General features: G+C 42.1%; 4 protein-coding genes across 4 annotated transcripts; all 4 read right to left on the reverse strand.

Moving 5' to 3' along the window:
- Positions 1-15189: 15189 nt before the first annotated feature.
- LOC147325364 (cytochrome c oxidase subunit 5B, mitochondrial-like) lies at positions 15190-17916 on the reverse strand. The gene is made up of 4 exons (XM_086299881.1): positions 17759-17916; positions 16380-16450; positions 15722-15821; positions 15190-15547 (listed from the first exon to the last, which is right to left on the reverse strand). Exons 1-4 carry the CDS (start codon positions 17853-17855, stop codon positions 15435-15437), a joined length of 381 nt encoding a protein of 126 aa, XP_086156007.1. The 5' UTR covers positions 17856-17916; the 3' UTR covers positions 15190-15434.
- A 9915-nt stretch (positions 17917-27831) lies between these two features.
- cox5ba (cytochrome c oxidase subunit 5Ba) lies at positions 27832-30243 on the reverse strand. Its single transcript, XM_086299885.1, has 4 exons — positions 29954-30243; positions 29080-29150; positions 28363-28462; positions 27832-28186 (listed from the first exon to the last, which is right to left on the reverse strand). The coding sequence occupies exons 1-4, from the start codon at positions 30048-30050 to the stop codon at positions 28074-28076; spliced, it is 381 nt and encodes a 126-aa protein (XP_086156011.1). The 5' UTR covers positions 30051-30243; the 3' UTR covers positions 27832-28073.
- A 668-nt stretch (positions 30244-30911) lies between these two features.
- Positions 30912-44107, reverse strand: LOC147325366 (drebrin-like protein B). Its single transcript, XM_086299883.1, has 15 exons — positions 43590-44107; positions 43460-43515; positions 42229-42341; positions 41607-41681; positions 41394-41537; positions 41079-41156; positions 40835-40986; positions 40708-40762; positions 40020-40085; positions 39467-39572; positions 39192-39392; positions 38699-38761; positions 37509-37603; positions 32096-32165; positions 30912-31196 (listed from the first exon to the last, which is right to left on the reverse strand). The coding sequence occupies exons 1-15, from the start codon at positions 43670-43672 to the stop codon at positions 31060-31062; spliced, it is 1494 nt and encodes a 497-aa protein (XP_086156009.1). The 5' UTR covers positions 43673-44107; the 3' UTR covers positions 30912-31059.
- Positions 44108-44421: 314 nt separating this feature from the next.
- On the reverse strand, positions 44422-55397 carry dusp11 (dual specificity phosphatase 11 (RNA/RNP complex 1-interacting)). The gene is made up of 10 exons (XM_086299884.1): positions 55243-55397; positions 53566-53896; positions 52899-52974; positions 52677-52808; positions 52248-52371; positions 51702-51762; positions 51577-51623; positions 47668-47743; positions 46257-46388; positions 44422-45085 (listed from the first exon to the last, which is right to left on the reverse strand). The coding sequence occupies exons 2-10, from the start codon at positions 53601-53603 to the stop codon at positions 44734-44736; spliced, it is 1038 nt and encodes a 345-aa protein (XP_086156010.1). The 5' UTR covers positions 53604-53896; positions 55243-55397; the 3' UTR covers positions 44422-44733.
- Positions 55398-57685: the final 2288 nt, after the last annotated feature.

Raw genomic sequence — 57685 nt, forward strand, 5'->3', positions numbered from 1 at the left:
GATCGAGGGAGATTATCAGTGGTCTTGTATGTCTTCCATTTTCTGATGATTGCTCCCACAGTTGATTTTTTCACACCAAGCTGCTTGCCTATTGTAGATTCACTCTTCCCAGTCTGGTGCAGGTCTACAATACTTTTCCTGGTGTCCTTCGAAAGCTCTTTGGTCTTGGCCACGGCGGAGTTTGGAGTCTGACTGTTTGAGGCTGTGGACAGGTGTCTTTTATACAGATGATGAGTTCAAACAGGTGCCATTCATACAGGTAACGAGTGGGGGACAGAAAAGCTTCTTACAGAAGACGTTACAGGTCTGTGAGAGCCAGAGATTTTCCTTGTTTGAGGTGACCAAATACTTATCTTCCACCCTCATTTACGAATAAATTCTTTACAAATCCTACCATGTGAATTCATGGATTTTTTTTTCACATTCTGTCTCTCACAGTTGAAGTGTACCTCTGGTGCAAATTACTGACCTCTGTCATCATTTTAAGTGGGGGAACTTGCACAATCGGTGGCTGACTAAATACTTTTTTGCCCCACTGTATATAAAATTTAAAAAATTACCTGTTTCTGTAACTGTGTTATTGTACTTAAAATATGTTTACAGAACTATTTTTTTGCATTTGTTGCAATTTCAGCTGTCCTCGTGGCCAGATTACTCTTAAAAGAGACATTTTCAAAGTCAACAAGAATAAAGGATACATAAAAGTCAGTGCCAAAAACTGATTGCGGCTTCTACCTTGTTACAGGAATGTTGTTTGTTGCTCAAGATGACTTGGTATCATTCATGAGGGATACATTTGACATATGTTTCACATATTATAGACCAACAAGTTATTTATAGCAGTTTAAATACAAGCAGTCAGTTTTTGGCAAATACCGGAAACCACTTTTTGGCAGACAACCACTTTTTGGCACAACACCTGGAATGAGCTCGCAAAGTACATGCGCATTTTCTACAGGCTAGGTGGTGGAGGAGAAGCAGGCAAATTAATTGGAAGGTGCAGACTGAAACAAAAACAGTAAGTAGGGTGTACAGCGCACACTATAGTCTATAAAAACTAATGAACTGAAATAAATGAACGTGCTGTTTGTGCAACAGCGTGACAAACATACATGTCCTTTTATGAACTGCACAAGTAGTGGTGGTCATTAACTGCTAGCTAACTGGGTAGGGGTGTTACAAGGGGGTCTGTAGCTCTGTCCACCGTTTTAGGAAACATGTTTTGTTTTAAAGTAAGTTACAGGACTTTTCCCTTCTTTTCTGGAGGACTTTTATTTCACTAAAAACGATCTAATATGGATATCCACATAATTATGGATTATTATAATTATGATTTTCAAAAAAACCCCACTGTTTTTAAAGAAAATATATTAGGTAACAGATGATATTAGGTTTATATTTCAAATTAGATAAAATGCTGATTTTACAGCAGTAAAATTATTGTATCTCTACAGTTTAAACATTTAATAAGCACTGCATGTGCATGTGTGTGTGTTTTATGTGTATAGATTTTTAAAAATTATTACTAACAATATAAAAAATATTCCAGACATGCCTCGTAAGGAGAGGAGAAAGAAACAGCTACAAGATTCTGTCTGGGTTCATTTGGAACAAAAAAACCCTAGAATACGCAAGACATATCTTCAAAGACCGAAAAAGATGGGGGGGATGGCTTTACCAAACCTTATGTTCTATTATTGGGCATGTAATATTCGTATTCTCAGGTACTGGCTACAGGGGGAAGGCATGAATAATGCCCCGGCCTGGCTGAGTTTGGAGACTTCTTCTTGTGCCTCATCCTCTTTACCAGCCCTGATTTATGCCCAAAAGCAGCCTCCGAGTGCAGGTTCTTATAATAACTCTATTGTCAAAGTTACCTTGAAAATATGGTATCAATTTCGTCGTTATTTTAAGTTGACCTTTTTTTCCCTTCAGTCACCCATTTTGAAAAATCCCTCTTTTCAGCCTTCATTAGTTGATGGTGCTTTTTATTTGTGGGCCTCCTTGGGTATCAGGTCTTTTTCTGATCTGTACATTCAGAATACATTTGCCTCCTTTGAACAGCTCTCATTGAAATTTGGCCTTCCAAAAAGTCACTTTTTTCGCTACTTACAAATCCGGAGTTTTGTTAAGGAGAAATCCTCTCAGTTCCCATCTAGACCTCCTTATCATGACTTTGATAACCTTCTATCGCCTCCCCCTTCATCACAGGGCCTGATCTCTTGTTTGTATGGGAGAATATGTTCCTTTGGCAACTCCTCAACCTCGGCTATTAAAATGGCATGGGAGCAGGATCTGGGGTGTGTGATTCAGGATGACTCTTGGGATAAAATTCTTTACCGGGTCCATGGCTCCTCATTATGTGCCAAACACGGGCTGATTCAATGTAAGATTTTGCACCGTGTACACTGGACTAAAGTCAGACTAGCTCAAATATACCCCAACCTTAGCCCTGATTGCGACCGTTGTCATCAAACACCTGCCTCTCTAATACATATGTTTTGGTCATGTCCATCCCTCAAACAATACTGGATTAATATTTTTCTGACTTTATCAAAGATCATCCAGCTAACCCTCCAACCTGTGCCCTTAACTGCTTTGTTTGGGGTTCTTCCTGATACAGTTGCCTTGCCGACGCTCCAAGCGGATCTGGTAGCATTTCTCACCTTATTGGCAAGACGCAGAATATGGGAAGTCCCATATTTATATGGGATATTGGAAGTCCCCTTCTCCCCCATCCTGGGAAATCTGGATCAGAGACGCTTTGCATTTTAGCAAACTCGAAAAGATTAAATTCACCCTGCGTGGGTCTATGGCCAAATTTTTTAAGACCTGGCAACCCTTTTTTGACCATGTTCAGACTTTGCGGTCTCGCAACGCTCCCAATTAGCCAGCTCAGACTTTATTATATTTTATTTTATCTTATGTTTAAGTAAGATGTTTAAGTTTAAGTATATGGACTCTATTGTGCCTGCACCTTATGATGGCATTTACTTACCTACTTTATACATATTTCTTTTCTCTTACAGAATTGACTTATCTCTACAACTAAGCTGACCACTCATTATGTTTGTGTTTTGTTTTTGTCTTTTTGTTTTGTTTTGTTTTTTCTTGGTTTGTGTGTTTTGTTTTCTCTGTGTCTGTGTGGGGGTGTGGGCTTTGAAACTCTCCACATCTCTCTTGTACACTCAGGAACTGTTATCTTGTACTCCAGGGTTTGCTACTTGTATTATTAGATTGGACCCTTTCTTTTTTCTTTTTGTACACCCACTGGTACTCCTATAATTATGAGGTGGGAGTGTATGTTTCATATTGTTTTATGTTCTTCAAAAAGAAAACGGTATATTGTTCAATTTGTCTTTTGTAAAAATGGATGCAGAAACTTTAATAAAAATATCTGAAAAAAAGAAAAAAAAGAAACAGCTACAAAAGTATGGAACGCCAGGACTGCCATAATGAATTAATTAAATACACCATTAAATAATTAATTAAATGTGGCAATAATTAATTAAAATTGGAATTAATTAATTAAATAAATAGTTATGATATATGTAATTAATTAATTATTGACACATTTAATTAATTATTTATGTATTTCACGTTTTAATTAATTATTGACACATTTAATTAATTAATTATTGACATATTTAATTAATTATTTATGTATTTCACATTTTAATTAATTATTGACACATTTAATTAATTATTGACACATTTAATTAATTATTTAATGATATATTTATTTATTTCATTTTGGCAGTCCTGACGCCTGGCTCTCATCATGAAATAATTTTATCTGTCAGCCTCACCCATCAAACTCAGGGGGCGGGGTTAACGCTGATCGAGTCAAAACCATTGCTTTGGCCTGGTGGCCATTGTTTCTAGCACACAACAACCGGCATGTGGAAGCTAACAGAACTGAGCTTTGAAAAACCCTGTTTGTGTGTTACCAAATACCGTTTTAATATTTTTTTAGCCGAGAATGTAGTGGTTTAATCTTCATGTGTCTGGTCGGTTTGTCAAGATACAGCGTCTTTGCAAAAGTGTTTCGATGATTTCGGAGATGTCTGCCCAGTCTCACGGCAAAGCGTGGGATAGACCCGCTCGCCTCGCAAGCAATCCCACCGACAAAGTGCAGGCCCCTGTACACAGCTGTAGTAACCCCCGCTGACTTCTTTTACTGAGGTTATATTTATCGATGTTTTATTTCCTGATGTTCTTATGTGTCCTACGTGTTTCAGTCGCCAATTCTGAATTATAACTAACATTAAAAACATGTTTAAGGAGGAGAGAGAGCAAATAAATCTGTTTAACATCTGATCTTTGGGTTTTTGTTCAGTAATCAGCGTGACCTGTGTATAAACACATAAAAGAGATAACGTTGGTGTTTCCGTCATGTAGTAACTGCTGGCTTTAACTGTACAAAGGTTGTTCGACACTATGAAACACATACAGACTTCATGATGTTCGGCTAATATTCTTATTGTGAATATTAATCATGCTGACCTCGCTCTGTACACCACGCAGCGAGGTCAGCATATCCACGATATCCTCAGCTCCATGAGTTAACACAAAGTTTCCCAGCTGACTATCTAACTGCCAACTATTCCAGAGACGTGAAAATATACAGCATAAAGAAAAGTGTAAGAGACTCAGCAGCAGATTAGAATAACAGTTATACATTTAATAAATCACCAAATGAATCCAAGAAACGAGCAAACCTGTTCCGACAATTTGAATTTGTATTCCCTCAGCTGCAGACTCGCTGCTGTTTAAATGTTTGAAAAGGAAGATTAGATATAAAAAACGTCAAACATAGACTCAGTCTGCCTTCACATTTGATATGAGGCCAGCACGTATAGTGGCCTCAGCAGGCTATTACTGAAATACACGTGCTATATCATAAACTATGATATAAACAGGGAGGTCCTATTAACATGTTTAGTTTTAAAGGACACCTTCCTGCCTTTAGTCTCATTCATGAGCAGTATTCGTTTTCTTCTAACATCCAGAAGTCTGCACAATGTGTTTCATAGTTTGTAACAAGCCTTTGACAGGTAAACATAACATGACCGAAAAAGCAAAAAAAAAGAAAAAAAGAGAGAGAGAGAGAGAGAGAGAGAGAGTGTTGACATAAGAAGAGAAAATGCTCTCAATTATGGAGACAGGCAAATGGTTCATTTATGTTTGATGTGTGTTTATTCCTCCCTAAATATCGTCGGTGAAGTTTGCCATGCACGTCAGATTTTCCTGCGCATTTTTATACCTCTGCCAACAGAGAGAGAGAAAAAATCACATTCTAACAGACAGCTGGTGCTTAGAATACAGCTGAATAACTATTAAAAAACAGATGATATTTAGATGATAGTTCAGTCTAACACATGTGCCAGTGAACCATTAAACGTCTGTGAAACTATGCAGTTATGAAACGTAACTTTAACCTCAGCCAAACCGATTTGCTCAGTTGTAAATAAAACAGCGAAGTAAACGTGACCCGACAGACAGAACCTGAGTGAATGAAGTCCAGCGTTTAACCACTGAGAGCTAAAACTCAGCTGAGGTTTGAAAGCTGTGTGCCGGTGATTGGACATCAGCCGCTGATAAAGCTGGCTCGCCTATAAAGTGCTCTGTAAGGAAACAAGCTCCAGCAGCTCTGCGCTCGGGGAAAACACTATATTTACTTATCTTGTGCAGAAAAATGCGCTGACATTGCGTTATATCGAGCACCGGCTGCCCAGTTAAACTGTGACTATCACCAGGTAACGTAGGCGTGTTTCTTGAATTAGCAGCAGGTGTTAAACAGCTGACAGATGAGGAGGAGGATGCATGCAGGTAAACTGAGGGTCTGCTGAGCTGATCGCTGGTTTCGTGAGAAAAATGTCAGCTCGTTCTTTATGTTACAGAAGCACAGAGACACAAGACCAGGCGGAAAGAGACGATCGTTCGGTGAAAATGAGAATCTGCGAATGCAACATGTGGAACACGGAGAGTGGAATATGTAAACAAACCGGTTAATGTACCCCCTCGGTGCGCTCTGCATGCTAACTGTTAGCAGAGCTAGTGAAATCTCTGAAAACATCTGAGCACTTTTGCAAACATGTTCTATGTTGACAACCTGACCAGACATACGTCGCGACATTCGCGGCTAAAACACTGTTAAAAGTGTAGCTGGTGACAGAAAAACGGGGTATTTTAAAACTACACCACCACCATTGCTGCCTGTGATTTGATCTGCATTCTGGGATAACTGGCTGCCCCAAGTCTACACAAGCAATCGATTATCTAGGATCGACCTGTTTTGACTTACTTTGCACGGCAACCAATCAAATGTTAGAGAAGCTGCATGGGCAGCGTTAACCCCGCCCCCTGAGTTTGATGGGTGAGGCTGACAGATAAAATTATTTCATGACGAGAGCCAGGCGCCAGGACTGCCAAAATGAAATAAATAAATATATCATTAAATAATTAATTAAATGTGTCAATAATTAATTAAATGTGTCAATAATTAATTAAAATGTGAAATACATAAATAATTAATTAAATGTGTCAATAATTAATTAATTAAATGTGTCAATAATTAATTAAAATGTGAAATACATAAATAATTAATTAAATGTGTCAATAATTAATTAATTACATGTGTCATAACTATTTATTTAATTAATTAATTCCAATTTTAATTAATTATTGACACATTTAATTAATTATTTAATGGTGTATTTAATTAATTCATTATGGCAGTCCTGGCGTTCCATACAAAAGAAGCTGTGTGAGGCTGCTAAAGGCAGTGGATCCCTCACCAGATGGATTAAAAAGAGCACAGGTAAAAATAACACATGTACCAGTTGTTGTAGACGTATTCAAGGATAAAAACTATCACTTCTACCTCTTCTTAAAGTCATTAAAGAGTTCTTTTACTGATGGCATGAAGTTGGCTTTAATGTTAGTTGTAAGGTCTTGGGGTTGTTACAGCTTCACCTTGATCACAAACTACGCCACCGTCGAACTAAAACATAACATAAAATTCAATGAAATAGTAAGACGAGTGAAATAAAAACATAAAATGATCTATATAACATACAAACATACCTCGCTGGCTGACCCATGCTTTGAGGCAGAAATGAGCACTTTACAGATACTTTTAAGAAACAACTTTCTCTGAATTAAATTGACTTCTCTTGCTTCAACTTGCCATGCTCACGCATCAACATGGGCGTGCATCTCCCTCAGGTGCACCAGTGGAACCAACATGCAGTACAATAGTTCCTACATGAGAATTTTCACAATAAATGACCTAATGGCATATAAAATATGCATAGTGAAAAACAAAATACATTGACTGAAAGTAAGGCAGTAAAAAAAACAATAATAACAGTTGCAGTGTTTTGGTTCTACAACATTTTCTATCATTACTTTACCATGGACTAGGTGCAAAAGTTGTTAAGTGTAGATAATTAAATAATAGATTAATGCGATATTAAATTGTGTGTTGTTCTTAGATAAACAGCAAGTGGAGGGTGATAGTTCAGATGAGGAGATGGAAGGAGGAAGCGAGGCAAAGCCTGAGTCACAGACAGAGCCTAGAGAGAATGTAGAGGAAAGGGCAAGCCAGGAGAAAGAGACTGGAGTGAGAAAGTCAGAGAGTGAGACAGAGCTCAGAGAGTAGAAGAGTGAAGCCATAGAGAGGACATTCTCAAACCTACTTGGACACACCCAACTGATCCTGCCCATGTCATAAAATTCCACATACAGTATGATGAGGCCTTTATTCAAATGTGTGACAATATTGGACCCTGCCAACCAGTACTGTCATCATATCCAAAGAATGAAGAGGGACGATCGTTTCAAAAGAAGTGGTATGAGAATAATCCATGGCTAGAGTATTCTCCAAGTGCTGATGCCATGGTTTGTTTCAGCTGCCGTCTTTTCTTAAATGATGAAAAGTACACAAGTCACAAAACCTGGAAAACGGAAGGGTTCAGTCGGTGGAGAAGGGCTTTAGAAAGGATTAAAGAGCACATACAGTGGGGCAAAAAAGTATTTAGTCAGCCACCGATTGTGCAAGTTCCTCCACCTAAAATGATGACAGAGGTCAGTAATTTGCACCAGAGGTACACTTCAACTGTGAGAGACAGAATGTGAAAGAAAAATCCATGAATGCACATGGTAGGATTTGTAAAGAATTTATTCGTAAATCAGGGTGGAAAATAAGTATTTGGTCAATAACAAAAATACAACTCAATACTTTGTAACATAAGCTTTGTTGGCAATAACAGAGGTCAAACGTTTACTATAGGTCTTTACCAGGTTTGCACACACAGTAGCTGCTATTTTGGCCCATTCCTCCATGCAGATCTTCTCGAGAGCAGTGATGTTTTGGGGCTGTCGCCGAGCAACACGGACTTTCAACTCCCGCCACAGATTTTCTATGGGGTTGAGGTCTGGAGATTGGCTAGGCCACTCCAGGACTTTCAAATGCTTCTTACGGAGCCACTCCTTTGTTGCCCGGGCGGTGTGTTTTGGATCATTGTCATGTTGGAAGACCCAGCCTCGTTTCATCTTCAAAGTTCTCACTGATGGAAGGAGGTTTTGGCTCAAAATCTCACGATACATGGCCCCATTCATTCTGTCCTTAACACGGATCAGTCGTTCTGTCCCCTTGGCAGAAAAACAGCCCCATAGCATGATGTTTCCACCCCCATGCTTCACAGTAGGTATGGTGTTCTTGGGATGCAACTCAGTATTCTTCGTCCTCCAAACACGACGAGTTGAGTTTATACCAAAAAGTTCTACTTTGGTTTCATCTGACCACATGACATTCTCCCAATCCTCTGCTGTATCATCCATGTGCTCTCTGGCAAACTTCAGACGGGCCTGGACATGCACTGGCTTCAGCAGCGGAACACGTCTGGCACTGCGGGATTTGATTCCCTGCCGTTGTAGTGTGTTACTGATGGTGACCTTTGTTACTTTGGTCCCAGCTCTCTGCAGGTCATTCACCAGGTCCCCCCGTGTGGTTCTGGGATCTTTGCTCACCGTTCTCATGATCATTTTGACCCCACGGGATGAGATCTTGCGTGGAGCCCCAGATCGAGGGAGATTATCAGTGGTCTTGTATGTCTTCCATTTTCTGATGATTGCTCCCACAGTTGATTTCTTCACACCAAGCTGCTTGCCTATTGTAGATTCACTCTTCCCAGTCTGGTGCAGGTCTACAATACTTTTCCTGGTGTCCTTCGAAAGCTCTTTGGTCTTGGCCATGGCGGAGTTTGGAGTCTGACTGTTTGAGGCTGTGGACAGGTGTCTTTTATACAGATGATGAGTTCAAACAGGTGCCATTCATACAGGTAACGAGTGGGGGACAGAAAAGCTTCTTACAGCAGACGTTACAGGTCTGTGAGAGCCAGAGATTTTCCTTGTTTGAGGTGACCAAATACTTATTTTCCACCCTGATTTACGAATAAATTCTTTACAAATCCAACCATGTGGATTCATGGATTTTTTTTTCACATTCTGTCTCTCACAGTTGAAGTGTACCTCTGGTGCAAATTACTGACCTCTGTCATCATTTTAGGTGGGGGAACTTGCACAATCGGTGGCTGACTAAATAAATCGTAGTCTAAGGAGCTTGGAGAGAAAAGCGTCTGGACTTGGACGTGGAGAGCCACCTCCACAGGACAAGACTCAGCAGTCCATTACAGTAACGCGTTAACGCGTTACTGTAATCCAATTACTTTTGCAAGTAACGAGTAAAGTAAGGGATTACTATTGCAAAAACGGTAATTAGATTACTGTTACTTCCCGTAGGAACGCTGCGTTACTGCGTTACTAAAACCGTGATTTTTTTGCGAGAATGTCTCATGACAGTGACGTAAGCGAGTGCGACGTTCGTGACAACAGCTGTGTGCAGATCAACAGTGGATCATATATCGAGTGCCGGAGAGAGTATGAGCGTGCAGTGTTTAAAGCGTGGAAGTACTGACCTTACTTTAAGTTTGATTCCATAAAAAGTGACAAAAACATTAGTGTCCGTTGTGCGCGGGAAGAAAAATTCTTTTTACAGCAAAAAAACCCCCTAAACTTCCAAGCAAGCACCGAGTACGCTACGACGTAATGGGAAATTCACAGAGAAACTCGCGGATTCTTCAAATGACCGCTGCGGCACACCTGCACCAGGGTAAACCTCCGCCTACCCCACTCCTGCTTTACAGGTGAAAATAGAGCAAAAGGACCGCTGAGTGTTTGACTTTATTTATTTTCTGCTGTGATTTACTTGCATCTATTTGAAAGAGTGACTGTAAACACACACACACACAAAAATGTATTTTATGTGCTGGAATGTGCAGAAAATAGGTTTAAATATTAAACAAATTTCTTCCAGTCAGGGAATGGTGCATATAATTAAATTTTTGCTTGATGCATAAAGTTAAAAGATTAAAACTAATAAAACAAGTTTTAAAAGGAGACTTTTCCATTTGATTACATTTTGTATGATGGATTATGCAGAAAAAGTAGAATTGGGCTGAAAGATCTATCACTTTATCACCTCTTCAGGTTGTAAATCGTGTTTTTAAAAAGTAACTAAGTAATTAATTACTTTACTCAGTAAAGTAACAGGATTACTTTTTTGGGAAGTAATCAGTAATTAGTTACTGATTAGTTTTTTCAAGTAACTTGACCAACACTGGAGAGTACAGATGGTTTGAAAGAGGAGTGAAAGAAGCCATCTATGTCCACTGTGAGCGACCATCTTTGAACAGAGGCGCTGGTTTACGACACCAACTGTCTGCCATCTATAATCCAGTTTTGAGATCCCTTCCCAGACCCCTTAACGCCCACTCACCTCCTGGGCCATCTGACCTCAGGAAATCACATGATAGGGTGGGGCCAGGTTTCACAATGAGCTCACCAGAAACCCTGGCTGACTGTGACCCACACCAGTTTTCACGCCTTGGCTCATGTGACTAGGTAGAGGATCAATCAGGGGGTCCTTTTGTCCCTCTTTGGGGGGTTACTCCCACAGGGACTCTCCACCATTTGACCCTCGAACTTAAGAAGCTTCTCGGATGAGAGGTGAAACGTCTTCAAGCAACTTAAAGAAGTCCAGACGCTTTTCTCTCCAAGCTCCTTAGATTAAAGCGCACAGTGCCTCAGAGTCTCACATGTGTGGTATGGTGAGGTAGAACTCATTAAAAAAAATCTTGGAGGCAGCCTTTGAAGTAGCTGACCAAGTGTCACAAGCTGTAAAAGACAAAGAGAGAGAAACAGAAATTTTGTCTTGTTTTATAGACATCACTCTTTACCTGGCAAGACAGGGTATGCCTTTCAGGGGAGATGATGAGACCTTGTCAAGTCAAAATCAAGGAAATTTCTCAGAGTTAGTTGAGTTGTTCAGCAAGTATGACAGTGTAATTAAATTACACCTTAATGCCATAAAAGAGCGACAGGGAGCTGGAAAAAGACCTCTCGTTTCGCTTCTCTCTAACAGAAGTCAGAACAAAGTCAGAATCAAAGTTTTGGCCACATCAGTAAGACGTGTCATCCAAGCAGAAATGCAATAATCTGAAGATTGACAACATCTGGGGTCAAGGTTATGATGGGGCTGTCAGACACTAGGTGAGCCTGCAGAGAAGCTGCCCTCAAGACAATGAGGAAGATCCTCCCAGCTGAAATACTACAGCAAGATCCTCCAGACTCTTCAGCAGGTGATGCAATGATCCTTCTCAAAAGCATCAGTTTTGAATTCATCCTGTGTCTGGAGATCACCTGTCCCATCTTCCAAGTGACTGCTACTGCATCTGATGCATTGCAGAAGAAAGACTTTGACCTGGCTGCAGCATACAAGATTGTTGATGATGTTTTGCAGAGCCTGGAACACAGTAAAACAGAGGAAGAGTTTGAGAAAATTTATGAACAGGCTAGAGAGAAGACGGCATCAGTGGGTCTGGACACCCCATCTGAGGTCCCTGGACAAGCTCGGAGGAGGAAAGTGCCAGCAAAGTTTAAGTTTGCTGCCACAACAGCTACTGCTGATGACCATGCTTTCACAACTCCCCAAGCATACTACTGTGTTAAAGAGTTCTGTGTTTTTGTTGACACAATGACACAGGAGCTTCTGAGACATGTTAGGAGGAGGAGATAATTCCACATGGGAAATCTTGAATGCCTTGCATACCCTGACAGTCCCAGAGAACTGGAAAAAAAAACACCAGTCAGTGTGGCATCCATTCTTTCAGTGGTCAAAGAAAACAATGACATCTGATCTTCCCCAACATGACTGAGCTGCTGAAGACATATGGAACACTCCTGGTGTCCACAGCAACTGGGGAGCATTCTTTCTCAAAACTAAAACTAGTTAAAAACAAACTGCACCCTTTGCTCAGAGGAGAGGTTGTCAGACCTTCTTTCATTGGCAGTTGAGAAGGATGTTCCAGTCAACCACAGTGATGTCATTGACATTTTTTGGGACATGGCAAACAGAAAGTTACTGTTATCATTTGGGACAGGACATGAAAAGCATCTTATTTCTTCCTGCTCTTTCCAAAACATACCCTGTGTTTGTTTTTGTTTTCTGATTAATAAAATGTTTGATTTATCCTCCTGTTGGTTTATTTTCTTTACTGTTGTATTGTTAATTTTAATATTTGAAAGAAAGAAAGAAAGAAAGAAAGAAAGAAAGAAAGAAAGAAAGAAAGAAAGAAAGAAAGAAAGAAAGAAAGAAGATTTTACGGTTCTACAATCTAATCCTTCCCATGGTAAAGTTGATGGTGTGATGTTCTGTGCTCTGTGATGTTTAGAAGGTGTTAACAGGACTCACACACTGTATGTATATATTTTTTTAAATACATGTTCATCCTACCATGACCACCCCTGTCTTTTGTACTACTAATATTCTGGTTTCAGTTTATTTCCCAGTTTTTTAAAAAAAAAATCTGTTGCCTTATGGTTCCAAGCATTGTCATCAGAATCAGAATCAGAAAGGGTTTTATTGCCAAATGTCATCAATCTTTTTACATTTTATTTTTTATCTCAAAGCACTTGTTTACTTAACTACCTATGGACCTTTTAATGTCTAGTTTCCTGTGAACTTTAAAGCTTCACCTGAAATCTGCCTGAGCTCTCAGGAGCCAACATGGAGGACGAGATCTCCTGAACTGAGCTCCTCACTGTGGAACTGCTGTATTACCAACATTTATGCCTGCTCTACCACATCAGGCATTTAATGTGTTCCTCCACATTCATCCCACAGCTCCAGGTGTTACCTGTATGCTCTTCTTGACCTCATCTCACTTGTATCATCCTCTCAGACTCGAGTCAGGAGGCTGACACACCTCTGATCCATTAATCAATTAGGAAATGAAATGAAAACTCATTGAAAAGTAAAATACCCAGAATCACTGAGCGAGGGAGCACAGCATCGAGGGCAGAGGGACACTCACAGCAGATATACGTGCACCGAAAAAGAGGACCAGGACGACAGTTGACATGAATCCAGGAAAGAAACACAGGAAGTAAAAGAAAAACTTGTCACCAAAATAAAAGGGGAAGAGCTGACACACACCAACACAGCAGCTTTGCTCTTACAGAAATGGAGATCATCGTTAACAAAGTTCTGAGTGAGCTCCTTGGGCTCTTTCAGTCCCTTTCAGCTCCTTTTCTTATTCATGTGCAGCTCTGAGCGGAAACTAAAGGAAGCAAAGCAGGGGTCACATGATGCGTGCTTTAAAAAGCTGTGATGACAGTTTTAAGAAACTGTGTGAACCATTTCACGGCATCTATCTATGAAGCTACACTACTGTCACAGGAAGCTGCAGACAGCTGTTTCCTCCTGTGGTGGCGGGGTGACTTCACCTGTGACAAGACTCGCCAGTGACTGCGCTGACGTCTCAGACCAAACAGACCTTTCACCTCCTCGCCTCACGCCAGCAGGCTCCTTAATCCACTTCATCACTACTGTGAACTGGTCTCAGTGTCTTCATCGCATCATATACGAAACACTTTAGATTCTATTAGCAAGAAGCGCCCCCTGCTGCCAGAGGCTCAGCAGTGACTACAGACTTTTGAGATTACATTTCAATTACATTTAATCAATCTATAAACTATATTTAATCTATAATCCATCTATAATCTGTACTTTATCCATCTACAATGCATATCACCTGTAAGAAAATGATCAGCAACACAGTAAATCAGATGATCAACACAAACTGTAAATAATCTATAATTTCAAAGTTCATCCTAAACTTCATTAATCCCACTGAGCAGTTTTGAATGATTCTGATAAAATTGTTTGTGATCTGGCTTCCATCATCTGAGGTCTCCAGTTCATGTGACATAAATAAGTCATATTACCTCTGACCTCTCTGTCAGGTTCAACAGATTGATCTGAAGGTCAGAGTGATGCTGATGCTGTTTAAAACGGTTTCTTGATGGATGCCTTGTCAACATTTAGGAAATTATATACTGGTATAAGGGGATTATGAATGTCTGATTATGGTGATGTCGTATCTGACCTCTCTTTTACATTTCACATCTGCCTCTCTGGCAAGTTGTCCCCAGCATGCACGACATCTTTCAGAAGTCTTTTTCAGAAATACACTGCAGATTGATCTAATCATCATCCATGTTGTCATTACACATCACCGTGTGATCAAACATTTCTGATTCCTACTTCACTACAAACCTTCTACACTACATTTCGATAAGATAATAATAGAGCGAGCTGAACACTGAAGGTTTATGCTCTCACTGCTTCATGTTCACTCAGTTTTTCATTTTCAAGTTAACCCTTTATTTAAAAGACTCATTTACTAATCCCAGCTGAGCTGGAATAAACTAAATTCAAATTTTGATGTAAACAGTCTGATGTATTCTAGTTTTATGTACATCATATTTAGCACCAATAACTTTCATTTTCTTCATTTCTTGATATATTCAGGAGCTGTGGTCCAAAAATAAAACGCTAACACTGTAATTAACCTGTGTGTAATATGACACATTCATTAATGTGATAACACAGAAACAACCAGAGACGTCTGTTAATATTTCAATTGTATAAATAAACTAGGAGCTGACAGTGAATACAGATACACTTCATTCTTTCATCCTCAGTTTGCTATTCTGATGCTGGGTGAGAACTTCACAGCTACACTTCCACGTTCAGGTGGAACAGATGACACAGACAGCGGGTTGACAGGAAGTTAAAGTTTATTGCTGCTCCTGGGAGGTGGGAGGAGTGTAACGTGTGCAGTACAATTGTGTGTGTAAACTGACTGAATGGAAATGTCTGAAGAAACTCTTTGTTCCCCGAACGTGTCTGATCCCGAGTACATGTAACGTGTAAGCAACGACTGATGAGGTCAGCAGGTATGTCAAGTAGAAGAAGGTGGGAAGCAGACAGCGCCGCTTCCTCTGCAGGAGGAAGAGGAGGCAGGTCAGTGGGGGAGCTCATGGGGAACCAGCTTGTAGTGGGCGCCGCAGGACGGGCAGCGCTGGGCCTCACCCTCATGGAGCCAGAACCAGACCACGGCTGTGTTGTCCTCCTCACCTGCACACAGGAAACTGGGTGAGAACCCTAACCTGCAGCTCACATGCATGCTCAGGTTTCCCAGTGAAGAATAAGCCCCACCCCCTTTAATCCCGGAGGCGAGTTTAACCCTCGTCTGAGAAAGCTGCCGCTGCTCACATACGCGCTTTCACACAGGAAACAACAACAACTCACACACGCATCCCACAATCCTCTTGTTCGTGATGGAGGGAACCAGGTGGGGGTCGGCCTTGGAGCCTGCATAGTGCTTTGGCTTCATCATGTTGAAGGGGTCCTACAGGAGGGGGAGGAGTCAGATGAGTCAGGGCGTGACAGTATTCAACATCAGTTTCACCTCAAAGTTTATCTTTCATCATCTTCATGTGCAGGAGGAGGACAGCTTAGGCTACGTTCACACTGCAGGTCTTAATGCTCAATTCTGGTTTTTTGATCAAATCCGATTTTTTGTCTGCTCGTTCACACTACAAATAAAATGTGACAGCAAACGCGCTCTAGTGTGAACCCTCAAAGCGGCCCGCATGCGCAGAAGAAGAGGTCACACACAACGCGCTCTGTATAGACCCAGACCCAACAGTACTGTTTGACTGATGGCCGTTAATATAAAGACCTGTTTCGGACTTTACGTTTCCCAAATTTTCTTTAAGTCATACAGTTGTTTTGTTATTTACATATGGCCTAATAATTATCCTTATTGCTGTTTAAGAGAGGAGCTGTACTTCAAAGGATAGCTGCAGATTTCTGTCAGAATCTGATGCCTGCAGTGTGAACGTAGCCTGAGATACCCCAGAGACCCGTCAGGTCAAACGGGGCTGAATGAACTCAACGATCTTACCTCGCCATGCTTCATGGCCTTCATGATGACTTTCTCCAGCCCTGTGGCCTGCTCTTCATCAGTGGGAATCCCTGTGAACACAAAATCAGCTTTCATCTTCACCTCATCTTCATTCATACACATAAACCAATACTTTGTTTAAAAGAAAAACAGGATTTTTTTTTTTTTTTTTAAATGTTTACATTTACGTCGTTTCACAAGATACTGACAAAAATGAGAAAGAAAGCATCAAACGTTCCTCACAGCGTGCCAAGAAAACCATTAATGGCTGGTGGAGAAAATTCAGATTATACTTTACTTATGAGGAAAAATTCAAAGTTTAAATGTTTCTGCTTTATTTTATTTAGAAAATAATAACATACTTTATTGTTCATTTTGATCTGAGTTTACAGTAAGCTCATGCTGCTGCACACACACAGGTGGGAAAACACATGGCTGTCTGCAGACTTCATGCTCTGAAACACAATGACTTCTTTAAACATCTTGATGCATGCTCAATCATCCAGGTAAGTAAATTCCCAAAGTTTGATTCTGTTCATCTGGACGTAGCGTTTTCAGTGGGAGAAACGTTTAGTCACTCATCCAAGTGCATTTGCATAATGACCGTTTCAGTCATTATGCAAATGCACTGTTTATAAGACTGGGGAAACCTGCACTCAGCTGAGACTGAAGAAGTCACTTGGACGAGTGACGAAGCGTTTCTCCCACTGACAACGCTACGTCCAGATGAACAGAATCAAACTTTGGGGACTTCTTTAAACATTTAATTTAAGCCAGTCTGAGCTCTTCTCGTCCTGTTCATGTCTTCTTTACATTTCATATTTAGACAGAATCTCACAATGTGAGATTCTGTCTTCGGTGAAAGTTTACTTTGTTTTTTGGTCATTTATTAAAATCATCACAGAGCAGATTTTTTCCGAATAAAAGATCAATCAATAATCAACCAGATTAGATAATTATAACCAGAGAAAATATTCATTACTATCCGAAAGCAGTAATGTAATCGATTAACCGAGCGTTTTGTGTAGCGTTTTGTGTAATTGAATAACTGACTAATAATTAACTGTTAAATTGAACCTCCCGAAGCTAACAAACTGCTAACGCTGCTAAGCTATTAACAGCCAATTGTCTTATTTCCGGTGTTCCGTCCTTTAAAGTGTGCCGATCTGCTCATTTTAAAACGATTAAACGGTCCGTTTAATCGTTTTAAAATGAGCCGATCCATTATTTATATTTGTTCTGAATGAAATCTTGTCTAAGCGGCGCTGTCACCGGGACAGGAAGCGATTGGCGTTCTCAGTCTTCCCCGCGGATTAAACCCTCTCTAAGCCGCCTGTTCCCGCCGAGTTCCAGGTGTTCTGTGCCGGCTTGGAGCTCACCTCCTGCTGCCATGCTGCGGCTCAGAGCGGGGGTCCGTACGGAGCGGCAAGCCGCCGCGGCTCTGACGGCGGAGCGGAGCAGTAACCTTGCAGCCATTTCTCCTTCTTCAGCGATTACTTAGGTCGATCGGTGATGACGTCATATTTGTGGACAGGTTCTTCTTCTTCTTTGTTTATTGGCAGCTTTGAGGTGCACTAGCGCCACCTGTGGATCTCCAGATTCAGGAGGTTACAATATGTGACATCAGCATCAGTTCATAATGTGACGTGTGAATGAAAACAAACGCTGTTGTGACAGTGATGTACACAGTCTTGTTGGTATATATGTATGATTTCTATACATTTTACATCAGATGAAAACTTTAGTTGTAAGATCCAGATTATTTATTAAAAGCTAGACATTTTAAATGAGAATAAGAAAGAAAAGTATTTCTTGTGCCCCCCTTTCCCTGTTAATATCCTACCTGGCCCCCCTGGGAAAACTTTGCTAGACCCGCCCCTGCACAGTTACCAGCTGTCAGCTACTTAGAAAAGGATCCTGGTGTTATTTGTTTCTCAGAAACAGTTCATAACTTCCCTTCAACTCATTCATGTCACCTCAAAGGTAAACCTGTTTGTCCATCACCTGTTCAACTCTGATGATCCAGTAAGGACATCTCCGGGTTTCATCTTCATGTTTCCCTCTCACCACATATCCAAACCGATATCATGACCAGCAGTTTTACAGCTGTGGCTCCAGCAAACATCAGTTGATACTAGAAATTAATATTAAATAACTTCTAACAACAGCTGATCAAGCTTAAACGTATCGGATTGCAATACCCTACAATGGATAGTAAGAACTGCTGAGAAGATGAACGGAACCACTGTTCCCTCCATCACAGACACTTATTGCACCCGCTGCATCCGCAAACGGTTGATCTGATATCCTCGTGTTGGTGTTGTTCCCAGATCATCATACTAAATGTTGTTCCAGGATCAACATTGCAAGTGACCAATCAGATGTTGTGACGTCATACTTTTGCGACTTCGGGAAAAACCGGCGTAAAACAAAAAACTGTACTTAAGCTGCGTGAAACCGCCTCTGTCCGCCGATCAATGGACTGACTGAGATCAATAGGCTCTGTTTTGAGTTTTGTTCAAAGAAGAATGACTTCATATAGGAAAGAAATATATCACATATGCAGGACACCTTAAACTAGGTTTTTAATTAAGCAGCAAGGCAGAACAAAGTTGGGCTGTATCAAGACACGAGGACTAAACCCCAATTCAACCAGACCCAGAACTGATCCGGAATTAAAACAGGACTACAACAGTTCAAATTCAGGACTACTGAGGATTTAACCAAGACAGAACCAGAATCAGAACTAGATGATAGTAGCACTAAAAATCATCATAGACCTGCACTACACTTATTGTTTAATTCTACCAAAGTCCACTATTTAGATTCAGAAAAGTTTATATAATTATTTAGCCTTGTTGTGCAAACAAGCCTGCATAACTTAATAAATATAGAATTTGAAAAATAACAAACCTAAAAAGAAACACTAGGTACGAGATACATGAGGACCTATGATACGGTGATACTTTTGGTAAACAACCATTTGACTAACATGTGTGTCTCACCTGCTCTTGTTCCATCTCTACTAACCTATCAGAAGCTTCTTCAGCTCAGAATGGAATCATCCGGAGTTTTCTTATTAATTAACAATAAACTTAGTGTATATGTGATCCTAAATTTGATGAAAGTGATAAAAAATAGACAGCTCTGTCTCTCTTTATTCTGACATTTAACTAATTCAAAAGATATTTCAATATTTATTTAACCAAAACAAAACAAGTTTACTCTAAATTGATGTTGTACAGTAAAAAAATGTTCTTGTGTTTTCCATAAAGTGTGTGTAAATATCTGGTTTAAACTGTGAATATACTGCTGTGTAAATGCTGTTAAAATGTTCTGTGTAGATTTCATGATGTAGATGACTGATTTATAATAAGTTAGTTACATAATTTCATGAATATATATAGTTTGTGTTGAAATGTCTTTATTTGAAATGTACATGTGTAAAGTGTAAGAGCTAGTGTCTCGTGAGAATACCCTTAACGAGAGTACACGAGACTCTTCATGGACTGCGAGGGAGCAGATGTCTCTCATGAAGCGATTTTAAGCTAAAAGTTTGCTAAAAGAAAAGGCAATACAAGGACTTAAGGACGTCTTTTCAGGACAAGCAGCCAACGAGGTATTTGTCATTTGAGAAATGTTTTTTATTTGTGTTTGGACTTAATATGTGTACTGTAAAGTTGCTAATTGGTTTGTACTGTTCGCTCGTGACCAGTTCTCACGGCGTATCGGCGTACTGGTGATGGTGAAGCTGAGGAGAGAAGGTCCAAGTAATAAACGCCCATTTCAAAGAACCGACCTGTGTCTGTGTTGTCATGAAGAGAGCTACATGCTGTGTATTGAACTTCCTCTTGTTTTGCATAGAAATATACTGAACAACATACAAAGCACAATATATAAAATACTACCAGAGTTTTTTCTTTGAAAGAAGCCCCTTATGTCCATTCTTGTATATCAGTGCATTACTGAAACCGATTTATTTAGCCGTGGAGGGAAACAACTGAAAATATGAAATAAACACACATGTAAGCTAAGACTCTCTAAAGAAACAGCATTGTTGTTGTTCAGTTTTTCATTTCGCCATTTGTTGATTCACTCGAAGAGCAAGTAACGTAATATGGGTCAAGTGATCAGTTTGACATCAATCTTTCGTGATACACCGTCATATTTACATTATTTCTACAGTACGAATGACTTGCTTTGGTAACTGGTCGAACTTCAGTTCTCCTCTGTCTGCCTGGCTGCGCTTCTCTAACAGCGCACTCGCAGGCAGCAGCTGCCCCGCCCCGTCTGAGCTCAGATCATACCAATATTAGGGGGGATTTACGCACAGTGTAAATTCCCACAGTGTGCTCTATGTGCTTTTTTCAGGTCGGGTTGTTGAACTGCATAAGCAGGGTCTCTCGCAGCACGCCATCGCTGCTGAGGTGATACACAGTAAGACAGTCATTTGGAATTTCTTAAATGATCCTGAGTGTTACTGAACAAAAAAGTCAAGTGGAAGACCAAAATAATTTCACCAGCACTGAGCTCCAGTTGGCTGTCAGTCAAGAAACTGGGTGATCCTCGACTCAAATTAAGGCCGTTACTGGTGCCAACTGCAGCCCCATAACCACCAGACAGCAAGCTAAGACCGAAGAGCTTGAAAAACAAAAATCGTCTTCAAGACCTCTTCTCCAAGAGAGGACCAAACATTGGACAATATAAGTGTGGAAGAAAGTTTTATTCTTTGATGAAAAATATTTAACAAGTAGATCCCACCTGAGACGTTTTCTATGTGCCACAGAGGAAGGGGAGCCATGATGATCTGGGGTGCTTTTACCTTCAGTGGAACAATGGAGCAGGGAGGTGCAGGGCCGTCAAATGGCCGCTGGCTATGTCCAAGTGTTGCAGAGAGCATCCCTCATGACTGAGGGTCTGAGGGATCCAGTCGTCATCTGTGTGGTGACGACTGGATTTTTCAACAGGACAACACTACAGTCTACAATGCCTGCAGGACAAGGGACTTCTGCCAGGTGAATAATATCACTCTTTTGGACCATCCTGCATGTTCTAAATCCAATTGAGAACCTTTGTGGATGGATAGCAAGGGAAGTTTACAAAAATGGACAACAGTTCCAGATAGTAGGTACCCCTCGTGCGACCGTCTTCACCACCTCATAAAAACTTTTGTATCAAGCATGCCGCAACAAATTTTTGAAGTGATCAACAATAATGGTGGAGCTACTCATTACTGAGTTGATGTTTGGAACGTTGAATTGTATTTTGGGGGGTTTACAGGTTTCTTTGGAGGTGTGGTCTTAAAAATTTGATCAGCTGTAAAACAGCCTGTTTCAATTTATTTCAATAAACTGTATGCTGAAAAAAATGTTTTGTCTCACTCCCATTTCTTCTTGTTGCATGTTGAAGTTCTACTTGAAACCTTGTTAAGATCCAACAGGTGTCCCTGCAGGTTTTAGATCTCACCCTGGGTCAACGCACCTGAATCACATGATTAGTTCTTTACCAGGCCTCTGGAGAACTTCAAGACATGTTAGCTGTGTCCCAATTCAGGGTCTGCACGCTTGAAGTACTGATTTCAAGTGCGGTTACGTCACCGCCACGCGACGACGGCTGTCCCAATTCGAAGTGTACTTCAAATGCATACTCCAAATGCGCCGTCGATTTCCCTCAAATTGAGTTTTGAAATTTACATTTATGTATGTGGAATTTCCCTAATAAGATGGTGCGGCCGAAGAGTGAACTGTGAAACGTACTGAATATGACGTCACTTATTTATGTGCGAAGGTTTAATAATTAAAGTCAGTCATATATCCACAAACACAACAAGCTGAAAGTCAGTGATATATGTATATGTGTGTGTATATATGGTTGATCTGATATCCTTGTGTTGGTGTTGTTCCCAGATCATCATACTAAATGTTGTTCCAGGATCAACATTGCAAGTGACCAATCAGAATGTTGTGACGTCATACTTTTGCAACTTTGGGAAAAACCGGCATAAACTGTTCTAAAGCTGCGTGAAACCGCCTCTGTCCACCGATCAACGGACCCTGACCCTAACCCTAACCGTAACCCTTTAATAAACAGTAAGCAGAATTGATATTGTCCTTGCAACATTGGAATTTCATAAATGCACGAATGGCTTGGCGCGCAAAAGAATAACGTCACAACAATGTGATTGGTCACTTGCAATGTTGATCCTGGAACAACATTTTCATGATGGTCTGGGAACAACACCAACACGAGGATATCAGATCATCCGTGTATATATATATATATATATATATATATATATATATATATATATATATATATACACTCTAAACCAAGGCACAATGTACATTTCAATTCCTTTAATTTTAAATATGTTTATATTGTCTATCCTGTAAAATAGTCAGATGTCTATTCATATTAATGTACAGAATTCACCTGCTTGCTGCTACTACTGCACATTCACCCAGTGTATATACTGTATGTATGTATATATATATATAATGTTCTTCCTCTACACCCCCCCCCCCCAATTTTTGCACATGTCGAGGAGCGTGTTAGGCTACATTTCACTGTGTGTCATACTTGTATGACTATGCATGTGACAAATAAAGAACCTTGAACCTTGAACCTTGAACCTTGAGCAGGGTACCTGATCACGGGCAGGGCGTACGTGTTGATGGCCCGGATCTTGTTCTTACCATTCAGCTGACTCCTCAGGACTTGCCTGACCCTCTGCAGGTACTTGGTGGTTGCAGCTTTTCTAGTGGCCTCTTCATTGTTCCCATTCGCCTGCGGGATCCCCAGGTACTTGTAACTGTCCTCTATGTCTGCAATGTTGCCTTCTGGTAGTTCAATCCCCTCAGTTCTGACTACCTTCCCTCTCTTTGTTACCATCCGACTACACTTCTCCAGTCCAAACGACATTCCAGGGTTCAGGCCTATGCAGAACAGCAGTGGGGACAGAGCATCTCCTTGGTAGATCCCGCACTTGATGGTGACTTGATGGTGACTTGTGCAGCTGGATATATATATATATATATATATATATATATATATATATATATATATATATATATATATATATATATATATATATATCATAATAATCTGACAATACTATGATATTGGCCATATTATATTTACATTATCAAAGTGAGATGATTTTAGTCTCATGAACAACGTTAACTAATTGTTATTTACTAACTAATCTTAAATGACTGTTCAGCACAGAAATGAAGCCCAACAATCATGTTTACAGTCCCGTGGTCTCAGCCTCAGATACTCAACTAATCAAAGTGATGTCATGAATGACCAATAAAACATTTTTCTCCTTCATTTCTGTCAAACAAAGCTGTATGTAACGTGTCTCGCGGTTAGTATCATGGTTGCTAGGCAACCTGAACAGCGCGACGAAGCGTATACTGTCCCATTTCACAAGCCTCTCACTTCCGCACTTCTCGTACTTATAGTACGTAGTACGCGTAGTGCGCGTACTTCAAGCGTGCAGACCCTGAATTGGGACACAGCCGTTGAGAAGGTAATTTATCCATTTAAATCAGCTGTGATGGATCAAGGACACATCTAAAACCAAATATCAGAGAATAAATGTCAAAAAGCTTTTCTGTTCACTGAAAACTGATAAGACAGGATAATATTCAAAGAACTTTGTAAATATTCATACATCCATGTTCTTCACCTCTTCTCCAGCTGAGCTCTTCAGAGTTTCCACTATGGAAATAAGATGACTGTTATGAATTCTCTATGATGCTCACTGCATGTCCAGCATCATGCTCTTCATTTTTACATGTTTAACCTGTGATATGTGATGGGATGAAATAAATCATACACACACCTGTTGTTTTCTCCTCTCTCCCTCCTGCCTCTGTTCCTTTTATTTGCTGAAAAAATGTAAAAGAATTCAGGCTAAACAGAAATATTTAATTCACTTTTATTTATATATCACAAAACCACAACAACAGTCACCTCAAGGTGCTTTATACTGTAAGGTAAAGACTGTACAATAATACACAGAAAACCCAACAATCATATGACCCCCTATGAGCAAGCACTTGAACAGCGACAGTGGGAAGTCCCTATTAACAGGAATAAACCTCCAGCAGAACCAAGTGCAGCTGCGACTGGTTGGTAGTGAGGGGAGGAAGACAGGACAAAGACATGCTCTGGAAGGGAGCCAGAGATTAATAATAACTAATGATTAAATGCAGAGAGGTGTCTAAACAACAGTGAGTGAAGAACAAACACTCCCAGTGCATTATGGGAATCACCCAGCAGCCTACACCTATTGCAGCATAACTAAGGGAGGATTCAGGGTCACCTGGTCCAGCCCTAACTATATGCTTTATGAAAAAGTAAAGTTTGAAGTCTAATCTTAAAAGTAGAGATAGTGTCTGTCTCCTGAATCCAAACTGGAAGCTGGTTCCACAGAAGAGGGGCCTGAAAACTGAAGGCTCTGCCTCCCATTCTACTTTTAAATACTCTAGGAACAACAAGTAAGGCTGCAGTCTGAGAGTGAAGTGCTCTAATGGGGCAATGTGGTACTATAAGGTCTGTGTTTAAACGTTAAACCCCTCACACTAAAAGGTCAAAGGTCATCAGTGTGTTCAGGCAGGCCTGATGAAGAGCTCATGAACATCCCTGATCAGTTTTCTGACCTGTCAGTCAGCTGCATTTTAGAGAACCAGTGTGAACCTCAGTCACCACTCGCAACAAGTGTGCTTGTTAACCGCTTTAACTGTTGATCAGTACAGCTTTCCAACTGTCTCCATATCACACAGCACAGGAAAGGCGTGAAGAAGCTGCAGCTGGCATGCCAGCCTCCCTGGAATTGCCCCTCAAGACTGCTGATCCAGACTACACCTCCACCACCGCCAGACATGTTTGCATCAGTAGCTCTGAACATCCACCATCAGTGACATCATCCACACAGGTGGAGCTTCAGTTTTTAATATTTCCGTGTTTTAATCTTTTAATTATTGTTGTATGAAGCACATGGGTGGGGGGGACACACAGAATTTCAGTGTGTTTTGAAATTACAGTGTGATGATGTCACATCATTAAAGATAGACTCGCAGGAATAACATGGCCACATTTTTACAGGAAGAAAAGAAATAATTATGTAAGTGCAGGGCGTATGTGAGGTTATAATGATGGAGGCAAGTCTGACTGAATCTTCCACAATCACCATCACTGTTACCTTTCAAAAGGCATGTACAGCAAAGTAAAGCACCTGGAAGTTGGGCCAGGTTAATCCACTGATATGGCCCACACCCTGAAAAACACAGCTTACTTATGAAGTAATATCTAAAAGCTGTGTTTCTGTAAACATGCTGAAAGTATGCACTGCTTAAATATACTTAGTGTAATGATGAATTTCCTGTGTAACCTGACTGCTCACCTCCTTATTCTAGTATTAAGTATTTGTAGGTAAATATGATTACACAGTTACTTAATATAAAATAAGTTTCTTATTTAATCAGAGGAATTAGGCCTTCAGTCATGTGCTGCATTATATAGTGTGACCTTGTTTTTCAGGCTCAGTGGGACGTACCGGACGTACACTGCAGTCCCGTCATCTCAGCGTCATCACTGCCACACGCTGCCGTTCTGGTCATTATTATGACAGCATGTCGATTACAAACAGCTGCTGCTACTGTATCCGTGACATCATAAATATGGTAACACGTAGACATTGAGGGCTAGCAGGAGGGACCATGCGCTTACCTGCTGCTCTCTGGCAGGTAGCTCCATGCCCTCCTGGGTTTTAAATGCACCTTAGAACACACATGCATCAACACTACAATGAGCGGGTGGAGGGAGGTTCGGAGTCTTCTCTCACCCCCGTTCTCTGCGACCTGCTGGAGCAGGGGGGCTAGGACTAGGAGGAGGAGTTGGCCGTCTGACTGCGGTCTGGGGTGTGGGGCCTCCCTGCTGCTGCGGAGTCGGGGCGGTCTGCCTCTCCCCAGCGCAGGGAAAAGGGTAACACCACCTGGGTCTGGGTGCAGTTCCCCCCTCCAGGGGCAAGGGTACCTAGACCCGGTTTGTAGAGTACGCTTGGGGAGTGTGATCGTGTGTACAGCGTCTCTTTATGTCTGTCTCCACGTTGGTTGAGTGTGGAGTAAGTGCATATGAGAGCATGAGGGTGGGAATGGATGTTTGTATCTGTGTGTGCCTGTATGTCTGTGTCTATATGTCAGGTTGGGTGTCAGGCGCCACCTCTCTGGGGACATCTCAGGCCCTCCAAGGTTTGGAGGCCTATCTCCCCCTACCACCACTTCCCCTGCCAGTGGCGGACTCCCTCAGACATCGGTGCGTTGGTGGTTCTTTGTGTCCTGGGATGGGCGTCCAGGTACACACCGGCTCACTCCTTGATGGCCGCTTATCAGGGCCTGGAGCCTGGGGCTCGCTCGGGCCACTTCGGAGGTGGGGTGCCCCCGGCCTCTCGGCCTGGGGCTCGGCCACTCAGGCACGGCTGGCTGCCGGCGGAGCTCACGGGCGCGTCACTGCAACTCCCCCTGGCTTCTGCTCCGCGGCTGCTGAGTGAGCCCTCATCTGGGACTCTCCTCAGCTCTTTCCGGGACAGTGGCGCAGCTGCCCCTCTGTTGGTCTTCCTTGGTCTCTTGTGTTCTGGGGGCCTCTGGATGTCTGGAGTTTTGATCTCCTCCATACCTGCTTCATGCCCTGGAGGATGGGGCTGTGGCCCCCCCACACCCTCTAGCAGATCATTACATGAAGGAACCTTTTAAAAACAAGCGCGTCCATGCTCACAGGTGTACACACGGGTGATCACACCCACAAACTACACCCTTTTTGGCTCCTACCTCAAAGCACACTGTGTTCTGTTGATCTTATGTGCTGCAAAATAATGTTTAATATTTAGTATTTACTGTCATATTCCCATATATCATTGTGATGTTGTTTATTCTATTACTCTTGTTCTCTTCTGCTTGCTTTCTTTTTTCTTTCTCAGCAGGTGATCCAGGTGATTGATAGATGCATTTTTTTTCTCTGCCCGTTCTGTTGGTTTTTGTTTTTTGCCCTTCTCCCCCGTCCCTCTTCTCAGCTGTTTCTCTTTCCCTCTTTCTTTCTCCCCTTCTTTCTTCCATTCAAGTCTGTCCCGTATTCAGCAAGTGAAAATAAAAAATAAACAATAAAAGGTGAATCAAATGGACCATTATGGCAAGGCTGGGATGGTCAATTTGGTAAAGTAAATCCGTTGGGCATCTTTCTTTGCCTTTAGACAACAATTCTGATGGCTAAAGAGCCAAACGGGACAGGCGCTAAATAAATAAATATGGTAATAAAAAGACTGAGTCAGCTGATTCAGGATAAAGGAACAGTTCACTCAAACTACAAGAACAAGTCTAGAAGTTCGATGTAAAACCCATTAATCATGGTTAACTATGAAAAACAGGAAGAAGACTCAGAGACGCACACAAACAGGAAGTTACGTTTATTGCTGCTCCTGGGAGGTGGGAGGAGTGTAACGTGTGCAGTACAATTGTGTGTGTAAACTGACTGAATGGAAATGTCTGAAGAAACTCTTTGTTCCCCGAACGTGTCTGATCCCGAGTACATGTAACGTGTAAGCAACGACTGATGAGGTCAGCAGGTATGTCAAGTAGGAGACAGCGAGAAGCGGACAGTGCCGCTTGCTCCGCAGGAGGAGGTGGTGGTGAGTCAATGGGGGAGTTCGTGGGGAACCAGTTTGTAGTGGGAGCCGCAAGATGGACAGCGCTGGGCCTCACCCTCGTGGAGCCAGAACCAGACCACGGCCGTGTTGTCCTCCTCACCTGCACACAGGAAACTGGGTGAGAGCGGTGCCACCTGTACGTCACACGCACGCTCAGGTTTCCCCAGTGAGGATTATGCCCCGCCCATCTTTGAGCCTGGGGCAAAGTTTAACCCTCGCCTGAGAAAGCCGTGGCCGACACTCACACACGCTTACAAACAGGAAACAACAACTCACACACGCATCCCACAATCCTTTTGTTCGTGATGGAGGGAACCAGGTGGGGGTCAGCCTTGGAGCCTGCATAGTGCTTTGGCTTCATCATGTTGAAGGGGTCCTACAGGAGGGGGAGGAGTCAGGTGAGTCGGGGCGTGACAGTATTCAACATCAGTTTCATTTCAAAATTCATTGTTCATCAAGAACGATTCACACGACTCAGAGGCTGACCTCAGATCAGCTGAGGCTGAGCTGCAGACAGAATAATTTATATTAATATTTGAAAATGAGCCGAGCAGCGAATATACCACAAAATAATTATTAATCATTAATAAAAAGGCAAAACATAGAAAACTAATGTTAATCAAATAACTGCTATATGAAAATAAACAAATAATCGAGAATACATTAACAAATATTAATACAAACTTAAACAAGCCCAAAAATACTAAAAATAAATATTATGAGTAACAAAATCAGTAACTACTCAAAATAAAAATGTTTTATAGTTTTGCTGAAATATGTCGACACACCGACAGCTTGAGTCTTCTCGTTTCTCCTCAGATTTGATGTTTAATGATTTTAATCTTGATTTAATTTCTGGTCTGTGTGAAATAGTGTTAAGATGAATCCACATCACGCTCTTCTTTTTCTACTGCTGTTTTTTTTTTTTAAAAACACTATGTTTTTCATGTTTCTGGAGCACATGATGTCAGAATTCCTGTGCGTCGGTCTTACCTCGCCCTGTTTCATGGCCTTCATGATGACCTTTTCCAGCCCGGTGGCCTGCTCCTCATCAGTGGGAATCCCTGTGAACAGCACAGTGTGATTAAGAGCTTCAAAGCAAACACTGTTCATCAGAACTGGCTAATGTGTGGACTCCCTGTGGGTCACATGACTACAGTACACGTTATTACAGGTTCTTATGACCTCAGTGAGTTGCTGAGTTTGTGAAACGTAAAGCAGCACGGGTTTCTCTCACAGACATGAAAACATCTCAGTGTAAAACTGAAATGTTTGATCTGATGTTTTCATTCATGTCACTCTGATTCACTTCATTGATCATCGTCAGTCATGGTCACACACAGCAACTTAAAATGCATTGATCACTGCCTTTAGCTGTTCCAGACTACATACAAATTATTCAGGTTTCTGGGAAACTCTGCAAGTTAAAATGCTATGTTTATCGATACCATTACAATCTTACTGATCACTTCGATCGGCAAACCAGACCAATGACAACTTCCGTTACTCTCTCATGTGTTTAATCTTCATACCGACGAGACGTTCAAGGACCTTCATGGAGAAGGTTAAAATATGACACGTTAATTGTTTCAGATATAAAATATATTTTAGGTTTTAAATCTCACCGTATTGACCGTCATGATTACTAAATTCTGATATATTAAGACTTTTTAAATCTACAAGTCAAACAATCAGCCAACACACGGTTTTTAATAAATCGCAGGATATTAACATGAAGTCTGATCCGAGAGGAGCCGTCACCAGGACAGGAAGCGCTCGGCGTCCTCCGACCTCCCCGCGGATTAGACCCTCTCTAAGCCGCCTGTTCCGGTGGGTTCCGGGTGTTCTGTGCCGGCTCGTGGCTCACCTCCTGCCGCCATGCCGCGGCTCAGAGCGGGGGTCCGGGCGGAGCGGCAGGCTGCCGCGGCTCTAACGGCGGAGCGGAGCAGTAACCTTGCAGCCATTTCTCCTTCTTCACTGTCAGGGAGGCCGGGCGCACGGAAATGACGTCAGAGCAGCAGCGTGCTGCTTTAAAAAACAAACAAACAAACTTTATTCAGCACAAATAAAGTAACAAGGAAACAGCTGGTCGTGGACAGATGGCAAACATGGCAGTTTGTCTTGAAACAACAATGATCATCTCCACATTTCAACTTTATTCTCAAAACACTTGACTTTTCTTTTCTTAATGTGGCCCTGATACTCCTTCCTACAGTACAGTCTGCTCAAATCAGGTAATAAAACACAAGACAGATATTATGAAACATGACAACATTAAAACTAAGGACAGACATTAAAAAAACAATACATGAATATTGTAATAAATATAAAATAATATAATAAACTTAATTAACATTGACATAGATATTTAAAAGAGGTACGGAAATAAAATAATTAAAAAACCAGGGAACTGAAGAACTTTTCTGACAAAGACAGTTTTTATATTTGAAACTCTGCTGACTGGAGAGCAGTTTTTCCCCACATTTTCAGAGACTCCAAACTATCTGGACAAATTAACTTTTTTTTTTTTTTTTTTTTTAAATATAAGAACTGTTTTTTAAGAAAGTCAGTGACTGCCTGAAGAACACAGGAGCATCACCACATGCTGTGTGTCCTCCTTGAGATGCTCTGCAGGCCCCCTCTGAGGTCCATAGTCCCAGTCTCGGCTGAAATGCCACCTGTTCACTGAGGCATTTGAGTTTTGTGCGTAAAGCAACCTTGAGTTTATTAAAAGGCTCTATATGAACCTAATTTATACTTCTTATTAATTACGGTAGTAAGACTGGCCAAATAGGACAAAAGAAAAATAAGAGCAATATCCAAACTGCACTTGAAAATGACTGTATTTATTGTTTACTGGTTTTTACAAAGGTTTATTAATTCAGTGATACTGAACAAGTTAATGTGAGTAAAATATCCATCTGAAACACCCACAGCTTTATTAAAATTAACAGGACAATGAGCCAATGACAACTAGATAAGCTCCACATAGTTAGCCGGGAACATGCCGTATTCCCCATCAGGTCCAACACCTCTCCACCAACCCTCATCCAGCATTTCTATCTGAGTAATAATGTCATCGGGGTCAAAGGTGATCTCAGTGTCATCCGCTGTGAGGAAGAGAGAAAACTCAGTTAAACTAAAGGTTTATCTAGAAACACCTTTCAAGAGTTTCAAGTTTAAAATTACAAGCATTTAAAAAAAAGAAATGAAAGAAACTGTTCTGTATACTCGACTTTAGATCTGTATGTAAAACAACAACATTTCAGTGTTTCATCAGGTAAATGTGATAAATAATAACCAAACTGGATGGCTTACTGCACTGTTGAGGTACAACAGCTCTTTCCAAATGTAAGACCACTGCAAGCTTATTTTACAGCCAATAAAAAGCATTATCCTGTTTTTACAGATTTGATTTACAGATTTGATCTTCTTGATTCATTTATTGAGATTCATCCTTCTTTAACAGCTTTTCCCCTGTGACAGTCAATGGTTCATTTAAACACTTTTCCTCAATTGAAGAATACAGAATACATTTTGGTCAAATATTTGCAGGTAAATTTATAAAAAAATGTGGAAACTCAACTAGTTAAGCATTTAATCATTAATATTCAATAACTGATAATTATTTGATAATCAAACCAAATAAATGGATAAATAAAAACATGTCATTTACTGTGAATGATCTGCTGTACCTTCACAGGCCACTAGAGGCCCCAGTGCAAACTCAATTACAATAATGTTGTTGTGATATCACAGAAGTCTTATTTTCATGATATCAGTATGGTGAACAACACTCTGGACTCTTTCCAATTTCATTCAGACATGTTAGACCACAAGACACGATGGTCCTCAGTAGTCACAGAGAAGACGGCAGACCCCACAACTACCAAAAACATGAGTGTGTGTGTGTGTGTGCGTGCGTGTGTGTGTGTGTGTGTGTGTGTGTGTGTGTGTGTGTGTGTGTGTGTGTGTGTGTGTGTGTGTGTGTGTGCGCGCGCGTACGTACCGGCCTGGTAGTCGTACAGAGCTCTGGCACAGATACCTTGTCCACTGCCATCCCAATTAATACCATCAGCCTGAAATTCAAAAACAGCTAATTAACATTTAAACAGTATTTTAAATCATTTCATTCAATAACTTTTTACTCAAACACTGGAGGACCAAATCTGCCAGAAGAGATTAAATAAATACATGAATCACCTCAATAAATACACTCAACAAAAATATAAACGCAACACCTTTGTTACTGCTCCCATTCCCCATGGGATGGACGTAGAGACCTAAAATTCATTCCAGATACACAATATAACCATCCCTCCCAAACAGTGGTCACAAATCAGTCCAAATGTGTGGTAGTGGGCACATCTGCTATATTGAGATAATCCATCCCACCTCACAGGTGTGCCACATCAGGATGCTGATCTGACATCATGAGTAGTGCACAGGTGTACCTCAGACTGCCCACAACAAAAGGCCACCCTGGAATGTGCAGTTTTGTCTCACAGCAAAATGCCACAGATGCCACAAGCAATGAGGGAGCGTGCAATTGGCATGCTGACAGCAGGAATGTCAACCAGATCTGTCGCCCGTGCATTGAATGTTCATTTCTCAACCATAAGCCGTCTCCACAGGCGTTTCAGAGAATATGGCAGCACATCCAACCGGCCTCACAACCGCAGACCTCGTGTAACCACACCAGCCCAGGACCTCCACATCCAGCAGGTTCACCTCCAAGATCGTCTGAGACCAGCCACCCAGACAGCTGCTGGAACAATTGGTTTGCACAACAAAACAATTTCTGCACAAACTGTCAGAAACCGTCTCAGGGACGCTCAACTGCATGCCCGTCGTCCTCATCGGGGTCTTGACCTGACTCCAGCTCGTCGCCGTAACAGACTTGTGTGGGCAAATGCTCACATTCGATGGCGTCTGGCACGTTGGAGAGGTGTGCGCTTCACGGATGAATCATGGTTCACATTGTTCAGGGCAGATGGCAGCTGAGAATGTCCCAGTTCTTGCATGGCCAGCATACTCACCGGACATGTCACCCATTGAGCATGTTCGGGATGTGCTTGACCGGCGTATACGACAGCGTGTACCAGTTCCCACGAATATCCAACAACCTCGCACAGCCATTGAAGTGGAGTGGACCAACATTCCACAGGCCACAATTGACAATCTGATAGACTCCATGCGACGATGTGTTGCACTGCATGAGGCAAATGGTGGTCACACCAGATACTGACCGGTTCTGGGTCCCCAGACCCCCAATAGCGCAAAAAACTGCACATTCCAGGGTGGCCTTTTGTTGTGGGCAGTCTGAGGTACACCTGTGCACTACTCATGATGTCAGATCAGCATCCTGATGTGGCACACCTGTGAGGTGGGATGGATTATCTCAATATAGCAGATGTGCCCACTACCACACATTTGGACTGATTTGTGACCACTGTTTGGGAGGGATGGTTATATTGTGTATCTGGAATGAATTTTAGGTCTCTACGTCCATCCCATGGGGAATGGGAGCAGTAACAAAGGTGTTGCGTTTATATTTTTGTTGAGTGTAGGTCTACAAATATAGGTATTCATTAACTTAGAAGCCAAGAACTTACAGTGGTTTGCAAAAGTATTCGACCCCCTTGAACTTTTCCACATTTTGTCACATTACAGCCACAAACATGAATCAATTTTATTGGAATTCCACGTGAAAGACCAACACAAAGTGGTGTACACGTGAGAAGTGGAACAAAAATCATACATGATTCCAAACATCTTTTACAAATAAATAACTGCAAAGTGGGGTGTGCGTAATTATTCAACCCCCTGAGTCAATACTTTGTAGAACCACCTTTTGCTACAATTACAGCTGCCAGTCTCTACCAGCTGGTAGAGCTGGTATGTCTCTACCAGCTTTGCACATCTACAGACTGAAATCCTTGCCCATTCTTCTTTGCAAAACAGCTCCAGCTCAGTCAGATTAGATGGACAGCGTTTGTGAACAGCAGTTTTCAGATCTTGCCACAGGTTCTCGATTGGATTTAGATCTGGACTTTGACTGGGCCATTCTAACACATGGATATGTTTTGTTTTAAACCATTCCATTGTTGCCCTGGCTTTATGTTTAGGGTCGTTGTCTTGCTGGAAGGTGAACCTCTGCCCCAGTCTCAAGTCTTTTGCAGACTCCAAGAGGTTTTCTTCCAAGATTGCCCTGTATTTGGCTCCATCCATCTTCCCATCAACTCTGACCAGCTTCCCTGTCCCTGCTGAAGAGAAGCACCCCCAGAGCATGATGCTGCCACCACCACCATATTTGACAGTGGGGATGGTGTGTTCAGAGTGATGTGCAGTGTTAGTTTTCTGGCACACATAGCGTTTTGTATTTTGGGCAAAAAGTTCCATTTTGGTCTCATCTGACCAGAGCACCTTCTTCCACATGTTTGCTGTGTCCCCCACATGGCTTGTGGCAAACTGCAAACGGGACTTCTTATGGTTTTCTGTTAACAATGGCTTTGTTCTTGCCACTCTTCCATAAAGGCCAACTTTGTGCAGTGCACGACTAATAGTTGTCCTATGGACAGATTCCCCCACCTGAGCTGTAGATCTCTGCAGCTCGTCCAGAGTCACCATGGGCCTCTTGGCTGCATTTCTGATCAGCGCTCTCCTTGTTCGGCCTGTGAGTTTAGGTGGACGGCCTTGTCTTGGTAGGTTTACAGTTGTGCCATACTCCTTCCATTTCTGAACGATTGCTTGAACAGTGCTCCGTGGGATGTTCAAGGCTTGGGAAATCTTTCTGTAGCCTAAGCCTGCTTTACATTTCTCAATAACTTTATCCCTGACCTGTCTGGTGTGTTCTTTGGACTTCATGGTGTTGTTGCTCCCAATATTCTCTTAGACAACCTCTGAGGCCGTCACAGAGCAGCTGTATTTGTACTGACATTAGATTACACACAGGTGCACTCTATTTAGTCATTAGCACTCATCAGGCAATGTCTATGGGCAACTGACTGCACTCAGACCAAAGGGGGCTGAATAATTACGCACACCCCACTTTTCAGTTATTTATTTGTAAGAAATGTTTAGAATCATGTAGAGATGGCACGATACCACTTTTTTATGTCCGATACCGATACCGATATCATAAATTTGGATATCTGCCGATACCGATATGAATCCGATATAGTGTTTTTTAATCAACAAAACTGTTTTTTAAAATATCTTGCTGCATTTTGCAAGTCTGCAAGTTCATACTCAAGTTTAAAACAACAACTACACTAAAGCTATTCTGTTATACCTGTATACAAAAAAATATTTCATAGTTCAGCAATACTGATCAATCTAATAAACTTAGACCTACACCATCCTCCCTATTCTGGTATTTTAAAGAGTACTTAGCGTAAATATTAAGCAACCTAACTAATAGGGTTCCAACTCCCAGCAACAACAAAAATAAATAAATAAAAAATAGGGAACCACCCCTCACGCGCCACCTCATGATGCTTAATCGATGTAATCAACCTTAATTTGATGCAGTGTGAAAAAAAATGCACAGAAATCAATTATTTTTCAAGAAATATTAAATAGATTCAACATCTTTCTTCAACAAAATTGCAGACTGCACAGATGGTACCTTCCCAAAGGAAAAAGTACTATAGCTTACTAGGGTATATATATATATATTAGACTTAATAGTCACTATATACAGTAATTGACTTCTATTCATTTTACATCAAATTAAAACTTTGTGTGTCAGATAATTATTTATTAAAAGCTAGACATTTTAAATGAGAATAAGAAAGAAAAGTATGTCTTTGTGCCCCCTTTTCCCAGTTAATGCCCTATCGGCCCCCCTGGCTAAACTTTGCTAGATCCGCCCCTGCACAGTTACCAGCGTCAGCTACGTAGAAAAAGATCCTGGTGTAGAAAGTAATAATAAATAAATTCTAACAACAGCTTATCAAGCTTAAACGTGCTGCTGTTGTTCAGCCGCTGGTTTCCTCTTTCTGGTGCAAAGTGGGCCAAAAACAAAGACGGACTCGCGACAGAAAAGCCGATCAGCTGATCATTTAAGCAGTTTCACGATTGAAGTAGCAGCCGGAGAGCGAGAGGCAGTCGCTCGTTAAGCTTAACGCAGGAATGCTTTACAAACATTCAGAGATGGACTTACACACTTGCTTTACTTCTCTCGGGATAACTTTGTCGGAGATGAAATGCCAGGTTGCTAGCGAAGCTCCAAATGCTATCCAGACCACCGACAGGTCCCGCATGCCACAGCCGCTCTATCACGTGATGCATACTGCTCCGACATGCTAACGTTCTGAGGTGAGTTACGGCGTGTTGCAAGTTTTGTGAGGTGCTTTCGTGATATTTAATGGATCGGATTACATTTTTTATTTTTCTCCGATCCAGTCATTTAGGTCAGTATCGGACCGATACCGATACGTAATATCGGATCGGTCCATCTCTAGAATCATGTATAATTTTCATTCCACTTCTCACGTGTACACCACTTTGTATTGGTCTTTCACGTGGAATTCCAATAAAATTGATTCAGGTTTGTGGCTGTAATGTGACAAAATGTGGAAAAGTTCAAGGGGGCCAAATACTTTTGCAAGCCACTGTATGTGTATTTTATTTCATGACAAATATGAGCTCATTCTGAATCTAATGGTACCAATATATCTGAAAAAAGTTGGAATGAGAAAACAAACGTCTGGAAAAGTAAACAGAAACAGCTGGAAGAGTATTTATTTAAACAGTGCTTCACTGGAAATTCAGAATTATTTCTTATGCTAAATGAAACATTTTCTGATTGAGGCATGGTCACAGTATGTTTCCCATTTCAAGGTTCTTTTTTTGCCATTTGTGCATAAAACTAGCAGTCAAGGCACACTGGAATTCTTGTGCAGAGCACTTTCAGTCATAGTAAGCAAATTTTAGGGATTTTGCATTATTTTACAAAACACAATCCTGTTTATGATTTCTTTGGTTGAGGTGGGACACATTAAAAGGAATGACTGAAGGTTCAATCTTGGTGTCAGGGTTAAACATAGAATTAGATGCTGTGGTTTAGGTTAGTGTTTTGCTATGATTAAACTTGGGTATAACATCTTCAGAAAATGATCAGAACAAACACGCCTCTCCCTGTATCAGTTTATTCTAACAGAGAACAAATTTTAGCCAAAGTCTGAGATCTAGTCATCCAAACAACCTCAAACTCAGCACTGCACTTACTCGAGACCACAGAGATACACCCACTAAGTCTCAGGTCTATTGGTCAGTTTTTGAGTCAGACACATTTCTCAAACTGTTAGTAAGACGTTAAGGGAGGAATCAGAATCAAAATACGTTGTTAATTTCTAAGGAAAATATTTACTGGGAGTGTTGTACATGTAAATGTACTTATGATGAAGAGGACTTACTGCTGGTGCATGCTGGGAAACGTTTTGATACAGGTCCTCGTTACTCCAGGCTGAATGCGGTGCCATGTATGGATCATCTTGAGCTGGACTTCCCTCTGCACATTATAAAAATTCACAAGTTTTAAATACCAGAGATGAAAAAGTGTTCTTTGTTTTCCAGGACAGCGAGAAAAGACACAAAAGTACCAACAGGATACAGTATTAATACTCCAATTCCAGGAAAAGTACTAAGTATCACCACACTACAACCCTCAAAAAACAGAAGTTACAGAAATGTTACTATGAATTATGTTACATAGTCTGAGATTCTGATATAGCCAGTGAACAAATCTATCTATCTAACCAGCGCTGTGCTACAATCGTGGTGTAACAGCTTTACAAACATGAAGGCCAACGAAACAAAAACCAAGCTGTGAGCTGTAAACATGATGGAGCAAACACAGAATAACCACAAATTATTTCAGCTAACGTCCATCATTTGCTGCTGCAAACTCAAAAATTCACTGACTCGCCAACTCTGACAGTGACTCTTACTCAATATGTAAAATAGTTCAAATTAATTAATTTTATTAACCAAAAAAATTGAAAATATAGCAAAGTTTAAACTTTAAACTGCTAAGTTTCCAGTATTTAACATATTTAATTACTTTTGTTTTTTTGTCTTTAATGTTTCAAACGTAAAAGCACCACTGAGGAAAAATTCATTAGTATTCACTTCACAGTGTTATAGATTTAATTTAAAATGGATAAAAGTGACATTTTCAACTCTAATGTTTTCTAATGTGGTTTCAGATTGTTTTAGGTTTATTTTGTTTGCTTTATTATTATTGAGATGTCTGTTATTTTTAAATTTACTGAACATTAGATTCATTGACTAATTAATTGAATTAAATTGATATGGTGTTGTTCTGCAGCTATTTGTAATTCATGTGTTTAAATCTCAGCTGCAGTTATAAGACTAAGAAAACTCTGAAATGTAGCATACTAGAAGTATAAAGTATTGTGTAAATGTACTCGGAGTGATTTTTGTGGGTGTTGATGTTAGTGACAAACTGATCATCATATAAAATATGGTCTTATAGGAAGAAAAAGATTTAAAAAAAAACCTAATTCAAACGACTCTGATTATTGATAAATGATCAAAATTGCACAAAACAAAAGTTTAAATGAAATGACGTTAAAGTTCACACCTTGTGCAGCTTCATCTTCATCAAAATCATCTGACCACTCGTCTTCGTCACCATAACCAGCGTCTGTGTTTGCAGGAGGGACGTCTTACTTCATGTCATACACACAACACGCGGGTATTTCACAGTTCAGGTCACTAATCAGTTAAATTAATACATAAAAAAAGGTTTCCAGACTCAACTTTTTCAGCTGATTCAGCATATCCAAAGAAAATATCAGTGTTATGTGAACACAAGTTTTCTACTCATCACACAAATCCACTCCTAAATTTGAAAGTATTTTTAACAAAGCTTAATATTTAAAAATAAAAAGCCACCTTGGTTCTGACTGGCTAACTTCTGGACGCCTGCTGAAGGCCAGCAGTTTTGTGAGAACTGTGAGAACAACAGTTACTCCACAAAACTTACTTTATTTTTTATTTCTGTTCTACACCAAAGAACTGTGGTTCCTTCTGGGAACCTCCTGCAGTTGAAAAGCTGCCTCAATATGTCTCACCTGCAGGCTGCACAGGTGAGTGTGACCTCTCTGGTGCTGTAGTGGAGGCAGGTGCAGCATGTGAGACAGGCAGCACAGGTGAAGCAGATGTAATCAGAGACAGGGGGGTCACTGCTGGAGGAGAGGATGGTGGAAACCGAGGCTGAACCGGGACGTCTCGCTCAAACGATTTCTGCGATAGAAACGGACTCTGCAGCCTCCCTGCAGGGGGAAACATTAAGGTGAACCACCATCATCATCATCATCCTCATCATTATCATCATCGTGTTTCTTACCGGGTCTGGAGGCAGCAGGTGTGTCGCCAGCATCAAAGCTCTGCTCCTTCTGCTTGAAGATGTCTCTGGGATTAAACGCTCTCTGAGAAATCAGAGATTTCGCCTCCTGTGAATAAAACTGGGTGACATTAAAGTAAAGAGGCAGGATCCTACACTTCTCTCAATGCAACTCTTCAGCCTTTGTAATTCAGCTCTTCCTGTTCATTTCAATTTGGCTTACAGTAAAAAAATGTAAAGGCTTCCAGGCTGTAGAACTAAACATGTGAAGCAGACTACAGTTCCCATGATACGTCTTGGTGGGCAACATCCAATCACAGAGCCAAACAAATGTGAACAAATCACCAAGAAAATCCTCATTTCTCTAGTTTTAACATCTGCTCAGAGCCATCCACCCAGCTGATCAAAAATGAAACTGGAATAACAAAAAAGTTAAACCTGTGTGATCATTTTTTTTATGTTTCTGATGCTGTGTGAAAATAAATAATGAACATTTAGAGGGAGAAACAGGAGCAGATATTACGTTACAAGAATTTATGGTCAAAATTGCGCTCACGTTAGCTTTCTGCACCGAGGCAGCAGCGGAAATTCCCGTCATCTTCATGTTCTCCAGCTGCTCATTCTGAAACACAGAAATTATTCATACATGACGTTAAATATAATTTTAACATCACACAACACAGACTTCCCTGCCTCAGTGATTTGCCAAAAGGATTTAAAATCAAGTTTCAATAAAGAAATGACTCATAATCCAGTATTTTTTACTTTCTTAATATGTTTTTTTATTTATTTATGAATTAAATACACAAGTTAGCTCATCCTTTAAAAGTTAAAAACATCTTTCTCTTACCCTCAAAATCAATTAATTAACTAATATCTATGTCATTATTATTGGGTAATTTAAAACATGTTACCCTTTCCATTATTTCCTGTTTATTTACTTTTCATTATCTGAAATAGTTTTCAGTTTAATAACTTCTTTTATGTTTGCTTTTATGTTTGAATTTATTCATGTGTACTTCAGGATTTTTGCCCCTTTATATTTCTGTTTATTTATGTTTATAACTTTTTTTAAAAGGGGTTAAATAGTAATGTTGAATATTGTTTTTTATATTGTTTGTGATCAAATAAACTGTTGTTTTCCAAATTTGATTTATTTTTAATCTATCAGGAGCAGTAATGTGATGCTGGCTGGGCTCATAAACTCAACCGAATCAGGATCAGTGAGCTGAAGCTGAGCTCACCCGACGCTGCTGTTCCTGCTCTCGCTCCTCGTCCTCCCGCTGCTTCTGCCGGAGCCTGAAACACAAAATACTTGAAGTGTCTTCTTCATGAGTTTCTGTGATTTTGTGTTTTGTGTGTCTGACTCACTTCTCCTGTTCGATCTGCTGAGCTCTCTCTCTCGCTATCCTCTCCCTCTCCTTTGACTGTCTCTCCTCCATGTCCCTCCTCTCCCTCTCCGCCTCCTGCCTCTCCTGTTCCACTCGAATGCTTTCCTCCTTTTGACGCATTTCTTCATCCCGCTGAAGGAGAAGAAGAAGAAATAGAGAGTCGTGTGACTTTGCTGACTGAAACCTGTGGTACAATCTTGGAGGACTCGGAGTTGAAACCGAACCTGAGCTTTGACCCAGAAGTCGTCCTTGTTGATTTGTTGGATTTCCTCGACAGCATTGACTTTGCGGTACACAGAACCCTGACGAGAGAAAAGGCTCAGGGATTATAACAGAAATGTCCTGTTTTTCTTCTTTGTGCGCAACCCTGATTATTTATTCTTTATTTCAGCATTCTCTCTCTGTAGACAGAAGTGTTTGAGCTGAAGAAGATCTACATTAATGTTCATGCAGGGGTAGGAGTGCACTGTGAGATGAAATATTGGCTTATTGGATGGTAAAACGAGGCTGTGCTGCCGATTCAGGCGGCGTGATCTCACCACGGGTCCTCTGGGAACGTCTCTGTACTCCTGCGTTTGCTTGTGGAAGTTAAAGTTAGCGCCGGACGCTTTGGCCACTTTGGCCAAGATGGTCTCTGGGTCCACGTCGTCCTCCGCACGGGCGTTTACAGTCACATGGGCTCCCTGTGATGTCACACATGTTAATGATGCAGCTCTTCACACACATTAACAGGAAAAAGAGGCCAGACTCACCTTCAGGAAACCTGCTATGGTGCTCACGTGATTGGCACACTGTCCTTTCCGAGAGTCCTTCACACCTTCACCTGTCTTAGAAAACAAAAATCATCCATTCAATCCTGTGAATATGGCATCCTTCTATCACTCGACACTCATAGAAAGTAAAGTCTGCAGAGCTCTCTACAGGATCTCAGAACTGGATATGGACTGTTTAGCCTCGCAGACTCTGCCAGACTTTAGGAGGAAGTCGGAGGGCTAGTTTCCATCTAACGATGACATGCCATGTTCTGACTGTAGGATCGAAGATGGAGTGAAGTGGGCATATAACGATGACCTACTCGGTGGCTAGGCTAATATGAACACATCAGCAGGCTGAAGATGGAGGATGGGGGTTAAAAAAAAGTACATGTTGAGGGGCTTCCTGTCATGTGACTGGAAGATGCTGAAACCAGCCAAACTTCACTCCAGAGGTCTGAGATGATCCGTCCACAGCATGAGATCACTTATTAATGGTCTGGATTACTCACTGTGAAAAAGTCCTGAGCTTCACATCCACACTGAAATCTTCAGATATTTGTGGTTTTCAGAAAAAAGAAAAACTTCAGGAAAAAAAGCTTTGAGTTAAAGTTGGTCTTACCCAGTTTATGAGGATGTATTTGGGCAGTCCAGAGTTCGGGTCCCTGACTCGACAGAAAGCGTACATCACCTTCCCGCTGTTCAGCTCCTCCACCATCTCCTCCAACCCTCCATCTACACAAAACACAAAGGAGAACATGATCTCATTTAGATCAGACCGCAGACACCTGAAGGCCAGACTGGAGATCAGAAGGTTATGAGGGTGGCTTACGCTGGTGTTCCTGCGCGCACGTCCTGTGTAACACATAAAGAGGTCAAGTGCTGCACGAAAAACCCTCCACAGCTTGTTTGAGACGTTCCTCTGACACTCTTAATGCCGGTGATGTCATTGCATCATTTCTCAGCTGCACAAACCAGTTTGGAGCGCTGAGCAACTTTTTCTTTCTTTCCCACCTGAGAGCAGCACATTCTTATCTGTGTGCTTCAACACACCAGCTGTACCAGCGTTCACAGACCTCAGCCCAGTGGTTTTCTTTGCTTTCACTTGCAGCCTCTGCTCCATTCTGCTGAAACTTATTGGTACATCACAAGATGTAGCCGTGGCTCAGCTGTGGAAGCTGAATGCTTGTAATAACCACGCTGTTAATGTTTGCTTCATATTTAATAATAGGTTTTAAGTGTATTAGGGCAAACACCACTCTGCATGTGGTCGATATGCTCCTGGATTTTAACATGAAACCCTCAGAAACAGAAAACACTCTGGGAGCAGACCAGAGGAGTCAAACATAAGGCCTGGGGGCCAGAATCAGCCCAGTAAAGCCTTCATTCCGGCCCCCAGGAGGAGATAAATGTTTTTTGCTGCTGACGCTAGAAATGTCTGTTTTTACAGTTGGTCCAAACAAAAGGACATTTTCTGTGATGAACACAACTTTGTTTTATACTTTCGGACAGTCTGGATGAGTGTATTTCTTACAGTCATGATGATCATCACGTGGAAAAAGCTGAACTTGGTTGTCTTACATTAGGAAGGCTTAGGGTTTACATGTGCACAGAGGGACAGACTGCAGCACTGCTGAAAAAAGTCAAACTGAGGTCAAGAAACAGGGTGGAGTGCAAGAACACCTCAAACATCTCCTCAGGTCCAAAAACAGCAGGAAACCAGCAGAGAGAAGAGTCAGAGAGGAAGGACAGCAAAGAACACAGGACCTGACCTTCAAAATAAAACAGGAAGTGAGGGGAAATCCACAGGAAATAAATTCGGAGGGATCAAAAGTTTGGATCCAAGTACTTACCTCCTTTCTGTGCCACTCGGAGGTTGTTGGTGTTTCCTTCGTAGGTGAACAGTGCCCTGAAACAGACAGACAGGTGTGGGTGTGCAGCAGATGTAGGTGTGGACAGACACACAGGTGAACTTTATCTCACCAGTCTGTGTTAGACTTGCCGCTCACCACCTCCTCGTAGGCGGCCATCAGCGCGGCTCCATTCTTGCTCAGATTAACAGACATGTTCCTCCACAGCACGGCAGCAACGACCCAGCAGTACTGTGGCAAACCTCCCACAGGCACCAACTCAGCTCAGGTCTGAGGAGACTAACCGGGCGGGTCGAAGGACCCAAACCTGACTGACCGCATTCTCCCCAGGTGACTCCTCCCACCTACACACCTGTGCTCAGCAGCAACAGGACACAGGTGAGTGTATCATGTGACCCTCTGCAGCAGGGAGTGTGTGTGTGTGTGTTACAGTGAACAGGGTGTGATCTGTGTTATTGTTGGCTTATTAGGGGCGGAGCTTGCCATACCTGCTCACCTGAGTTTGTTTTGTTTTTTTACAGAAAGGAAAAAAACTTGAAAACCTTCAAAAAGCACAAAAACAAGTGAAACCAGAAGGAACGTGATAAATGTTCTTCAAAAAAACCCAAACAAACCCACTGCTCCGTCTTTCTGTTTCTATAGCCTCACCCGTACGACCCCTCCCACCTCAGAGGCAGACAGCAGGTTAACGAGACTATGAAAGCCACGATCAATGGAGCTCTGACACCAGTATTCACCATGGCAACAGGTAAACACCGAGCAGCTCCTCGTTTGAATCAGGTGGCATTTATCTCACAAACAGGAGACTGAAGACAGAAACGTGGACGACTGTCCACAGTTCAGTGAGCTCACAGACGCCCGACAGAGCGCTCAAGTCACACCACTTCATACCAGTTTATAATTTACGGACACACAACATTTTCAGCTTTCATTTAATAAAACAAGCACACAAACAACATGTTTCATTTTCTTCTTATTCACTCATGAAAACATGAAACTTTAAATCACTCTCCACTCTTCACCTTGAACTCTGACCTTCAGACATGTGGCACACACACACGCACATCAAATGTCAGTCTTGGAAGCTAGAGCGAGGTTATCAAAGTAATAATGACGACATTTGAACTGCGCTGTGATTGGCTGAAGTGGACTTCAGCAGCGTTAATTTTAATTCCTGTTTAAATATTCTCATTCAAACACTAACATCCTTAAAAGGCCACATCACCTCAGTCCATTCTTCTTCTATCAAATAAAATCTAGTGGTCGTATCCGCTTGCTCTGCCTCCCCGTATGTGTCTGCTGTCGCTGTGTCTCATTTGTGGCCCCGCCCACTCTTCCTCAGGCACTCCATAGCCTTCAGCAGTCCAGCGTGGTGAGTAGCGAGGGAGGATCGGAGGAGGAGGAGTTCTCCACGTGTCCAGCGTTGTGGCGCCTGGCCTCCACTGAGGGTTCCCCACACGGCTATCCTCCAAGTGTGGCGGTCTCCTCCAATGATTATCCGCCTGAGGACGTGTCCATCGATACGGGTTGAGCGATGGTGGAGGAGGGGGGAGAAAGTCACCCTGAGGAGGGCGGTGATGAAGGTGGACGTTCCCTTGTCGTGGAGGTCTTTTTTCATTTGAAAAAAAAAGAAAATATTTTTATTCATATTTTTAAATATATGGAAAATTGATAATTTTTTTGTTTTATTTAAGAATATACACACACACACACACACACACACACACAAGATTATATTTCAATCATTTAACCCTTTAAGACCTACCATAGAACCAAGTCCGCCAGAGCTAATACTATATTTTTACATGCTGTAGTGCCATTTTTGGGAACATTTCAAGTTGATATACATCAATACAACCATTATAGCCCAAATTTCAATAATATGTATGCATTAAGTGCATAGTAATTACATAAATTGCAGAAAAGTGCAATAAACTACAAAGAAATTAAAACCGTTTTTGTTTTTTTAACATATATTTCTAGTTAGAGAAATTTAAGAGGCTTATCCCTCAAAACTGTAAATACAAAAAAGTTGCACAAAATAGTTTCCCACCACAGGAAATTTATTTTGAGTGTCTTCATAGTTTTATTTTTGAAATACACCAATTTTTATATACTGCAGGAAAAACGAAAATAAATATTATAGTGTAAATTTGAAAAAAAAACAAAACACCATATGCATCAAAATAAACTATTTCCAGCAGTGCAACATGAGTCCTAAGCATCCCAGAAACAACACAGAAAGTCATAAAGTCAAACACAACTTTTAAAAACACCAGTATAGGCTCATGAGGCCCTGATGGTAAAAAAACTACATTTCCGCAAAATGACGTCACGTCCGGTTTCGGGCAGGTCATGGCGGACATGCGATAGTTCGCGCTGATGGACGTAGGTAGTGTTATGAACAGCTGATCGGATCGGCAAAACGTGTTTCTGGAATATTATGTTTTTGTTGCTGCAAGTGCTTTTTATGCAGTCTTTGCAAAGCTATACGTGGAAGGAAACTGTGACCTAGATGTAAGTACAACTCCTCCGGTTTCATATGCAAAAAACATTTACTGCGCTAGCTCACGTGGTTGCAGTGCTGCAAGGATTTAAAAATAGTTACGCAAAACGGAGGATGCCCGCTTCGACCGGCTTTAAAGGGTTAAAAAACTTTATTCACTTCTGTAATGAGTGAATTTGAAAGCAGCAGGATGTAATGATGATTCTCTGACGTTTATTAAACTTGGTTCCTTCCTTCTATGACTGATGAACATATTCAGGTGTGTCGTCCTACCTGTGGTGCCGGGACTTTTGAGCGTGTTCGCGCCTCTTCTGATCGCAGTCATCGCTTGGCAAGCTGGAAAGCGGGCGATGAACAGCTTGACCTCTCATTGGCTCCTGCTCCACCTCCTCCATCCCTTCGTTACTGTGACAATGGACCAGAAAGAGTCAGGAACCAATCAGAGCGCAGCAGTTAGTTGGCATGACGACTCAGAGCAAGACGAAAATGACAACTGTAAATACAATTTCTAAAGGCGAGCTTAGACTGTGGTTAAAAATATATCAGATATGTATTTCTAATATTTTATTTGTACTGTAATAAATAACCAAATAAAATTGAAGAACATTCGTTTTTCCTCAAAAGAAACTTTCACAAACATTTTGAGTATGGAAATGTGTTGATTGTTCTTTGATGAATAATTTGAGATATTTACATTTTTAAATGTTTTTGTCGTGTTTTAGTATTTTTTCTCTTCATTTTTAATATTTTTATTATTTCATAGCATCCATCCATCCATTCACTTCCGCTTATCCTTTTCAGGGTCGCGGGACAGCTGTCATAGGGACAGAGGCGGGGTACACCCTGGACAGGTCGCCACTCTGTCACAGGGCCAACACACAGGGACAGACAACCATTCACGCTCACACTCACTCCCACATTCACTCCTATGGGCAATTTAGATTTTTCAATTAACCTATCCCCACTAACTGCATGTCTTTGGACTGTGGGAAGAAGCCGGAGTACCCGGAGGGAACCCATGCAAACGCATAGCAGTTAAACACAAATATTTTAAAATATTCTATGAAAACTTCTGCACCATTTAAATATTTTGAATTCATTCTGATTATGAAAACACATGAAGGGAATTTCTGTTGATATTTTACAACATTTTAAACTTCCTTTAACCCTTATATTCATAATTTATACTGTAAAACAGTCCAAGTCCAACTTTTTTTGCGCCCTGTACCAGTTTATGTCCGACAATATTTTCACGGATTGGCCTTTAAGGTGTCGCAGACAAATACAACAAAATGAAACTAGTACTGGTATTAAAAAAAAAAAAAGATTTATTCGTAACAGACGGGAAAAGACCCAGAGAAACCGAGTTAACGATAAAAACAACTTAAAAAATAACGATAAAGACCCCCAAAAATCCCAAAAAAAACCATACATTTCACACCCGAGCCTCAACTCTCGCGGCCTGGTACCAAACGCCTCATGGACCAGCCCCGGGGCTGGGGACTGCTGCTGTAAAATATTTGAGACTGTTTAATATTCTTTTTTTTTTGGCTGTTATTTGATTTTTTTGTTTGCTACAAAAAAATTAAAGTTGAAATATTTTTGTCTTTAGGATATTTCTAAAGAGTCTATCTGTTGATTTTGAATAATTCGTGTGGGTGCAGTGAGTGGGGGGGAGCCTCACCTCCTCCTGCGCCCGTGCTGCAGGTCATGCAGGTAGTTCTGCCTCTCGATGGCGTGACCGCGGGACAAGTTAAACACTGCAGAGAGAGACGATGCTTACACATGCTTCACACGTGAAATATGAACAGTGTTGGGAAGGTTACTCTTCAAATGTATTTCACTACAGATTACAGGATACATGGCCCAAAATGTATTTTGTAACGTATTCAGTTACGTTACTCAATGAGAGTAACGTATTCTGAATACTTTAGATTACTTAATATATTATTATGCTTTTTACAACTACATGAATGTACTATTGCTGTGTGATTTATTACTATTACTGAAGGTTAGTCGCCATACCAATACCGACTAGATTTTTAAATCTTAATACAAAATGAGTAACAGTAGGTGGACATTAGTAAGGCTGCACTTTTTGCAGCGATCTCGTAAAACTATTCCACGCGTATATAAAACAGGTCCGTGGCTCCGAACCGTAGTAAAGGGACCTCTGGCTAATACGTCGGGTTCGTGTCGGGCTCGTAGCCGAAAAATAGCTTTACCGTATTTCCCGGACTACAAAGCACACCTGAATATTAGCCGCACAAGCTAAAATCAGGGGAAAATCCTGTTTTGTACATACATTAGCCGCACCTGACTAAAAGCCGCAGGTGTTTCAATGTTGACTTATCATATGTAAGAGAATATGCACAAAGGGAATTGTCAGGAAAGAGATGGCTGTTTGGAGACACACCCCTTTTATTAATATTTTGAAAAACAAGTTATGGGTACATATTTGCACAACTTTTTAGGTATATGTACAAGTAGCGGTAATTACAAGTACGAAACATGTACTGTGCTTCATAAATGAGTAACAAATGTAGTACATAACAATAACCTACAGCACACCAGAAAAATAAACTCAGGTGCAGTGACACGGCTTTAACAAGAAGAAAAGTCAGTCATTCACCATCTTCCTGCGCACTAAAACCACCAAAGTCCTCTTCTCCAGTGTCGGATACAAACAGGCTCAGGATGGCTACGTCATCCACTCTCAGCTTCTTTCCTTCGTTGTCACTTTCAAAACCAAAGAAATCCTCGTTGTCAGTGTCGGAGTCGAACACCCTCTGAAGGGCCGTGGCGGTGTCCTCCTCTCCATCATGCAGCAGTCCAGCCCTTCGAAATCCGTTGGTGATCGTGGATGTTTTCACACTTTTCCACGCTGTCAGAATCCACCGGTGGAGTTGAGCATAACTTGCTTTTCGCAAGTTTATCGCCGCTCGTCATCCACGACTCCCGCTGAACGCGTAGCGTTAATTTGAAGTTTGTTTTTCGCGTTACTTGTATGGCACTATGTTGCCTGGCGGATGGACACGTGACCAACATACCACTCTTGAACCCCGATCCTTCCGCCAGGCAACGTAGTGGCGTACAACAGCGGAACAAACAAAACAAATCGTCTTACGATATGACAAAAATCATGGACAATCCATAGAAAAGCTGCACCTGACTAAAAGCCGCAGGGTTCAAAGCTTGTGCAAAAAGTAGCGGCTTATAGCCCGACAATAACGGTACTTTGTTGTCTGGGTCAACTTTGCTAGCGAGAGACAGAGAGAGGCGTTGAAAGGCTGCTCCAACGGAACTTATTGTTTCGGAGGAAAACACGAGCACAGCGTACAGTCGAGTCGAGTCCACGGCCTCTCTGTGTGAGGATCTAAACGTATTCTACGCTAGATTCGACACAGCGAACACCATGAGACCGGACAGTGTGCGCACCGCGGATGACGTCAGTGCGCACACTGTGTCTGAGGAGGATGTGCGGAAGTGCTTCAGGAAGGTGAACGCGCGCAAAGCTACTGGTCCGGACGGGATTCCCGGCCGCGTCCTCAAGTCATGCGCGGCTCAGCTGGCTGGAGTGTTCACACACATCTTCAACCTTTCCCTCTCTCTGTCTGTAGTCCCAGCCTGCTTCAAAATGGCCACCGTCGTCCCTGTACCCAAATCCTCCACCATCTCCTCATTGAACGACTGGCGACCTGTAGCCCTGACCCCCATCGTAAGCAAATGCTTCGAGAAGCTGGTCAGGGACTTCATCTGCTCTGCACTACCCGACTCACTGGACCCTCTACAGTTTGCATACCGCCACAACAGGTCCACTGATGATGCCATAGCCCTGACACTACACACTGCCCTGTCACACCTGGAGAAGAGAGACACGTATGTGAGGATGCTGTTTGTAGATTACAGCTCAGCATTCAATACCATCGTTCCCTCGAAGCTGGACAGGAAACTGCAGGATCTAGGACTGAGCAGCTCCCTCTGCAGCTGGATCCTTAGCTTCCTGTCTGACAGACGCCAGGTGGTCAGACTGGGCAGCATCACCTCATCCCCCATCACACTGAACACTGGTGCTCCACAGGGGTGTGTACTGAGCCCTCTCCTGTACTCACTCTACACCTACGACTGCACAGCCACTAACAACTCCAACATCATTGTGAAGTTTGCGGACGACACTACAGTGGTGGGTCTTATCACCAACGGTGATGAGACGGCTTACAGGGAGGAGGTCAGCGCCCTGACCCACTGGTGTCAAGACAACCATCTCACCCTCAACGTCGCAAAGACAAAGGAGTTGATAGTGGACTTCCGGAGGTGCAGAGAAGTACACACCCCCATCACCATCAGCGGCGCTGCTGTGGAGAGAGTGAGCAGCTTCCGGTTCCTTGGAGTACATCTGGCTGAGGATCTTACGTGGTCAGTACACACAAACAAAACAGTGAAGAAGGCGCAGCAGCGCCTCTTCTTTCTCAGGAGACTGAAAAGATTCGGCATGAGCCCCCGCATCCTCAGGACCTTCTATCACTGTGCCATTGAGAGCATCCTCACTGGATGCATCACCACCTGGTACGGCAACAGCACCGCCTACAACTGCAAAGCTCTCCAGCAAGTAGTGCGGTGCTCTGAACGGATAATTGGAGGTGAGCTTCCCTCCCTCCAAGACATCTACAGGAAGCGCTGCCTGAGGAAAGCGGGGAGGATCATCAAGGACTCCAGTCACCCCAGCCATAAACTGTTCAGACTGCTTCCATCAGGAAGGAGGTTCTGCAGCATCCGGTCCCGTACCAGCAGACTGAGAGACAGCTTTTTCCATCAGGCCATCAGACTGCTGAACACGTCATAGACACCTCAGCTTCACTACTGGAACTTCAACATTATGCACTCCACACTGTATATAAATGCCACTTGTTTTGCACATATTCAACTCTGTATATTTTTATATATTTTATTATTATTATTATTATTATTTTTTTTTTTTTACTATTTAATTTGTAAAAATGTGTATACACACACACACACACACACACACACACACACACACACACACACACGTAGGAAAATATTTAGTATACACATCCAGAAATGCATACACTATTATATATTGTACATATATTTATTAGTTTCAGGTTGGCCATTCTTGTATTTTGCTCGTTTGTGTTGTTGTGTTTGCACATCTCTGTTGCTTGTGGGGCTCGCACACAAGAATTTCACTCGCATGTGCTGTGCCAGTGTGCCTGCACATGTGATGTGACAATAAAAGTGATTTGATTTGATTTGAGTCTTAACAGCTTACTTACAACTGGGCTCGTCAGGCACTCTTCTTGGCTGCGGTGGTTATTATTCTATTTACATGCTTCCAGCTCTCGTTTCTGGTGGGTCATTTGTTGAATAATAATTTTAAAAAATATTTCTTCACGTCATTATGTGGCTGCAAGTAGTGGTGACATGGGCCGTGAGATTGAGAAACAGGCATTTGAGCCTCTTAATGTACTCATGTACTCATATGTTGTATTTTAAATACGTAACGCCGATACATGTATTCCATTACTCCCCAACACTGAATATGAAATATGGACACAAGAAGCCGACTCACGCTGCACCGCCTCCCTGGGGTCCATCCCATCCACGTCAATCAGATACCTGCAGGTGACACGTGGCAGTTAGATCCCGCCCACACCCTTGAGTCCAGCCAACCAGCAGGCTTAAGTTTGTACATACCTGCAGATCAGGTACCCGGTACGGTTCAGGCCGTGGGTGCAGTGCACGCCGATCAGCTTATCTGCAGGAGACACAAGCCACAGTTAGAGCTCAGATCGCACTTCTTCTACTGTGGTTTCCTATTAAAGGACACAATGCCAATCGCACACGATCTCATTCATGCAAAGCCTAAAAGTCATGTGACCACAGCCAGCATGACGGGTTTGATTGAAGTAGGAAACCAGCAGCTCCTCGTCATGTGACTGCTTGAAATCTGACCAATCAGCTGCCTGCGAGCCTGAAGTCCCAGCTGCCTGCGAGCCTGAAGTCCCAGCAGACTTCCTCCTCCTCCTCATCGGAAGAGGAGGAGAGCTCCTGTGAGACAGCAGCTGATTAAAATGCTCAGAGCTGATTTTCTTCCCAAAAGTCCCCAAATCTAAAATCTGAGCAGCCTCAAATCTGCAAAACATGGCAGTCATGCAGGAGCAGCAGAGCAGCAGGAGGTGAAGGAGGAGATCAGACTTAAACCTGTGTCAGCGAGGGAGGTTCACAGTAGCTTGCTCTCACCGTTCTCCTTATTCTCCCGCAGGAAGCTGCAGACGGCGCGTTTGAAGCTCAGGATGGTGTCATCACTGGGAACCTCGTGACCTCGCGTGAAGATCTTCACACACAGCAGGGACCTGGGAATGTCCTACACACACACACACACACACACACACACACACACACACACACACACACACACACACACACACAGTTTACTTTATCATCATCAGAAAGCTGCAGTTCCTCTAATGTCCAGATAAGGCTCTGAAAGAGAATGAACGCCTGGAGAAAATCCATCTTTTATATACATTCTGTGGGATAAGCAGTGCGTCTGTCTGTGTGTTCGTGTGTGTCTGTGGTCAGGTGGAATAATAGCAGCATAATCAATAACACTGATCAGTAAACACAGACTTGATCGATTTGTCTATAAATGCAAGATCTTGTGCTCACCTCGAGCCTGTAGTAACGTGTGGTGAAAGTGAGGTCGATGATCAGCCCAAGCTCCTCCTCCTCGCTGCTCACAGCATCTAGCAGCTCCCAGGGGCCAAACACATCAGAGTGCGGCAGCTGGCGGTTCAGAGACTGCACAGAAGAAGAAGAAGATGATGATCATGATCATGAGTGACGCTGAGCGAGGCATTTGTGGGGAGGAAGCTCAGATGACACACTGACCTGCTTCAGAGGAACTTTGAAGGCGATGAATCGAGTCCCGCGGAGGCGTTTTCCAACCGGCGAGTAATCGAGCCACCTGCAGGACACGAACAGTCAGTCAGCATTGTCATGGAAACCTGAAGATGCCCGATTCTTACTTCTACTGCCGTTACTCTCACCTGAGAGAGAACTTTCACATTAACATCTCAGTTTAAAGATACGGTTATAGATGTTCAAAGACGTTCCCAAAATAACAGTGAACTTCCATGTAGCTTTCCTGTAGCTCTTTTAAATAACTCTTTATTTACTTATTTCACACACAGCTGAATTTTTTAAAATAATCTTTAGAAATAATCCACTCGTGTTTCCTTTGCAGGCGTGGCTGCTTGATGATCACAGATTACACATGAACGCTCAGTGTAAAACCCTTTAAACGTCACATCGGTGACGTCATTATGATCATGCGCTAGATGTTTATTTTTTATATTTACCTGCGGGTCATTATTTGTTTACGTGTGTGATGATGTAATCGCGGTTACTCGTAAGACCGTGCGCTGGTCATGAGGTCACACAACAGCAGACTGGAGGCTCTCAGGTTCATGAAGCTGTTATTAATAACCGTCTTTGTAATAAACCCCGGACTCTTAGTTATACCTGTGCATGCGCGGAGCTGTAGGCTGACACGCACCTGTCAGGTATGCCGTTCTTCTTGGCGGATCTGGACATGTCTCCACTGCTAGACGTTAGAAATAAAAGAGTAAAAGCTTGAACCCAGCGGAAGTCCGTCTCTGACCACGTGTCTCTGCCACGGCGACTCGGAGCCGGACCACAGCTCCTCCGCCGCTGTGTCGCTCCGCTCGGGGGTAAAAAGGCGGATTAGGTTATGCTGTGCTCTGGACGGTGTGCGGTGTCACGGAAAGTTGGAGCAGTGTCGCAGCACCAATACTGCCGGCGCACACGGATGACGCAATGACAGCCGCTCTGGCGCCTACCTGCCGCCAGACGTCGCACCTGAGAGACTAATCACAGACAGAGGATACGAAAAATAAATGATCTCAGATCAATCCAGGTTATTCCGGATGAAAACAATAAGATTTACTCTTTTAAAAAAGAAATGTGGAACAGCTGTTTTCAGAGGAATATTTCTAGTGCTTGTCCTTTGTTAACAAAGACGGAAATATTGTAATCTCAGAATAAATTTTGACACACTTCATCAGACAACATTATTAAAAATTATAGCAAATTCATTATACTTTTTGGAACATTATATTATATTATATTTTTACATTAATAAACATCTCATCCAGGAAAAAAAAACAAAAACAAAAAAACAAAAGCAAATAGTAGAAACAGGAGTTCTGATGTGATCTTTGTGGTTTTGAAGTAAAGACAGTGTTGAAACAGTTTCAGGCATTTATAGAAAATAAGCAGCAGTTATGGTTTAGTTTCCCGGATTAGTCTTTCCTAAAATCTGGTGTCTTAAAATTTTGGCTGAGGCGTCATTTTGACTCCTAAAAGTTTCTGATGATCATGTGCATCTATCAAAGTGTCACTGTGGTACACACCAGGGGCTATTGTAGGATCAGAGCTTTGGGGGTGCTGAGCACCCAGACGGCTTGTGAAATGGGACGGTCTAGCCTCCGTTGCGCTGCCCAGGTTGCCTAGCAACCATAACACTAACAACTGGAAACGTTTCATACAGCTTTATTTGACAGAAATGAAGGAGAAAATCTTTTGTTCGTGTGTTTGTTTGTTTCTACATGAGCTTTGATTTGATAAGTATCAGAGGCTGAGACCACGGGACTGTGAAATCATGATTATTGGGCTTCATTTCTGTACTGAACGGTCATTTAAGATTAGCTAGTAAATAACAATTAGCTGATGTTGTTCATGAGACTCAAAGTCATCTCACTTTGGTAATGTAAATATAATATGGCCAATATTAAAGTTATAATTTCAATCATTATTAGTTATTACAGCAGTAAATGAACTCTGTGTCAAATACTGAGCTTCAGTAAAGATTCAAGCTGCATTTGTTTATATTATTTATATTTTCTGTCACCTTAAATCTTCACTCAAAGACAGGTTTCTTTGACACTGTATATATATAACTGTGTTATATATATGAGAGACAAATATTGTTCTTTTAATATGTTGGCATTACTAAATTTGTCTCAGTGCTTACTTTAAATATCCATAAAATCATCACATTCTCTGTAAGATTAACGTCAACTATTGAACCAAATTAGTACAAACATCGCTAATGTCACATAACTTTGCCGACATGTGGCTAACAGTAATGTTTTAATGTTCTTCGTTATTAAACATTCACACATAAATAAGTGACATAATATTCAGTACTTACTTTTAAAAGTTTACTCTTCGGCTGCCCCTCTTCCGCCGTTTTTTTTTCCGGCAAAACTATCCACACCAGGGGCGATTTTAGCCCATTTTTGGGGTTGCTTCAGCATCTCCAAAAATGAATCAAAGCACCCCCAAAGATTTCTTACTTTTTTTGACAATATTTGCTGTTTGTGTGACACACTGCTAAAAATATAAAAAGCATACAGTACGTAATTGAGATGGAACATTTTAACAACAAAAGTATGTATAAACCCCCCCCCCCCTCCCAAAATGGTTTGGGGGGGGGGGGGGGGGGGCTCTAGCGCCGTTGCTGCCAGAGCGATGGTGGCTGAGACGCAGCGGAGCAGAGGTGTGAGTGCCTGGCTTAAAACAGGACATATTAGCTGCATTTAACCTTCTGTTACTCTTTATATAGTTGGTAGGAGTCAGACCATGTTTCTTTTTACTGAAAAACATTACACCAGGTAACCAGGGTGTAAAAAAACTTGTTTTCCAGCGATGTTTGCTACCCTACAATTTGTCCTACACTGCAGTAAAATCAGTGACTGTTCTGAAGGCAGGACTGTGATGCAGTTTTCTGCCTCGCCACTAGAGGGCGCGGCCGTTTTGTGAGTAATGTTTGACTGGGATGGAAAATGGTGTTCATGAAGGCAGTGTGAATCACAAGTTATGCTCGGGAGCAGTTTATGTGGGTTCAATGAGAGTGTGCGTCCATAAGACTGAACCACACACACACACATACCCACACCCACGCTAAATCTGCCATTAAAGAGCTGAACGATCATCCCCTGTCCTCGTTAATTTCTGGAGGGTCATAGTGGCACTTGACCTGTGCACACCCTGCGATCACCACCGTAGAACTGAACCTCATATCAGAAATCATCATAACAAAATTGGTCCTTCGAGCCGGATAGGTGATTACAGAGTGAAGATGGATTATGACCCCCAGAGAGCAGGTGCACGTCCACGGAGGGCTGTGCGACCACCAGGATGGATGACTCAGTATGAAGGCTACACACTGCCACCCACTGCTACATTGGAGCAACAGCAGACTAGAGAGGGATACGCCAAGATGACGCCCCTCACCCAGACTCCTGGTTCTATTGGAGCTGCAGGACAGACTCCAGTGTCATCCAGCATCCCTCAGGAGTTCATGAACATTGTGCAGCAACTGCAGGAGGACAACAGGCAACTTCAGATGATGGTAGGAGACATGAGGAGGCAGATGGATCGTAATGTCAGCACGTTGGAATCCACCCGCTTACGTTCTGCCCAGCAACCAGGGGGCTACATTTCAGCTGATAACACTTGGGTCTCCACACCTCTAACTACACAGCCTTTTCCCCTGAGACCAGAGCAGCACAATATATCCTACACACAGGATGCAGCTGAAGAATGGCCAGTACCACCACCTCCAGTTTTTCTCCCAAGAGATCATCCTGATCTACCAGAGGTACAGTCTGTTCCACCTCCACCGCTACCAGCCATTGCACAAGAGCTTAGCCAACGCTTACAAGAGCTACAGTTACAGCAACCCTCAGCCACTGAAGCTCCTGAGTTTCAGCCTCGTGCGCCACAGTCCACCCCCTTATCTCAATCACTAGCTGGACCTAGTTTCGACGCGAACATGCTCCCCCCAGAACAAATGCTGGCTCCCACTACAGCCATAGGTGTAAAGGAGAAGACCTACAGAGGACCATCGCCCTCCATCCCAGAGTTCACGCAGGGTGATCCCAGGCAGTTTGCTAGATTAAGGCTTGCCCTAGACAATATTCTCCCCTTTGATGCAACGGAGAGGTTCAAATATCAGGTCTTATGTGACCACCTTAAATTTGAGGAAGCTCTTTTAATTGCTGACTCCTACAGTAACTCACCTCACCCCTACTCTGACACGATGGCCTCGCTCATTAAACATTACGGTCAGCCGCACCAGCTGTCACTGCAGAGGATAGCAGAGCTTATGGATGAGCCCAGCATCCGCCCAGGTGACACAACTGGATTCAGAAGGTTTGCACTGAGAGTCCGTGCTCTGGTCGGCATGTTAGAGCAACTTGGGGAAGATGGACACATAGAGCTGCAATGCGGGTCTCATGTTGCTAGACTGACACGAAAGCTACCCCAAGACCTACGTGCTGCTTTCCGCCGCTACCTTTACCCACAGAAAGATGGAATACCATCATTGAGAGACTTTGCAGAGTGGCTGGAGTATGAGCTGGTCATTCAAGAGGGCGGAGATCACACAGAGAAGGTAGAGGAGAGCTCGAGAGACAGGAGCAGCATGAAAAGAGATAAACGAGCCACCAAAAGGACTACCACCGTGCTGCATGGTGCAACACACAACACTGCCCCCCAAAGGTCCTCAGCCACAACCCCTTCCACTTCTGAGGTCCAAGACAAGCACACAGCTTATTGTCCATATTGTAATAACACTCTGCACTTCCTAG

This window comes from Aulonocara sp. 'chitande type north' Nkhata Bay, linkage group LG7 (assembly GCF_057382095.1).
Source record: "Aulonocara sp. 'chitande type north' Nkhata Bay isolate Kocher_YH1m ecotype deep benthic linkage group LG7, A_spYH_male_GT1.1, whole genome shotgun sequence".
Lineage (NCBI taxonomy): Eukaryota > Metazoa > Chordata > Actinopteri > Cichliformes > Cichlidae > Aulonocara > Aulonocara sp. 'chitande type north' Nkhata Bay.

Excerpts from the sequence above, each read along its gene's own strand:
- LOC147325366 (XM_086299883.1), bottom strand. The coding sequence starts at position 43,672 with ATGTCTGTTAATCTGAGCAAGAATGGAGCCGCGCTGATGGCCGCCTAC. Across the intron at positions 38,762-39,191 it reads CTCACCTGTGCAGCCTGCAG|ACGCTGGTTATGGTGACGAA; the intron begins GTGAGACATATT and ends CTGCAAACACAG. Across the intron at positions 37,604-38,698 it reads TGAAGATGAAGCTGCACAAG|AGGGAAGTCCAGCTCAAGAT; the intron begins GTGTGAACTTTA and ends TATAATGTGCAG.
- cox5ba (XM_086299885.1), bottom strand. The coding sequence starts at position 30,050 with ATGGCTGCAAGGTTACTGCTCCGCTCCGCCGTTAGAGCCGCGGCAGCC. Across the intron at positions 28,463-29,079 it reads AGGCCATGAAACAGGGCGAG|GACCCCTTCAACATGATGAA; the intron begins GTAAGACCGACG and ends CCCCTCCTGTAG. Across the intron at positions 28,187-28,362 it reads AAGGATTGTGGGATGCGTGT|GTGAGGAGGACAACACGGCC; the intron begins GTGAGTTGTTGT and ends TCCTGTGTGCAG.
- dusp11 (XM_086299884.1), bottom strand. The coding sequence starts at position 53,603 with ATGTCCAGATCCGCCAAGAAGAACGGCATACCTGACAG. Across the intron at positions 47,744-51,576 it reads CCCCAGGGAGGCGGTGCAGC|TGTTTAACTTGTCCCGCGGT; the intron begins GTGAGTCGGCTT and ends CTCTCTCTGCAG. Across the intron at positions 46,389-47,667 it reads CAGCACGGGCGCAGGAGGAG|TAACGAAGGGATGGAGGAGG; the intron begins GTGAGGCTCCCC and ends CCATTGTCACAG.
- LOC147325364 (XM_086299881.1), bottom strand. The coding sequence starts at position 17,855 with ATGGCTGCAAGGTTACTGCTCCGCTCCGCCGTCAGAGCCGCGGCGGCT. Across the intron at positions 16,451-17,758 it reads CCGCAGCATGGCAGCAGGAG|GGATTCCCACTGATGAAGAG; the intron begins GTGAGCTCCAAG and ends TTGTGTTCACAG. Across the intron at positions 15,822-16,379 it reads AGGCCATGAAGCATGGCGAG|GACCCCTTCAACATGATGAA; the intron begins GTAAGATCGTTG and ends CCCCTCCTGTAG.